Here is a 72,089-nt window from a genome sequence, read left to right as displayed (position 1 = left end):
GATTAGCTTTTGGCAAATACGCAAAAACAGCATCATAAATTGTCCTTGCATAGCTCCCACCAAAAGGGGCAGTATTTTCATTATTTGTAATTTAAATGCAGTTTTAATAGCCTCTTTTTAGATTGACTATATTTAAACCTGCCAAAAAGGTATTTCCTAAATACCTATATATGCATTGTAATTGTTCTTCTATTTTGGGGAGTATTAAGCTTGAATACTGCAATATACTAAACACACTTTAATATAATTTGGAGAGGAGGTGAGTGAAAAGAAAAAAAAGGTGCGAGTTTAGAGATATGCTAATGTCTTCTATATAAAGAGTGAAATGAAGATCTGAAAGGATGTGACACTAAAATTGCTCACTTCTCAGTCTTTGATGATATCCTGGAAAACTAGCAATGCGGAAAATACCTGGTTTCTTGTATAACTGATAACACGAATGTTCATGATACACAGATTGTTAAACAGCATTTCATGTTTGTCATATCCTTTGGGAAAAAATACTGTCTTTTTATTTTTTTCAGATACACAAAGTTGCAAGATCCAGTACACAAAATAGCTGGCCAAAATGATTTGCTGGCAAGCTTTTGGCTATCTGATTGTTTTGCATTATTCTATGAAAAACAGAAAAATAGAAAAGATCTGTTAGGTCATCCAGTTTACCCCTCTGGGTATGTCTACACTGCAGAGGTTTTTTTCAGAAAAAGGGCCATTTTTTCCGAAAAAAATGTCACTTATGTCCACACTGCAATAGTGTTCTTTTGAAAAAGAAATCGAAAGAACGGGAGGTTTTCTGACAGGAGCCGCAAAAGGTGGGCACCTTCCTGGTCAAGTGCGGAGATCATAGGCCTCATTGAGATTTGGGGGGAGGCCTCCAATGCTCACGATCTCCACACTAGGTGCAGGAATGCGGCCATCTACAGCCGCATGGCTGCCAGCCTGGCCACCAGAGGCCACATGCGTAGCCAAGAGCAGGTGTGGAGCAAGATCAAGGAGCTACGGCAGGCCTATTCCAGGGCCTCCCAACCAGGGGCTGACCCTGAGGCCTGCCCCTACTATGAGATCCTGGACCGCATCCTGGGGGGTCAGACGGTCTGTGTCCCCCTGGTCATCATTGACCCTGGGGCAGAGGGCCCTGCCCTTGATGCAGGGGAAGAGGAAGAGGAGGACGACAGCAGCCAGGAGCCTGCAGGGAGTCTGCCCTCTACCCAGGAACCCCGAACCGAACCAGAGAGCCCGTCAGCAACCTCATCTGAGGCTGGGGAGTCCTCCACATGTGAGTGACATCACGGCCCCCTTATGTGGGGCGGGGGCGAAGGGGGAGCCCAGGGACCTTACCCCGGGGAGAGAGACTGCACACTGCCCTCCCTCCAGACGCCCCCTCTACATAGAGGCAGGGCACATCTTTCCTCCCACCCCCCACCACACTGTAGGCAGAAAAGGGGTTGGGGTGCAGGCCTGGGCCAGCTCACACTCCCAGGGATAGCAGGACGTGATAGTGCAGACACCTGTCGTCCTTGCCTTGCAGAGGGGGGTTGGGTTTCACCCACTGTGTCCTCAAGGAGAACTGACCACTTCTTTTGTTTCACCACAGCAGCAGCACCTGCGAGTGCAGGACACACCACCCCGCCTGGACCCTCCAACCGAACCCGGGCCAGCAGGTGCACCCGCCACCTGGAGGACTTCCAGAGGCAGCAGCTGTGGTTGCAGGGATGGCAGGTCCACAGCCAGGAGCAGTGGGTGCAAGAGGACCTGCAGCTGTGGCGAGAGAGCTTGAGGGAGCTGCGGGAGCAGGGCCATGCCCTCCGCGAGCACCTGCAGGCCCTGGTGGACCGATTGCTGCTTCCTGCTGCTCCAGCCCCTGTGGCTGCCCTCCTCCCACCCCTGCTCCCCCTCCTGCTTCTTCCGCACCCCCCATCCCTCCTGCCCCACCCTCTACACCCACTCCCCCCCGACGCCCCCGCACCTGCAGTGCTGTGAGATGGGAGAGCCAGCAAGACCTCCAACCCTGAGCTTCCCCTCCCCCTTCCTCCCCTTGCCTCCCCCGTCCAGCTCCCTCCTCCCAGGTTTCCCCCCTCCCCTCTCCCACCCTCATTCTTACCCTCCTCCCACCCCAGTTATGTGAAATAAAGAAAGTTTTTTGTGGCAACACAGGTGTTTTCATTGTAGATCAGGACGAGGGTTAGGGAGGGGAAAGGGGAAGGAGGTGGGGGAGGAATGTAAGGCCCCAGGCCCCAGTGGGACACGCCAGGGGGTCTTCAGTCCTCGTCTGCCTGGAAGCTCTCCTGCAGGGCTTCTCGGATGTGGACAGCCCCCCGAAAGGTCTCCCAGCTGGCAGCCGTGTGGGGCTGTGCGTACTGGCCATCCAGGCAGTCAGCCTCTGCCATCCAGGCTGGCAGAAAAGCCTCCCGCTTCCTCTCGCACAAATTGTGGAGCACACAGCACGCTGCCACCATGTGCGGAATATTGTGCTGGGAGAGGTTGAGGCGGGTGAGGAGGCATCTAAACCGTGCTTTCAGTCGGCCGAAGGCCCCCTCAACCATGATGCAGGCCCTACTGAGCCTGGCATTGAAGGCCTGCCGGGAGAGGCTGAAGTGTCCCGTGTAGGGCTTCATGAACCAGGGCTGTAGGGGGTAGGTCACATCCCCCAGCAGGCACACTGGCATGTCCACGTCCCTGACCCTGATGTGGCGGTCGGGGAAGAAAGTCCCAGCATGCAACCTCTGGCACACGGAGGAGTTGCGGTGAACCCGCGCGTCGTGTGCCTTGCCAGACCAGCCCACATTGATGTCCGTGAACTGGCCCCAGTGCTCAGACACGGCCTACAGGATCATGGAGAAGTACCCTTGCAGTTAAGGTAGAGAGAGGCCTGGTGGTCCGGGGCACAGATGGGGATGTGCATCCCATCAATTGCCCCCCCACAGTTGGGGAAGCCCAGGGTGCCAAACCCCTGGGTGACCACGTCCAGGTAGGTGAGGCAGACGACTCTGTGGAGCAGCACCCTCTTGATAGCTTTGACCACCTGCAGAGAGACACACAAAACCGAGGGTCACTGGAGCGCCCGGGTGGCTAGGAGTGTTCTTTCCCCTCCACTGCCCCGCACCGCACTCCCAGGAGCAACCTCTGCTGCAATCCTGGCCACTGTGGGTGGTCTGTATCGTGGCTGGGACAGACCGACCTCTCCTGGGGAGGGCACTTAGACTACCTCCCCCCCATTTTCCCTGGGGCAGCCCACGTCCTTCTTGCAGCCCCCTGTCCTGGCCCAGTGGCCACCTGCATGAGCACTGCTCTGATGGTGAATCTCCTCATGTCGAACTGGTTCCGACGGATCGGTAGCTATCCGGCGTGGAGAGCTTCCAGAGGGCAATGGCCACCCGCTTGTGGAGGGGAATGGCGGGCCTCATGCGAGTGTCCCGTCGCTGCAGAGCAGGGGCGAGCCACGCGCAGAGCTCGAGAAAGGTGTCCTTCTTCATCCTGAAGTTCTGGGTCCACTGTTGGTCTCCCCAGCACTCCAGGATGATGTGGTCCCACCAGTCGCTGCTGGTGTCCAGATGTGGCGGGGCACTCTGGCGTCCGGACGCTGCTCCTCCAGGGCCCCCAGGAGTGGCAGGTGGAGGGCCAGGGGGCTGGCCTGCAGCAGAAGGAGCCAGGCAGCCTCCAGCAATTGCTTCCAGGCTTGCAGCAAGACGTTCAGCATGAGCACCAGATTGCCCAGGGGCAGCTCTGGCTCCACGGTGCTGAGTGCTGCGGTGTCCCAAATGAGAGTGACTGAATCAGGCGGAGAAGAAAACGCTTTGCTGTCCCTCTGGGTATGTCTACACTGCCACCCTAGTTCGAACAGGGTGGCTAATGTAGGCATTCGAAGTTGCAAATGAATCCCTGGATTTAAATATCCCGGGCTTCATTTGCATCTTGCCGGGCGCTACCATTTTTAAATCCCCGGTAGTGCGGACTCCATGCCCGCGGCTACACGCAGCACGGAGTAGGTAGTTCGAATTAGGCTCCCTAATTTGAACTAACGGTACACCTCATTCCACAAGGAGTAACGGTAGTTCGAATTAGAGAGCCTAATTCGAACTACCTACTCCATGCCGCATGTAGCCGCGGGCACGGAGTCCGCACTAACTGAGATTTAAAAATGGCGGCGCGCAGCAAGATGCAAATGAAGCCCAGGATATTTAAATCCAGGGATTCATTTGCAACTTCGAATGCCTACATTAGCCACCCTAGTTCGAACTAGGGTGGCAGTGTAGACATATCCTCAGCGAGGTAGGCAAGCAAGTGGGAAAGCTGAGAACTGGCTGTCCAGGGGCCTCAGATAGCCTCGGACAGCAGCCACACAAAGCAACTACTGACCTGATGTCCTGCTGGAATCAGTTTCAGCTGCCCTTAAATGTGATCCAGCATCCAATCAGTGTGGACGCGCTATTTCGAAATAGCAAAATGCTATTTCAAATTAGTTTTGGGGTCTAGATGTGTTATTTCGAATTAGCTTATTTTGAATTAACTAATTCAAAATAAGTTAATTCAAAATAGCGCCTTAGTGTAGACATATAAGAAAATATAAAGAATGCATCCATTCCAAATAACCAGAGGGCGAAGCTGAGCTTTTAAATACAAAATAAAAAATCTCTATGCTTTGTTAGATAAATTATTTTCATTTCATAGGGTTCATTTCATCCATAACAAATGCTCAGTTACTAAAATATGAAAGCTTTGAGTGCCTGGTCTTCAAATGGAAAAGGTCAGTTTCTATTTCCCTTGGTTGAAGCATGGCTTGAAGTCTGGGTGGTTTCTTTTTGTCTCCTAATATCCAAATAATAAAAATTAAGTTAGTTCAGAAAAGTAGTTTTTAACGGCTCCTCTGATATGGAAATATGAGGGTTTATTTATAATACAACTTTTGAGAGGAACTTTGTCCCTTTTAAATTTATTTCAAACTCTAGAAAAACTTCAAAACCAATTCAAGACTTTTTGCCTCCACTTGCCAGAAAGTTCAAGATACATTGTAAACCTTTATATAAAGTGCATGTATTTTGTAATGTGCAATTACAAATTTCAATTCCTTCTCTCTCCTTTTATTACTTTTACATGTCTTGTTTAATTTAGCAAATCAAAAATCCATTTATTTCTGATTTAACACAAATAAATTGTGGTTAACATTTGCTAATCATTAATGCTTTTGCAGTATGCAATCTTCTTTATTTCCTGTAGGGATGGGTATTTATAAACCATATTTACCCAGGTCCCTGTGTGATTGATTGTGTGTTATGTGCACATTTTGTGATACATCAAATGAACATAATCTATTGCTGTTCTTCAATAAGGAATGTTCTGTACATGTATTATTCCCAGGCAAAAACCTTATTAACCTGCAATCAGCATTGAAGAAATCCATCACTCACTTTGTGCCAAAAGAAAAAGAGAACAGTATAGTCTCATCAAACCCCATAAACACTCAAGTGACTGGAAAATTGTTAAGCTGCCACTTTGCAAAAACAAAAAAACAAAAAACAAAACCCACACAACTACACAGTTAAATTCACCTAAACAATCAACCTCTCATCTTTCCTGGCTTGTTCTTTTGGTACAAATTTTTGAAATTGGGTTATGTGTGGAGCAAGAGTTTTTCCTAACAGCCTTAAGAAGACACCACCCCATGACTTGGCAACTAATAGTATGGATAGATTGATGCTACAATTGCTCTCATTTTCTATTTCTTGTCTTTTTCCAGAAATCCATGACTGTAGGCTACAACAATCTTACATTTGGAGAAGCAACTGAATGGAAATCAGGGTATGTCTACACTACAACGTTAATTCGAACTAACTTAGTTCGAATTAGTTAATTCGGACTAAGCTAATTCGAACTAACGGATCCAGACTAAAAAACTAGTTCGAATTAGCATTTTGCTAATTCGAACTAGCATGTCCACATTAAGTGGACCCTGAACCGGGGTTAAGGATGGCCAGAAGCAGTGCCGGCAGGGCATCAGAGGAGGACTTAGAGCGTGGAGATGCTGTCTCAGGCTAGTCGAGGGCTGTGCTTAAAGGGTCCCGACCCCCACCCCAGACAGACAGTTCTCAGGGGTGCCCGGATTGCAAAGCAGTCCTGGCTTGGAGTGCCCGGACTACCCACACTGGGCACATCATACCACTCGGCCATCAGCCCGGCTGCACTTGCCGCAGGCTGCCATCTGGAGAGAGGGGCCAATTGGGGGGCTGCAGGAGAGCTTCCACCCCCAGAAGCCCGCAGAGCCAGCCCAGATCTCCTCATCGGGGCTCGTACCCCATTCCTCCCTCACCTCCTTCCACTTACCCTTCCCTAGCCCCCCTTCTTATTGATGTACAAAATAAAGGACAATTGTGTTCAAAAATGGAATCTGTCTTTATTGAACAAAACTGGGGGAGACTGGGAAAAGGAGGTGGGAGAGGGGAAGAGAGAGGGTGGGAGAGGGGAGGGCAACTAAAATGATCAGGGGTTGGAACAGGTCCCATCTGAAGAGAGGCTAAAGAGACTGGGACTTTTCAGCTTAGAAAAGAGGAGACGGAGGGGGGACAGGATAGAGGTCTCTAAAAGCATGAGTGGGGTGGAGACGGTGCATACAGAAAAGTTCTTCATTAGTTCCCATAAAGAAGGACTAGAGGACACCAAAGGAAAGGAATGGGTAGCAGGCTTCAAACTAGTAACAGAAAGTTGTTCTTCACAAAGCAAAGAGTCAACCTGTGGAACTCCTTGCTGCAGGAGGCTGTGAAGGCTAGAACTGGAACAGAGTTTAAAGGGAAGTGAGATCAAGTCATGGAGGTTGGGTCCATGGAGTGGTATTAGCCAGGGGGTAGGAGTGGTGTCCCTGCCCGAAGTTTGTGGAAGGCTGGAGTGGGATGGCACGAGACAAATGGCTTGGTCACTGTCTTCGGTCCATCCCCTCCAGGGTCCCTAGGGTTGGCCGCTGTTGGCAGACAGGCTACTGGGCTAGACGGACCTTTGGTCTGACCCAAGACGGCCATTGTAAGCTCAGGGCTCAGGGTCGGGGGTCTCAGTGGACCCCCTTGATTGTCTTGCACATCTGTTCCTGGGTGGCCAGGCTGGCAGCTCTCCTGCCCAAGCCGGCCACTTTCCTGTGCCTAGTGCGGAGATCATGGACGAGGTCCACGATGTCTGCACTAGCCCAGGTGGGTGCCTGCCTCTTGCGGTCCCTGGCAAGCTCCCGGGAGCTGCCAGCCTGGTCCCGGGAAGAGGGGGAGGGCTGGGGGGCATCGGGTGGGTGGCTCGATCTGTGCCAGGTGCAAGGTCTGCTGGTTGGGTGCTGGCAGGCTTGCACCTGGCACGGGCACCGTAGCCAGCCCGTGCCCCTTTAAGGGGTCCGGGGCCGGAAGGGGGGCAGACGAGTTTCCCTGGTGTTGGCCAGAGTGGCCACCAGGGAAACCTGGGGAGGGCTAGCCTCCCACTAGTTCGAATTAAGGGGCTACACACCCCTTAATTCGAACTAGCTAGTTCGAACTAGGCTTAATCCTCGTGGAATGAGGATTATCTAGTTCAAACTAAGCGCTCCGTTAGTTCGAATTAAATTCGAACTAACGGATCGCTAGTGTAGTGCCTATGAAAGTTAGTTCGAACTAACTTTGTAGTGTAGACATACCCTCATAGAGTATTTTTGTTTTATAATGGATTTCATACATGCACATTTCCAATGTTTCAGCATAACAAGTAACCTTTGCACTTCCCACAGAGTACAATAACTTCCTGATCATGGCCTAGTAGGTTTTGACTGCAGTATATCTAATATTAGTTACATAGCTGGCAGTGTGTGGAATTTCTGTTAAAAGATTGCCATCAGTATACGGTTTCTCCAAACAGGAATTATACAGGACCTATGCGCTGTATCTCTCTATATATTTTAGAGCTATCTGACTGTGAGTCTGTCTGTTTGCCTGTCTGCAAGTCCAGTTGTTCAAAAACTCCTCCTAAATGGTAACAGCTAGGACCATCAGATTTGATATGCACCTTCCTCTTATCCTCACTTAAAGCAAGGCCAGGGTTTGAGTGTGACAGGAAAATAGGAAATGCCTGGAATTTGATTGTTTTCCATAATATGGATAGGAAGAGGCTTGTTGAAGGGGTGTGATACTGCACAGTCACTACTAGTGGCAGTAGCACCAGGAAGGGAGTGGCCAGCTGGGGACAGGACTTACCATCTTGCTGGCCACTGGCCACCAGCCTAGGTAGGTCCCTGTCCCAAACCCTTCCCCTGTCCCTCACCCTCAGTGCTGTATGGGGGTGGGAGAAGCCCCACTAGCCCCACTGCCATAGCTGCCTCTAGAGCACCACTGGGGCTGGGCAGCGCAGTCCCATCTCCCCTCTCAGAGCCCACAGGTTCCCCCCAACACTGCTGGTCACGCCGACAGGCCTGCATGACCCCCATTCCCTCTTCCCCAGACTGGCCTGCGTGGTCCCCTTCTCCCCCTGGGGCCAGACCTGGATACTTCTAGTATAATTAGAAGTCTGGAATCTGCTGACCCAATATATATTGTTGAAAGTAAGGTATTCTAGTCTTTGTGGTCACAGTGTGTATTGATCCTGTGGGGTCATATATTGTTTCTAGGATGTCATGCACCCAAATTTTCTATCTTAATGCTCATGGCTTTTCTTATCATCCCCCAAAGTATCACAGAATCATAGAAATGTAGGAAATGAAGGAACCTTCATAGGTCATCTTGTCCAATTCCCTGCACTGAGGCAGGACCAAGCGCTATCTAAACCAGCGGTTCTCAAACTTTTTGGGCTCCGGAGCCCTTTACATGCGTAAAATTTTATGAGGAACCCCAATGGTCCACTGATTGTATGTGTTGTATTTATGCAGAGCCCCAGTGATTGTATGTGTTGTACCTATCGATATTTCCAGTTTGTCAACCTCGTGGAGCCCCTGGAGATGTCTCAGGACTCTGTGGAGCACAGTTTGAGAAACACTGATCTAGACCATTCCCGGCAGGAGTTTGGATAACATGTTCTTAAAAACCTTCACTGGGGGAAATTCCACAGCCTCCCTAAATAATTTGTCCAAGCTAAAACTCTCTTACTACAATTTAAGTCTGTTTCTGCTTGTACTATCCACAGCTTATGAGAACAATTTGTTACCTTTTATGTACTCAAAGACTGGCCCATCTGCCCCCACCCCCAATCTTCTCTTCTGCTGACTAAACAAAACTATTTTTTTAATCTTTCCTAACAGGTCATATTTCCTAGACCTTTAATTTTTGTCTCCTCTGGTCTTTCTCCAAACTGTCCATCTCTTTCCAAAAGATAGTGCCCAGCACTCTGGCTAATACATCCCAGAATGGTGTTTGCTCCTTTTGCAACAATATTCCATTGTTCACTCATATTTAGTTTGTGAAGTGCTATAACCCCCACGTCCTTTTCCGCTGTAATGCTCCCAAGGCACTCATTTCTCATTTTGCTTTTGTGCAATTAATTATTTCTTCCTAAGTATAGTACTTAACATTTATCCTTATTGAATTTCATTGTATTTATTTTTGACCATTTATCCATTTTACCAAGAGCAGTTTGAATTCTAATCCTATCCTCAAAAGAGCTTGCAACCCCTTCCAGCTTGGCATCATTGACAAACTTTTTAAGTGTACCCTCTATGCCATTATCTAATGCATTGATGGAGATATTGAATAGAACCAGACCCATGACAGATCCCTGCAGCACCCCACTCAATATGCCCCTCAAGCTGAACTGTAAGCAACTAAAAACCACTCTCTGCATGCAGTTTTCCAACCTTTTGTGCACCCGCTTCGTAGTAATTTAGTCTAGGCTGTATTTAACTAGTTTGCTTATGAGAAGGGCATGTGAGACAGTGGGAGTAACTAATGTTGCACTTCCTATCAGTATCTGTCCCAAGCTGGGGAAGCTAACAGTCCAACCTGCAGACCAAAATCGGTGATGAATCTTGGTCATGTGCCACTGAATCAAAAGTCTTAGTGAAGTTGAGATACATCACATCTACTGCTTCCCCCGATCTAAAAAGATTGTTGCCAAGTCAAAGAAGGATGTTAGATTGGTTTCACATGATTTGTTCTTGGCAAATCTATTTTCACTGTTATTATCATCTTACCTTCTAAGTGCTTGCAAATTGATTGTTTGATTATTTGCTCTATTATCTTCCTGGATACCAGTTATGCTGACTGGTCTATAATCCTTACTGGATTATCCTTACTACCCATTTTAGAGACAGACGCTATATTTGCCATTTTCCAGTATTTTGGAATTTCTTCCACTCTCCACAAGTTCTCAAAGGCACCTGCTAATCATTCAGAGATCTTTTTAGCCACTTCCTTATGTATTCCAGTATGTATTTCATTAGGTCCTGACAATTTGAAGGTACCTCACTTATCTAAGTAATTTTTAGCTTGTTTTCTCCTATTTCATCCACGGTTCCTACCATATTTACACTGTGGTGCACAATGTTAGTTGTCCAATTACTGCTAAGCTTTCTGGTGAAAATTGAAATAAAAAATAAATTCAACACTGTGACCATTACTGGTTTTCTGTTATTGTTATTGTCTTTCCATCTTCATTCGGTAATGAGCATACCCTGTCTTTGGTCATCTTCCTGCTTCTAATACATTTGTAAACTGTTTTCTTGTTACCTTTTATATCCCTAGCTAGTTTAATTTCATTTTGTGGCTTGGCCTTTCTAATTTTGTCCTTACATGCGTGTGTGGGATTATATAGATATAGATATAGATATAGATATAGATATAGATATAGATATAGATATAGATATAGATATATCTCTCTCTATATATATATATATATACTTAGTCATTTGACCTAGTTTCTACTTTTTGTATGACTCCTTTTTTGAGTTTCAGATAATTGAAGATTCCTGGTAAAGCCAATGTGCTTTCTTATTATACTTTCTATCTTTCCTATGTATTGGGATAGTTTACTCTTGTGCCCCTAATAATCTTTCTTTAAAAATTGCTGACTCTCCTGAACTCTTTTTCCTTAGACTTGCTTTCCATGGGATACATCCTCTGAGTTTGCTAAACTCTGTCTCCTTGAAGTCTATTGTATTTGTTCTGCTGCTGTCTCGCCCACCATTCCTTAGAATCATAAGCCCGATCTTTTAATGATCATTTTCATGAAAACTGCTTCCAGTTTCCAATTCTCAACCAGCACCTCCATGTTTGCCAGACTCAAATCTGGAGCAGCCACTCCCCCACTGTTTTCTCCACCTTCTGTAATAAATTATCTCCGATGCATTCCAAGGACTCGTCGAATAATCTGTGACCTGCTGTATACAGAAATCTGAGTAGTAGAATTCCCCCATCAGCACCAACTCCAGTGCTTTGTAGGATTTAAAAACAGTTCCAGTCATCTCACCAAGTCCCAAAGGATGTTTTTCACCCTCTACCAATAGTACTAAACATTTCACAGAAAGCGCACAGGTTATGTCTACAACGCAGATAAAAACCTGCAGCTGGCCTGGGCCAGCCAACTCAGACTGGTGGGACTCGGGCTGTGAGACTGTTTCATTGTTGTGTAGACTTCTAGGATCAAGGCAGGAATCCTGGCTCTAGGATCCAGAGGGTTTTGTGGGTCCCAAGCTTGAGCTCCAGCCTGAGCCTGGAAGGCTACACGGCAATGAAACATCCCCTAGCCTGGGTCCCATGAACCCAACTAGGCTGGTATGGGGGAGTTGGGTGTTTTTCTTTGTCATGTAGACATGCCCACAGAGGAAAGTAATCCTTGGGAGGATTACAGTCTAAAGGGCAGATTGTGACAGGCCTTTGGGTAGCTGTGAAGGAAAGCAGCAAAGACTCTTCCTCTTCCCCATTATGTAGTGCAGCCCCTGTAAAGGAAGAGTCACAATGAAAGTTTGGGGAGTGCCTAGGGCACATGCCATTCCACAGGCTACAGGACTGTGGTCTGCCCTAGCTTGACACAGGCCCTGGGGAGCAGTGCCATTGTCATGAAGGGAGCAAGTGGCATCATCCCCAAGAATTATGCAAACTGGGCAGTTCCTGATGTGTGCCATGGAACGTGGGAAGAGCTTGTGTCCCAGGCTTGATCTCTCCCCTCATCTCAATGCAACTTTGTGATATGCCCTTCAAAGAACAGTCCCATAAGTGTATGATCTAGCCCAGGGATGGGCAATAACTTTTGATGGGGGAGGCGACTCCAAGAATTTGGAAAGTGGTCAAGAGCTGCACTCTTCCATGATATTAATGAAGGAGGTGAAGGCTCTGGGATGGAGATTGGGTGCAGAAGGGAGCTCAGAGCAAGGGGGATTAGGGTGCAGGGGTGGGGTGGGATCTGGGAGGGAGTATGAGTGCTGGAAAGGATTCTGACCTTGATGCATGGAGCAGCATGTAGGAGGGGGGCAAGGTCTGGGAGGGGATTGTGACCTGGGTTAAAGGTGTAGGAGGGGGTCAGAAACTTGGGAAGAGAAAGGGGATGGGGTACCAGGTGTAGGCACTGGCCTGGAGGCTCTTACCTTAGGCAGCTCCTGGCCAGCAGCCAAGTGGGCCATGATCTGCACACCACTTAAATGTTTTGTTAGTCTATAAAGTTCTACCAGACCATTTGTTGTTTTTTAGGTTTATCCTGTACAGACTAACTCGGCTACCCTCTGAAGCCACTTAAAGCAGTCAGCTGCAGGGGCCACTTGCTCTCTGTGTTTTATTCCTGGAGGGGGGGACGTGATCTGTATGCTGCCTGCACCACAAACTGGCCAATGGGAGTTGCAAGATTGTGCTGGGTGGGAAAGCACACAAAGCCCCTCTTAGGGTGTGTGGCATGCAATGAACACATGGCCCCCACAGCCAGCCACTTGGAGCATCAGGCAGAGGTAGGGCAAGTAGGGAGTCTGCCCAAGAGTCCCACTGGGACATGGGCCGGTGTTGGGCTGGATCTGGAGGTTTGCTGGGCCAGATCCAGCCAGTGGGCCGTATTTTGCCCACCTGTGCTCCAAAAGTGCCATTTTGGGCACGTACAGGGACAGCAGCCATGTGCTCCGGGACGCGACTAGCTTTTCATCCCATTCCCCAGGCGCTAAGAGAGTGAGGCTTGCCTTCTGTGCATGCCTCTCACACCTGGCTGGTGAGCTCCTTTTACCAGCCAAGTGTGAGAGGAATGCTCAGAATGCAAGTACTTTCCCCTCATTCCCTTAGCTTCTGGGGAATGGGATGAAAAGCTAGTCGTGTCTCGGAGCGCATGGCTGCTGCCCCTCCATGTGCCCAAAATGGCGCCCTTGCTTTGCCCTAAATGAGGGAGATAACAGACAAGCCCTGAGGACACAGCATCCAGCAGGAGGTTTGAAGGGCTGACGAAGGATGCAAGTTACAGAAATATGACTTGGTTACTCCAGCCACATTTACGCTTGCCTACAGGGCTTGGCTTTTTTTTCTCAGTGTAAAATGAAATGTTAGCCAGCTGGTGTGCGGTGACAGCTGCTTATCATGCTTTTCATAATCATCTCATTGTTACTTTGAGCTTCCCTCCCCCCATCTTTTTATTAAATGCACTGGTTGCCTCTCATTTCAGACTATAAACCCTTCAGACCGGGGTCCATTTTTTTTTACAAATATATTCATAATAGAGCCAAGACCTTCAGGTACTCCTTCAGTATAAGTAAAACATAATAATAAAACTAATATTTTTGCAAACAATTCTGCAAGAGCTTGGGGGATTTATTTGAATGAAACAAGGGTGGACACTTGATGGATAGCTTTTGCAAGATCATTGAAGCATAATGGGCATGAGAGAGAATTGTAGGAGTGAGGGTACATCTACACAGCAGGGCAAAAGTCGAATTAAGCTGCATAATTTGAGCTATGTCAATTGCTCAAGTCAGAAGAGCTTAACCCAGCTTTTGGGTCTGTCTACACAACAGGAAGTCAAAGGAAGAACACTCTTCCTCTGACTTCCCTTACTCCTTGTGAAATGAGGGTTATAGGAGTCAGAGTAGGAAGTCCTCCAGCTCACCATTATTTCGACATGGATTGCAGTGTAGGCACACTCTTTGTTATTGCTGAAATAATGCTGCTGTTCAGACGTATTCTAAGAGATGGAAGAGGGATCAAGGCTAACATGATTGGTGGACATATTCTATTATATCCCCGTGAATGGGTATACCATTTTACTACCTCTTATTGCAAGATTCACATGAAAAGGGAAATGTGGTAGTCAAAAAATCTTTATGATGTTTTTGCATGTATTATTTTGTGTTAAGTGCCCATATATTCAAAATAGGGTTTTGGATCATTTACAAGCCTCAGATTTGGAGACTTTCATCTGCTTCAGCCTATACTGTGCCAACTCAATGGGAAAATTGTTTGAAGATGGAGCTGATAGGGAGAAGAATCTTATTTTAAAATGTCACATAGAAAAATAATGCTTCCTTGCCTCCAGTCTGAGCCAGGTTTTCCAGAGTTTACTGCCCACAATAATACAGGAGAGGTGTATTTTTCTGAAAACATCTTTGCAAAAGGCACTGACTCTTCTACCTATTTGTGTGGCACAACTCAGATTACTGCAGCTTATTTTGCCACAACCACTATAGGTGGAGTTTCCTATTTAATCCTAAATCTCATGGTGTCTCTACATTGCAGGTAAAATGAACGGATCAGAAAGTGAATACCATAGACAAATATTGGAGATGAATATAGAAGGTCTTTTTTTTTTTGTACTAGAATGGATGTACTAATTTTTAACTCAAAGCTTTTATTTTCCAGTTACTTTTACCTTCAAAAAAATGTGTATTAAAAGAACGTGCGCTTAATGAATTTGGCCTTGACTATGATTCCTCACAATGCAAGAGACTTACCGAAAAGAAACCACAATAGCAGTAAATAACAATAGGCTTTGTGCTTCTGTAGCACTTTTTACCCACAGACCTCAAAGTACATTATAAACATAAATTCATCTATCTTTGTAACGCTTTTGTGAAGGAGAGAAGGATTATCCACATTTTATAGATGAGGCAACTAAGATACACAGAGCTTATACAAGAGATAAGGATTTATTCTATATTTTAACCCTAGTCCTATGCTTTTGCTGTATGGCCATACATTTCCACAAGGACCCAGTTCTGTCATATATTACACTTTACAGAAAGGATATGATCTTACATGAGAGAGAGAGAGAGAGAGAGAGAGAGAGAGAAGCATGGCACGATTATTTGCAGGGCCTAGTTCAAATGGGGTGCTGTGGCCCAGGCCTGCAGTGGCTGTACACTGAGTCTAGGACTCCAGCTCTGCCCACACTGGGCTGCAGCAGCTTCTCCCCTAGCAGCGTGAAGAGCTCCTGGGCCACCTGCAGCAGCTTCCTCTTTTTCTCCTGTGGGCTATGGGTCCGCCAGACATGTGCAACTTACAGGTTCAGGATGAACCTCAGGTAAGAAACACGGCCCGGGCAGGCAGGGCCAAAAATAAATCACGGGGCCATGTGCAAGGAAACCAGCTGTACACATCTCACACAGCCCTGAGAGAGAGAGAGAATCAATAGTCAGACTCTTTCCAGTTGTGATTTTCTACCTTTATATGGAACTTATGGATGTGACTCAGTTTGCCCATTCCAATATCATAACTGTTTCCACAGTAATAAATATTTCAAAAGGGGGCGAGGATGCAGAGGTTCACCAAGGACAAAACTCAAACCTGATGGGGTATTCTCTTGCACTTGTTGCTAGAGCAATACTCCTGCTAAGCTCATTGCCCTTTTGTTGAATTCAGTGACTCACCTGAACCAGGAAAGCAGGCTAGGCTTAAATGCATAAAGAAAATACAATAATGTGGGCCTCTACCAAGTGTTAATTTTGTCACTTGCTTGGGAAGACCTGTCTCATTCATATGTGTCTCCACCACTTGTGACTGGAAAAGTCACCCCAAATGTGTAACAACAGAAGTTTGGTTCTACCCCACATCCCTTATGTAGTCTTTCATTTTATCCATCTGTTGCCATGTACAGGTAAATTAGCTGAGACTGGGTCATGAAATATTGTAATACCATGAAAAACCCTAATGATCAATCCTTTTGGATGCTAACAATGAATGACCATCTTACAATGTCCTGAGACAGGCTCTTACAAAACAGAGCTGTCTAATAAAGCATAATTCTGATGCTGCACACATATGGGGCTTTTCTGCAGCTTTTTAGTCTTTACAGCTACACTGTGGATAACAAGAATTGTGGATGGAAACTGCAGCAAAAACTGAAGTAAATAAAAGTTTTTGCCTCCTTACTTTGTGTAATGCTCATTGCACAGATTCCAGCTGCAAAAAGTTTAGCAAAAATGGCTTTTAAAAGTGACTGAGGGAGAGAAACAGTAAAAACTGAGGCAAATTTAAACCAACATTACATTTGTTCAAAATGGCTTCCGCTGACATTGCTGAAATTGCTAATGAGAAAGGTTTCATGATCCTATAAGCTGGAGCCAAGACATAGGAGGAGAAGGTACTTCACCGTGCAGCAGAATTAGGGGAAAGAACATTTTAAAGTGTTTACTAAAACATTTTGGCCCATCTTCATACATAATGTAACTCCATCCATTGACTTTTAACATAACAGCTAAATCTAAATATTGTGATATAGGCAACATGAGATTACAATATTTGTTTTCATGTCTACTGCAACTTTGATTTCTAAAAACTCTCCTTGTCTGCAGGTGCAATTTATATGACATTTTTTCTTCATTGTTTTTAGCCTCTTTTAGAGAGAAGCCGTAAGAGCATTGTTCTCTCCCATGGAGACTTTAATGTTGTTGTTTCCCATGCTTCTTTCTTAATGTAAAATAGCATCTATTTTCTAATACGTGTTTTGCAATGTTCCTGACATCATAAAGTGAATTAATTGAACAAACAGAGCAACTTAACAAAACTTTTCACAATGGAATCTCTATATATGATTGCGACATCGCATGCCAAAACAGTCATTGTGATCTTATTACAGAAACCCATTCCCTGCTTAGTGTCTGTCATTCTCCCATTACAATAAGTCTGATGTTAGCTCCCAGTCCTGTCATCTGGCCTGCTTGGACAGACTCCAATGCCTGAGCAAAACCCCACTGAATGGAGCTCTGCAAAGGTAGAAGGCTTTGGGTTCCCATGGATCCAATTTCAGGACTGGAGCCTTAAATTGTAAGATCCTTGTGACAGGACCCAGATTTTTAGCATACTTTTGCAAAGCACCAAGCATGCTCTCTGCTGCTAAATGAATTTTCAAGCTTGCAGGTGAAATAATAAATACCCAATCAAAGGAAGTGACTTCATAACTAAAGCATTTTATTAAATTAAAATTTACCTGCAATTTTAAAGGGAGCTGCCATTCACATAAAAGCTAGTGGAACTGTAATTAATTAAATAATGGGGTTGGGAGTGTGGAAGAGGTGATAAGACAGAAATGGCTATGTATGTCTGAAAGCATTAGTCTGCTTTGAGCATATAAATGATTGTAATAAAGGCAGATATGGTAGAGAAACACCAGCAGAAGTAAGACAAATACCTCACCTGGGAAGTTTTAGGGCCAGATTGTGGTCCAGTCTACATTGCCACAAGGGAATAAAGGTGGCAGCAGGTGCTCCTCACTCCTTTGTGCCAGTGCACACCATGCAGGAGAAGGCAGGCTCTGCAAAGCCACTACATCCCCCAGCTCTGCTACCCTTCTGGTGGGAAGGGGAGGAGGGAAGTGGGGCTGGGCAGAGCCTTGATGCCATCCACCCAATGCATACAGCGGTCTAGCTATGCCAGTGCCCTGGAAAAGGCACTTTGCAGTGTCACAGTTTACTCCCTCCCTAGAGCAGCAGGGAAACTGGGAAGCAGATTGTCACATTGTTAAGGCGTGACAGTTTCCCTCCCAGGCTGCTCCAGGGACAGCGCCACAAAACACCACTCTTCACTCTGGGCAATACTTGTTTTTAAATTTCATAATAATCATTGTTCTTCTTTACTATTAATATTAGACAGTTAGTCCCCAGAGGCCACAGTCACACCACATTGTGCTAGGTGCTGCACAAACACATATGAAGGGAAGGTCCTTCTCTAAACAGCGACATTAGGAGGTGTGAGCTGAGACTTATTCAAACCCAAAATGTTTTCTTTGGTTGGCACAGCATATGTATGCAGCAGAGACAGATACATATTGTTCCTAATTAAAATTTGAGATGGACGGTTGGTTTTGTGCATAATAGGGACAAGGAACAGGTGAACAAAAACCAAGAGAGAAAATAAATATATATAAATATAAATATAATAAATAATATATCTGTATATTTCTATAACAAAGTGCAATCTACTTTAGGGCTGCCTTAGTTGTGTACTCCCCATACCAATGAATGAGCTATATGTGTGTTTCACTGAAGTCTGAAATACAAATGTATGCCTATCTATAGCAAATGAAACATTCACAGCACCCACAGATATTTGAAGACATCTTTGACTTTGATGGTTCTGTACACTAAGCATGGTTTACAGAGTCAGAAAAAAGCTTTGTCATCCTGTTTCCCATACCTTTCCTTCACTACACAGTTGTTTTTGTTTATTTATTTATTTCTGGAACGCCATTCTTTTATACTTTGCTGTGCATATTTATGATGAAAAGATCATCTACATCCTCATTACTGTTCTGGTGTTCAATTAGGAAAAACGTGTTAACAAAGGAAGATGCTTTTCACTCAGCTCATAATGTTCCCTGCTGCTCAGCTAGAACTGTAAAGAGTGTGGTTTAATGAAAAAAGGTGAGAAGGTGAAAAAAACTAATGAGGGTGTTCCTCTGAATTGAGAGATCACTTAGGAGCTGCAGTGATTTCCTTTGTGTTAGGAACATGTAAAAATAAGGTTCAAAAGCGGCATCTCCAAGGTCAAACAGGCCCCTCCTCTATAATAAAGCACCATTCACTCTCCCCTATGGTAACTAGCATTTCCCACCTGGAGCAGCTTTTCCGGGGCTTTCATTTTCTGATGGAGTGAAATCTCGTTTGCCTTAACCAATCTTCGGCTCCAGAGGAGTATGCAAAAATGGTGCGTAAAGCACTCTAAATTGCCTTCTTCACTAATGGAGCAGCTTGTGAACGCATAGCTAGAACTGAAGTAGTCTGCTCAAAGATTCAAACTCTGCAGAATGAACTACTCCAAATTGGTGAGCTTTAGCTCATGAGACTACTGTCCTTAGATTTGTGATGAAGAATAAGTCACTATCAAGCCACATTCAGCAAGCAGACAATGCAAAAAGGTTCAAAGCCCAGAACCAGTTAGAGTTGCTGGAAACAGAAGTTAATGCTCAGAATGGGATCACTGTGTCACTGTTTCATACTGAACATAGTATTTTTTCTCCTAGGTTGGAGCTGAGGCTTGAACATCAGAGAAAGAATCAGAAAGGAAGAGGGAGGAGAGTAAAGACTGAGCTACACAAGAACATGTCTAAGAGGTCTTCCCTACGCTTCAGCAAGCCTATGACAGAGAAAGACTTCAGGTAAACTAAGCCTAGTCCCAGAACCTTGGCAAGCTCTTTGTTTTAAAAGTGGGGCTCCCCATCCAAATTACTCACTGCTTTATCAGCTGCAGCCTTTGGTGGGAGATAGGCAAAAGGAAGATAACAAGGCACAATATCATCTTCCTCAGAGCAAAAGAAAAAACCTTATTAGCACCCTGCAGTTCCACCCATAACAGAATAGTCAAAACATATAAAATATCAATAATTCAGAAGATTAATCTCAAATATATTCTATCTGTATGATTATTAACACTCCAGTTGGGAATACATTGAGGTTTTTCTTAAAAGAATATTCTGTGGTAACTATGCTCTATGGCTCTCTCATCTTCTTAATTTCCCAGAAACCATAATCTAAATTGCCTAGAACAGTGGCTAAATTTGTTTATCATCACTCAACTCCAATCTTTTAGGACAAAGCAGGAAGAAACTGGAGAGAATGACATTTGGGGAACTGGATAGCTTCAGGGGTTATTTAATGATGGGATAGAGGCTTTAATGCTGGCATCAGTGGTTTTAATTTGGTTCAGGTCAGTAGATACAGAAAGTCATTAACATATGATAGCTGTTTGTTCTCCTATGTGAAATGAGTTGGCGGTCTCAGTCTTGCCTTAGCAAACATATATTCACATTATAAAAATCACCAGCATAATTAGCATCCGTATTGGCCATCTGAGTTGAGAGACCAAGAATGGACGAGCTATGCAGACTGAATTGCCATCTCCCCCACAGATCAGGACTGAACATATTGATGGGTTAGGATGATGTGGGGGAGCTTTCAATGTCAGTGCCCATGCCAGTACCAATTATATAGCTAGTAACAGCCAGTTGTCACAGCTGTCAATTCTGCATCGTTCACAACTGTTAAGTTAATGTAGTGTTTAAAGGCAAAGAGAAAACAGCATTACTCATGCAATTTAAAGATCCCTTATTTACCAGTTTTTGTGGCCACTATAACATTTTACCATAAGTATTTCAAAAACATTTGGATAAATGTGCAGATAGCTAATTAGAGGCGATTCTGGATAACTAATTCATATGCAGGTATTATGTCTTCAGGAGTTTTTATTCAGTTGATGACAGCAAAGCTACTTCTGGACAATAACAGTTTTGATTGGGTTTTTATTGTTGTTATATTTTGGTGCCTAGAGGCCCTATGCAAGACTAGTCCCTCATGCTTTGTGCTATACACACTATTAATAAAAGATAGTTCCCATGATGAGAACCTTACATTCTGAAAGGTTCAATCTTACAATCTAAGTAGGCAACACAAATGAAGAGTGACAGACAGGAAGCATTATTATCCTTTCTTTACTGATGGGGAACCAAGGAACAGATTGGTTAATGACCTGAGGGTATGTCTACACAGCAGTGTTATTTCGGAATAATGGATTCTTTTTTGAGACTACTGAGTCACCTAAACTAATTCTTGTATTTTTATTAACTAAGGGATCTAGAGTACTAGGTAGATTCATCTAATCATTCTTAATAGGTAAATAAACCACTTGACCATTGGGATACCAAAAGTCATAAAGAAATCTATGGAATTTAGTTTTCAACTGGAGCCACAAATACCATCTTTTAGTGGAAAAATGGTGACTGGGAGAGAAACTATTGGTGGAGCTTTGTGATATAGAAAGAATTTAGTCTCAACTAGTTTGTTGCCACCAGAGGTAAAAAGTGCTGTGCAGGGTGCTCATTTTCATGATTCAAGAAGAAATGTATAAAATTCCAGCTGAAGACCCACTATTAGAATTGGGAGCAGGGGTGCAAGAGAGACTTACTCCCCAGGAGTGCAACATAAGCATCTGGAGGGACAAACTAATTGCTACTCCCTTCCATGTCTGTGTGTACACTAGCCTTTTTTCTCTAAAATATCCCACCATTGTTGTTGGTCTTAACATCAATGGTGGCAGTGAGGAAAGGGCTACTTAAGACGAGGCTGTATTTATGACCATTTTAAGCACTTTAACACCTAACTTCACTCAGAGAAGGTCTACACTATGGATTCTCAAATTGGGACCTACACGTAGTCTACTGGAAACAGATGTCCTGGGTCATGACCACCCTGCCCTTGCCATGTTACTAACAAGAAAAGGATCTGTGTGAAGAAACTCACTCAGATCCCAACAGATATAATCTTCCTTTCCAAGTGCAAATAGATGAACATACCTAAGCGACTGCGGGTGAAAACTCCACTGCAATCTACGTTCCAACAAGAAGAGGGTTAGTAACCCTGGGAAGGAATGATGGAAGGTCCCAGCATGGAACAAGTTGATAATCACTATTTCATGCTAAGGATCTGAATAGTTAACCATTTAACTGGTTAATCAATAAGCATCACCCTCATCAGGTGATGCTTACCGTTTATGGTTAGCCAGTGGGCTAAAGCAGTCCTCCTGCCCATTTTGGGCCTGGCTAGGTGGGAGCAGCTCCCCGCCCACAGTGGGGGGGGAGGGAGACAACTGAGGGCCACTCCAACCCAGCCAAGATAAAGCAGCCCCCTTGCCTGCCCCCATTTAATTTGTTAATTTGTTAAACTTAATGTTTAACTGATTAACTGATTAACCAGGATTTTACATCCCTAGTTCGTGCAACATGGCACTTACCATTAACTACCAATATTTCCTCTTCTATAGCATTGTTGCCATTGTTACCATTAATTAACTAAGCTGGTGGTAGCCACATTGAGAGATTTTAAGAAAATAATTCTTAAATGGCCAGTGAGAGCGTATTTCTAAATTGAAACATTTCCTTCTGGTAGCAGAATTTAGAAGTGACAGAAAGAATTACCCTGCAGTTAGAATAAGTCCCAGTTCAGGTTGAGGACCTTTAAATGTGAACATGAAAAAGGAATAAGCAGTTGAAATAATACATGCCCTCAAACTCTCTCGGTGGGATGATTCTTGTGTATTGACATCCATTGGATGTGATTTACCTTAGGAAATCAGATGTGTCCCTTGATGCTTTTGGAAGGTAAGTATAACCCAACCAGTTTAAATTAAAACCCTAATCCACAAACTTCTCTTTGAAAAGGAATCCAATACAAATGTTAAATTCTCTTAGAAAAACAAGTTAGTACTTTTTGAAATGTAAAGCCATAGGGAAACCTGCTCTCTTTTATTGTCATGTTAAACAAGGTTCCTTTTAACAAACCAGCATGTTAGAATAAGCAAATAAATTGTCTTTCCTCATAAATGCTTGTTGGGAACAAATGAGTTAGCTCTCTCTCCTCCTTTTTCTTCTAAGAGGAATGATGCTATCTTTAAAATACTATGCCTCTTTCTTGTGAATTTAATTATTAGTTATTATCAAGAAATAGATGCAGTAAGTCATGGTTCAACAGACTTTGCATGGGATCCAGGAAATCTTGAATTCTGTTCTAGTTCTGAACTTCTGGTTCCTCCACTGGCCTGTTCTGGGCAGACCCACATTTTAAGAAGTGACTAATGATTTGGAAGCCAGCAGAGTATCCATCCAGAGACACTGCTAAAGAGAACTGGTTTTCAGAAGGCAGATGCTCAGCACTTTCTGAAAATCAGACCTCTTTGAAGTGTCACAAGTTTAGCAGACAAAAACTTATATTTCCCTAAATCTCTAATCACTTTTTATGTTTCATGTATTATCCTCTCTGCCTCTGTTTCTGTCTGTGAAACAGAGAACAATACCTTCTTCACATGAATGTTCTTTGGCTTGACCAGTTGATTTTTAAGGTACTATGTGAATTATATTATTTTTGTGGGGACAACCACATCTTTCTAATACTATAAAGATAGTGGGGTAGGGGATAGATACTGAAAAACAAATCTGAGTTGTAGTTGAAATATACTCCAAATTTCCAAGCTTGCCTCCTGTCTTGGCTGACATTTCAGTCCTCGAGAGATCAAGGGATTTCCCTTAATTGGAACTGACATTATTATTTTTACTATAATTTATTAGCTATTGAATGGCACCATTGTGCTGGTTGCTGTGCAGAGATGTAATCCCTGACCTACAGATATGATCTTGATCAGAGATGATGGGGGAAAGAGTTATCACATGTAACAGGCTAGAGTTTGGGAGCCTAAATACTTTACAGTGACAAATGCCTTCCCAAAGGACAGGGAGAGATTTCAGTTGCGACGGGCAGAAAGGTTTGTGGCCGTCGTTGTTAAAGAAGTGCAACCCAAGAGACACAGTTTTTAAAAAATCATTCCGCTCTGGCTCCTCAGCCTCGTGCGCTTTAAGCCAGAATCCTGATAAATGGAAAGCCCAATCAAAGGTTGAGCGGTGCATATGGGAAGCAAGAAGAGGGCTGCTGTTATTGTAGCCGACTAATTAGCATGTCCCCTAAATTTCCCCCCGCTGGCACGCCAGCCTGGGCGCGGCGGGATGCTTCCTCGGTGGGTCTAGCCGGCAGCGCGGAGCGGGAGGCGGAGGAGGGATGGCTGGGTGACCTGGCTTTGCCCGACGCATCCAGACCCTAGCGAGAACGGCTCGGGCTGGTGAGCATGTGCGCGTGCCGACTGCCCCGGGTGCCGGACAGTGCCCAGGGCAGGAGCAACGTTGCAGGGCGGCACTTCTCCCTTCCTCGGTGGGGAAGGCGGGATCTGCTGCTCCCTGGGGTTTGGGAAAAGGCGTAAACCCCCCACCCCCACCCCGCGGCCGGCAGTGAGTCCGACCGACCCTTTCTGTCCCTCCCCAGCTGCTGTCCCTCCGCGGAAAACAGCCAGGCAAGAGAGACAACAGCACGACGACGATGGTGATGATAATTAATAATTCAAAGCCCTTAACGGGGCGAAGGGGGAAGGCTGTGAGCAAAGGCTACGCGGGGGGAAGGGGCGAGGTAGCTAGGTTGCTGGAAAGGAGCAGAAGGCAGGGAGTGGGTCTTGCTCAGGACACGGTCCCTTCAAGAGAGGCGAAGTAGGGACAAGGTTGTCCTTGGAAACGGGGATCTTAATCACCTCCCCCCGTCTAACGCTTTCCTACCCAGAGCAGCCCAACTTCCCCCCTTCCCCGCCCAGCAGCTCAGCGCGGAAAGCAGCCCCGCCTACACCCTTCTCCCTCCAGTGCCCCGATGCACAGAAGAGCCCCCCATTCCCAGCACCCCAATGCACAGAACTGCCATCCATCTCTAGCATCCCAATGCACAGAGCAGCCTCCATTCCTCCTTGTCCCCAGCACCCCAATGCACAGAGCAGCCCCCCCATCCCCAGCACCCCAATGCACAGAACAGCTCCCCCCCATCCCCAGCACCCCAGTGCACAGAACAGCTCCCCCCATCCCCAGCACCGCAATGCACAGAGCAGCCTCCATTCCTCCTTCTCCCCAGCACCCCAATGCACAGAGCAGCCCCCCATCCCCAGCACCGCAATGCACAGAGCAGCCCCCAGCACCCTAAGGCACAAAACAGACCCCATCTCCAGCATCCCAATGCACAGAACAGCCCCCGTTCCCCCTGCTCCCCAATGCACAGAGCAGCCCTCCAGCACCCAAAACAGAGCAGCTCCGAGCCCCCTAATTTACAGAGCAGCCCTCAGCTCCTCAAGGCATAGAACAGGTTCCCATCCCCAGCACCCAATGCATAGAGCAGCCCCCTTCCCTCAGCCTCGCGCCCCCCAGCGCGCCCAAGCATCCCTCCCTCCCCAGCCGTGTGAATGAAGTTTGCTGCTGCGCTTTGCCCCCTTCCCCGCTAGTTACTGTTGCCGTGTCTCTGCCGCTGCCAGGGCCAGGACAAAGGCACATTAACACGTGATGGGGACGGAGCTTCATAAATGGGACCCGCGAGAAAGAGGGGGGTGCGAGGAGCCGGGCTGGGAGGAGAGGCGCGGACACACACACTCAGCCGGGGCCGGGCACGCAACAGCAGCCGCAGCCGCAGCCGAGGGTGGTGTGGGGGCGACTTCCTCCCTGCCAGGGCCAGGAGCAGCACATGGAGAGCAGCGCCCGGCGCGCTGCCTGAGAGAGGGGGACCTTCCCCCTCCCGCCTGCCGTCCTCCCCCAGCTCCCAGCGCCGCCTCTCGCCTCTCCCCGGCGCCCCTGGCCCGGACGGGGCGGGGCGGGGCGGCCCGCGTGCTCCCTGCTGGCGGCCGGGCGAGCGGGCGGGGAGCTGTAGTAAGCGTGGGAGCGCCACTCAGTCCCGCGGAGCAGCCGCCGCGCCACTCGCAAGAGCCACGAGGCCGGCGAGAAGGAGCCGCGCGCGCAGCCGGAGCCGAGCCGGGGCCATGTGAAGGGTAAGGAAGGGGGCTCCGCGCGGGACTGGCCGTTCCCTCCCGGGGGGTGTCTAGGAGGCAGCCCTGGACGCGCCTCTCACTGGGGGTGAGACGCCGGCTACTGCACTGGTGTCAGTGCGAGATCAACTTTGCTGTGCTGGTCAAGGCTCTGGGTTCCTCCAGTGTCTCTGCTCAGCTCCTCTAGTGTTTTAGGGCTTGAATAGAAATAGCTTGGTGTGTGTGTGTGTGTGTGTGTGTGCACAGCTATCACAAATAACATACTGACTCGCTGTGTGTGTGTGTGTATCACAAATAGCGTATCTGTTAGAAATAGCTTATTGACCCCCCTATATATGTGTGTGCTGTCACCATAGGTAGCTGATCCACTGCATGTGTGTGCCCCCTACTAATACACTTACTGAGTAAGACACGTATTCATTTATATAATAGTAATACTACACTATGGATTATTTGTTAAACACATTCTTGGTGCTGTATAGAACAGAGCGGAAGATGCAGTCCGTGTCCCGAGGAACTTACAGTCATATTACAAAGGGACACACAAATACTCACATGCCTTGTGGATTTTTTTTTCTCCTTGCCAAAGGTAAAGGCACACATTAGAACCCTCTTAAACCAATACATGTTAAAACCAATCAACTTTCTTTGCTGTAGCTTGTAAATTATAGTCGTAATATCCCTTAATAACAAAACAAATTATGTGCCTTAAATAAAACAGGACTATTCAAATTCAGGAAACTGTCCCAAATATTTTGCCATTTCATAATTAAATAATTATTGGAGGGACAGATCTTAATTTTTGGCTGTATTTTCATTAATCTGATGTTTAAATGGCAACACTGTTGAGTCTGTTTTTTCAGTACATATGTAATGCTTGTTTTATTGAGCATACATACATTAATAGCATGTACATAAAATGAGTATGTTACTGAAAGCGACATGCTTATTAAAAGGCTATCAAACATCTTTTGGCTATTATATTTTCTTTACATATGATATGTATATTAATTATGGTCTTTTGTCTGTCTTGAATGATGTTAAGTAATTTCCCCATGGCTGGCTGGCTTTATTTTTTTGATCTTCACACTATCTCAGCAATCTAACCTGAAATTTGTAAGGACTGATTTTATAGAACAACATTTACTGGATTGGAAAATTTTGCCTCGGTTTCATTACTTCCCCCTAATAGATGTATACTGAATAGAAAAGACAAATCTAGTTTCTGACAAGGGGAGCCCTGTAGGTGCTAAAAAGACTTGTGGTTTTATCGTTAATATACATCTATTCTCAAGCTTTCAGACAAATCAGCCTACTAGATCAAGTCCTGTGGGAACCTAACATTTAGGATTTATTATCTAACCCTAACCACTGATAATTTACACTGGATAACAGTCTTATTGATTTTTTCCCCCCCTAAACTTCTTCCCCCTCCAGGAAAGGTGGCCCTCTGCTATTGAGATTTTAACTGAAATAAAAGTTGACTTGTAATTGCATATGCAAAAATGTTCACCAAAGATGTCGTTGAACCTTGAGTATTGACTATCATTTGGAATATCCAGTATTGCTGGTTTCTTCATCTAATAACTGAAAAAAAATCTGTCTGGTGTTTTTAAACTTCCTGCATGTGTCATTATAAACTTTCAGATTTACAATTACAAGTAGTCAACTCAGTTTGTTGTAAATGGACATTTTTTTTGTTTCAAGGATATCAGCTAATCTACATTGAGGACACCCCTGGTTAAGGTATGTATTAAGTCTTTGATATGAGGAAAAGGCTTCACTATGATACTTTGGTTTAAGATGAGTAAAATGGTGTTAGAAAATTAAATCTATAGCTTTTCCAATTTTCCTAAAATTACAATGAGCGTTATTTCCTGTATGAAAGGAGATTACATGAACATGCTTTGATCATATGTTGTATATTTCAGAAGAGTTACGGAAATGTATGACAGTGAACTAGAGCTGAAATTTTCTTCTGTTTAGCTATATTTATGCTTTCAAAAATAATTATTATTTAATTTTTTTAAGTCTTAAATGTTGGGTGGTGAATTTTTATTCTTTTTATTTGTATCCCTTGTTTTCATTGTTGTTGTTCACCATTTCCTAAAGGAACATGTTATTCTCTGTGTAGCAGTAATACTAATATTCCCATCTAGCAAATTTAGGTGCAGGACCAGAGTGTTACTTTTGTATTTAATAATGTTAGAGTACTCAAATGGTTAAAATGATAACAATTAGTTGAGAGTAGTTAATTATTCTTTGCAGATTACACTTAATAACTGCTTGCCATAGGTTTGCCTGTTTTTTCTCAAGAAAGAAAAAGGCTCACTGATTGTAGTGGAGGTATTTATTAAGCAGAAAGAGTTTATTAAATTAACTGTGAACAAAGTATGAGCACCTTTAAATAGCTTTAAAAGATGAATGTTTAATGTTTTATTTGCTTCAGTCTGAAATTAGTTTTGTAGACACCACCAAATACAGGTACATAATTGCTTTATTATATATTAGTCTTTGGAATAAAAGGCAGAACAATTTGTATAAAAACATTTTAAAATGGAATTGATAAAAGCAATAAACATATTACTGGGGTTTGTAGCAGGAATTTCTTGCCTGGGGGGAGTGTGGAAGTTGGCTAGGTAAATAAAATAATTATTTTCTATGCATTTATCTCATCAACTAACCAGTAACAATATATAAAAAAATGAAATGAAAAATGCTTTATATCATGCTATGGAACCAGGATTTTATTAGTAAGAGAGTAAGCTGGTTGAAGCCTTTGATCTTAGCCGTTGTTCTTTAGTTAATTATGTTGGCTCAATTGCATAAAGGACACCATTAAGAGCTTTCATGCTTTACCAAAAGGATGACATGTCTCAACCAATGTAAGTCTGTCTTTCTGTTTCAGAGTTCACAATTTTCTAATTTGGCTATTGACATTTTAAGGATGTAATAATTTTGTGGTTTTTTTTAAATACTTTCCTACCTTTATTCTTTTGACTGTAATGCAACCTTGATTGAAAAACAGTTGTAAGCTGTAATAGAACTAAAAATTTCAGTGCTGAAAGCTTTATATTTTAGAGATTGAGTACTCCCTTGCTTTCTCCTTTTATTGCAGAGCTTTGTGAAAACATTCAAAAGCAAGTGGAAAACCAGACTAATCTATATATTCACTTAATACCATCTGAGAATTTTACAAATTTCTTTTCATTCCTGACTCTACAGGTCTTTTCATCTACTCGCTGCTCCTCATTTAACTAATTTCTCATAGAAAAAGTTAGGTTTAGTTCTCTATATTCAGAAAGATATTAATGCATTTTTTAAAATACAAACTGTTTGACCTTTCTCTGGCAATTCTGTCAGGATTCTGTGTATCTGCAGAATTCATTTTTGTCCAAAGTGATTTCTTTTCATTTCTTTGTGAATTATTTTATTGACTTTATCTGATTCACCTCATGAAACAGTACATATCTATAGAGATGTTTTGCTGCAGTTCCCCAAATAGTTCAGACTATATGAAATAATGAACATCATACAAAATCATTTATCAACTATCTAAGTGAAAACTTGGATATTTTCCTTTGTCAGAGATTTTGTAGTTTGCTCATTTAAAATGTGTACTTGCAAGTGACCCTAAAACCAGTATCTGGCCAAGTTCAAAGCAGCTGTGCAGATGGACACAGAAGACAGAAGGCTGAGTGAAATAGACCCTTTAGTCATAACAAGGCTGCTCTTGTTTTCCTGTCGATAGTAGAAATTCATGCCAGGCCCCTGTACTCAAAAACAATCTTGCAAATGTGCCAGAATAGGCAGTAGTGGCATTCTGTTATTAATATAAAGTTAAAATGTGTTAGGATTAAGTAGGATTGAACCCTCTATCTTGTCAATATTGTTCTCTACTTCTGCTCCATTCCTAGACTGGCACTATCCCGATGTAAAGGGTGCACATAGAATTATTATTCCTGCGTTAAGGACTTCCACCCAGAAACTGTCTTATTGGAAGTGTGTGGAGTTGTAACTGATGACTGGGGCCAGGTTATGATTACTTTTAAATCAATCTCTTGTTGAAAAAACTTCTGAAGTTGGCTTTGTTGCATGTAAAAATAGTTTGATTAGCAACATAAGGTTGGACAAAATTGTATCATGTTTATATATTCTGCAAGGGCTTTATGAATATCCAGCTATTGGGCCCAATGCTTCTCCCATTGTAGACTTTTCTGTGACAAATTAGTCAAATTCATATTGCAAATAAAAACTATTTTACTATTGAATTACTACTCCATTTACCCCATTTATCTTCAGCTAGTTACCTTCAGTTCGTTATTTAGGTTTATGTTGAGCTGTTAACATAACCAGACATACAGATTTTTGTCCTAATTGTGCAGATCAGGGCTACATTTTATTGGACTTTGCTTGATCCAGAGTAAGCCTTATCTCTGGCAATGGTGTATTTATTCTTTCTGAGAAAATCATGTTTACCCACTTAAAAATGATGAGCAAAAGCAGTTGATTAGGGAATACTACGAATTCTATTTCAGATACAGCTGGTGTAATTTTCACACCTGTATTTTAGGAAATCCTTTCAAAAATTTTTGTTTGTTTGTTTTTGTGTTTTCTTTCTCATTGTGAATATTTGAATGTGCCTACTATAGTCAGGAATCTTTATTTTTAGCCAGCTTTCTCTCTAACAGTGCAGACTACATCTGTGCTTGGAAAAAATATGTAAAATGGGTTTGGAGTTTTAAAATAAATACATTGACAGGATCTAATTTAATACACTGACTTTAGATTTTTTTTTTGCCTTTCCCCCCCCCCCAAAAGCTGCATAGGAGATGTGATAAAACGTTGTACAATGGATATATCACATGTAGTATCTCTTCCATATATTATACATATAATTGCTATTATTTAACTAGTCTGCTAATACTTGGCACCAGGAACTTAATTTTATTCTTTTAAACATTTATTTCTGCAAATGAAGTATTATAATGGTTGGATGTACTGCATTTTGTTGGTTTGATATAACGGATAACAGAATCTACTATAATTCTTCTCTCGTGTGTTAAAAGAAGCATCTGCATATTTCATAGACATGCACCATTGCCAGGCAATCTGGTGTAGTGGTTTAATATTCTGGCAATTAATTTCATAAGTTATTTCTATATATAAGGGCAGTATATCAGAATATTATAATTTGAATGCAACTATGAAGAGTTATCTGAGATTATTTAAATTTTATAAAAATCAATAGAGCTCTAAAGGCCAAAGAATGCTTTTTATTTTTTAACTGGAGTACATCCTACTAAAAGTTCTAGTGTGAAACATCAAATTAGCTAAAAACCTTTCTGTAGAAAATTACGAACATTTCACTAACAATAATTTCCAAGAGAAATGGACTCCTGAGAGCTAAAGTAGAAGACCATGGCATGGTGTGTACCCTTTTGACCCTCTTCGCACTGATCTGTTATCACTGGCAAACTCCCTTTCCTTTCCATATTTTATTATATCCCCTGCACCAATCATCATTCTGTAGTTACATTTGAGGCCTTTCTTCTTCTTCTCTGCCTCAGCTATGTACCCAGCACTTCAATTTTCTCAAACACTTTGATTTCACTAGAGTCTTCAGCCTGAATTGCTCACCAGGTCCATTTTTGCTGATCCTCCCCAACCCCAGTGCCTTGTGTCAGTACTTGCAATCCTGTCCTGTTCATTGCCTTAAGCAACTTGGCACCATTCATTTCTCCCTGCGCTGTTTGAATACAGATCAGAAATGGATCTTCAAATGCAGAAGCCAGTGCCTTAAACAATGTTGTGTGGCCTGGCTTCATATTCACTGTAAAATCTGGAAATCCTATCATACCCTTCAGCTTATAGTCACTGTGTCACTAAGAGTAATGTATACTCTCTTACAGTTCAAAAGGCACTGGTAGTCTTCTCATGCTTCCATGCCATTGTTTTTCTTATTTACCTACCCAGCTTTTCCCTGGCCAAATACAAAGACTATTTTCCTTCTTGAAATTTAAGGACCAGAATTTCTGCTACTATCCCCTCCATCCTGCTCCTCTCTACTAATACTTTCTCCTCCTCTCCTCCCCTTTTCTGTTTCTTTCTCACTTAGTGAAAATATGTTAGGAAACCACCTGTTCTCTTGCCCCCTCCTCATTGCCCAGTCACACATGTCCGTCTCCTACAGTTGTTCCTACACAACCACCACTGTCAATATTTATTCTCCATTTGGCACTTTACTTAAAATCTGCTGCTGTCCACTTCAGTATTAATTATTTATTTACTTGCACATAGATATTTCCAGACAGAAAAAAGAGAGGCACAGGCTCTGCCCCAGTTTCTTAAAATCTCTCTAAGAGCTTTATTTCTTCCTGCCGTTCTGTCACAGAGCACTAGATCTGTAAGGGACCTTGAGAGGTCATCGAGCCCAGTCCCCTGCCCTCATGGCAGGACCCAGAACCATCTAGACCATCCCATATAGATGTCTATCTAACCTGCTCTTAAATATCTCCAGAGATGGAGATTCTACAACCTCCCTAGTCAATTTATTCCAGTGTTTAACCAATGTCTCTAATCTTCACTTTCTCAGCAAAGTACAGTAAGTTTGCCCCCTCCCTCAATCCTTTATACCACAGCAATATTCATGACCTTTTTATTGTGATTTTTGCTATTACATGGAAACAGCCCTCTTCTGAGTAGTGAACTGTTCCTTTCTGTTAATTAAGGTTTTTCCTTTCTGATGTTTTTTCCTTAGTTTCACACTGTGGACCGTTTCATCCTTCCCTGGATTCCCTCCAATATAATCCAATAGTCTTTTCCCTCTTAATGGTTCTGCTCCTTTGAATCAACTTGGTCCCTTCCTCTGCCCACTTGTTTTCTGTGCTGTCCCACATAATTCAGTGCTCATCCTTAAGCACTTTTCTGCCCCAGGCTATGTCTAGACTACACTAATCTAGCGGAAAAATTGCGGAGAGCAATTTGTGTACCTTTTTCTGATAGTTTTTTCAGAAGAGGCTTTTCCGAAATTTGGCCCATCTACACTGGACCAAATTTTGGAAAAGCCTCCTCTTTCAGAAGAGTCTTTTTTCCTCGGGGAAGGAGGAAGACAAGGCTTCTGAAAGAGCACGTCTGCTTTCCTGCAAAATAAAGCAGAAGAGCAGATGTGTTCCCTAGATGTGACAGAGTTTTTCTGGGATACCTCTGGTATCCTGGAAAACCCCTGTAGTGTAGACATAGCCTCAGAGGGGTAGCCCCTTTGTACATCTTATCACAAACTGGTGCTTTTACATTGAATGACACTCAACTGTACATAGCAGCTGCATGTTTCAGAATTATAACAGGCTGAAAAATATTTTTCCTGTATATTTTTTTTTTCATTTTTATTGCTGAAATTTCGATTTTTCTGAATGTTTTTGACCACACAAGATTGTCAAAAAACAGCAACCTTCTAAGAGAATGTTTATCAAAACTTCAAACATTAAAAAAATGTTAACCAGCTCTCTTCAAAGCCTTCAGTGAATTTTCTTTCTACTTTCTTTGCATTTAGTAGGCAAAGGGAGCTTTTGACAACTTAGCTTTATTTAACTAAATATCTTAAAGACAGAAGTGCTTCTTTGGAAAAGGGGAACATTTCTAAATATAACTCCATATATTTATATGTATTATATATGTATTATAACTCCATCAGACATATATTGGGGAACTAACACAGCAGGGCACAGATTATCCAATAAGTTCTTGCACTGCATAGGAGACCATTTTTTGTTCCAGAAGGTTGAACAAAGATACTAGGGGGGAAGCTATTCTAGATTTGATTTTACAAATAGGGAGGAACTGGTTGACAATTTGAAAGTAGAGGCAGTTTGGGTGAAAGTGATCCCAAAATCATAGAAATCATGATTCTAAGGAAAGGTAGAAAGGAGAACAGCAAAATAGAGACAATGGATTTCAGGAAGACAGATTTTAGTAAACTCAGAGCTGGTAGGTAAGGTCCCATAGGAAGCAAGACTAAGAAGAAAAACAACTGAAGAGAGTTGACAGTTTTTCAAAGGGACATTACTAAGGGTCCAAAAGCAAACTATTCTGCTGCGTAGGAAAGATAGAAAGTATGGCAAGAGACCAGCTTGGCTTAACCAGGAGATCTTACATAAAAATAAAAAATGAGTCATATAAAAAGTGGAAACTAGGTCAAATTACAAAAGAGTAATATGAGCAAACAATGCAAGTGTGCAGGGGCAAGATTAGAAAAGTGAAGACACAGAATGAGCTCAATCTAGCTAGAGAGAAAAGGGGTAACAAGAAGGCATGGAAAGACAAGAAGACATAGTGGAAATGGGGTAGGTTTAGAAGTTAAAATAAAAGAGAACAAGTTAAAAATCACTTAGAAAAATTAGATGTCTTCAAGTCACCAGGGCCTCCTAGAATACTTAGGGACCTGACAGAAAAGGTATCTGAGCCTTTAGCTATCATCTTTGAAAATCATGGAAGTCAGGAGAGATTCCAGAAGACTGGAAAAGGGCAAATATAGTGCCCATCCAAAGAAAGAGAAACAAGAACAATCCAGGAAATGACAGACCAGTCAGTTTAACTTCTGTGCCAGGGAAGATAATGGAGCAAGTAATTAAGGAATTCATCTGCAAACACCTGGAAGACAATAAGGTGCTAGATAACAGCCAGCATGTATTTATAAAGAACAAATCATGTCAGACCAATCTGATAGCTTTTTTTGAAGGGAAACAAGTCTTGTGGATAAAGGAAAACAAGACTTGTGGATGTGGTATACCTAGATTTTAGTAAAGCGTTTCATATGGTCTTGCATGACCTTCTTATGAATATACAGGGGAAATACAACCTAGAGGAGGTACTGTAAGATGGGTGCGTAACTGGCTGGATAACCATTCACAGAGAATAGTTATTAATGGTTCACATACATGCTGGAAGGGCATAACAAGTGGAGTTCCGCAGGTGTCTGTTTTGGGACCAGTTCTGTTCAATATCTTCATCAATGATTTCGATATTGGCAATGAGAGTATGCTTATTGAGTATGCAGATGCAACCAAGTTGGGAGGTATTGCAAGTGCTTTAGAGGATAGGGTCATAATTCAAAATGATCTGGACAAACTAGCGAAATGGTCTGATGTAAATAGGATGAAGTTCCATAAGGACAAATGCAAAGTGCTCCACTTAGGAAGGAACAATCCATTTCACACATACAGAATGGGAAATGATTGTCTAGGAAGGAGTGCTGCTGAAATGGATCTAGGAGTCATAGTGGACCACAAGCTAAATATGAGTCAGAAGTGTGACACTGTTGCAAAAAAAGCAAACATGATTTTAGGATGCATTAACAGGAGTGTTGTGAGCAAGACACTAGAAGTCATTCTTCTGCTCTACTTCGCGCTGATTAGGCCTCAGTTGAAGTATTATGTCCAGTTCTGAGTACCACATTTCAAGAAAGATGAGGAGAAATTGGAGAAGATCCAGAGAAGAGCAACAAGAATGTTTAAAGGTCTAGAGAGCATGACCTATGAAGGAAGACTGAAAGAATTGGGCTTGTTTATTTTAGAAAAGAGAAGACTGGGAGGGGACATATAGCAGCGTTCAAGAATCTAAAAGGGTGTTACAAGGAGCAGGGTGAAAAATTGTTCTTCTTGGCCTCAGAAGATAGAACAAGAAGCAATGGGCTTAAACTGCAGCAAGGGAGGTTTAGCTTGGACATTAGGAAAAACTTCCTATCTGTCAGAGTAGTTGAACACTGGAATAAATTGCCTAGAAAGGTTGTGCAATCTCCATCACTGGAGATATTTAAGAGCAGGTTGGATAATCGTCTATCAGAGATGATTTTAGAAGGTGCTTGGTCCTGCCATGAGGGCAGGGGACTGGACTTGATGACCTCTCGAGGTCACTTCCAGTTCTAGTGTTCTATGATTCTATCTTCCCTCTGGACCAAGATTTTCCACTTGCCTCCACTGTCTGCAACCTTGACATCATTCTTGTTTCTTAACTCCTCTTCTTTTCCCACATCTCCTATATCTGTAAATCTGCTTGTCATCTCCTCTGCAATATTTCTTATGCATGGTACGTCTCAACTTCCCCTCTGCTGAAATACGTAATCAAAATGTCTAGCATGCTATTAGCACCATATAGCTAAAACATAGAAATATTCCCATAGGTCAGGGCTGGAAAACTCCCTGGTTTGGGGCTGCTCAGATCCCCAGAGTACCAGACCAGGGAGGTCCAACCTGGACCAGCTGAAAGCCTCTGAATGAAAATAAAAGGAGAAAAAGCAGGGACAACATCATGGTGGAAGTCTACTATGGACCACCAAATCAGAAGAAGGTGATGGATGAGGCATTTTTGGAAGAAACACCAGAAATATCTAGAATACAAGACCTGATAGTAATTGGGGGGTAGTAACTCACCAGACATCTGAAGTAATACAGCAAAACACAAAATGTCCATTACATTCTTGGAACATACTGGGGACAGCTTCTTGTTTCAGAAGACAGTGGAAGGAATCAGCGTGTCAGCCATTTTAGACTTCACTTGAATTTGACTAAGAGGGAGGAATTGGTTGTAAATGTAAAGGTAGAAGGCTATTATGAAGATTTCATGATTCTGTGTCAATAAAGGAGTGAAAGCAGCAGATTAAGGACAATACACTTTAAAAGAGCAGACCTTAACAAACTCAGAGAACTGGTAGGTAATATTTAATGAAAAAAAAAATCTAAGGGAAAAAGTTCAGAAAGGTTATCTGTTTCTCAAAAAGACAGCATTAAAGGCACAACTATCCTGATGAAAAGGAAAGATAGAAAAAATAGAAACAAAATGATAAAAACAGACCACTATGGTTCCATCAGGAACATTTTAATTATTTTAAAATCACAAAGGAATCCTATGAAAAGTGGCAACATGGAGAAATGCCTAAGAATGAGTACAAAAGAATAGCTCAAGCATATAAGAACAAAATCAGTAAGGATAAGGCACAAAACTAATTACCTAGCAAGAGACACAAAGCAATAAGAAATTCTGTACATACATTAGGAGCAAAAGATATACACTGGAGTTTTTAATGGAAAAGGAACAATAATAATGGATTACATCAAGAATGCTGAGGTATATAATGATATTTTACATTAGTCTTCTTCCCAAAGTTAATTATGACCAGATACTTAAAACAATATTAACAAGAGGGAAGGAACACATGCCAGAATAGGGAACGAACAGGTTTAAAGAATGAAGTTAGGTGTCTTCAAGTCAGTGGGTCCTGATGAAATTGACCTATAGGGTACTTAAGGAACTAGCCTAAGCAGTCTTGAAACTTCCAGGAGGAGTAACAGCTAATTTGAGTTAGGGGTTTACTTCGAACTCCTGTTTCGCGGGGAAGTTATTCTGGGCTAGTCAGTTTCCAAAATCACAACTGCCCAGAAACATGCCAATGAAGCACGTGATATTTAAATCCCATGCTTCATTTGCAATTTCGGTCACCATCATTAGCCTCCCTAGTTCAAACTAGAGGGCTAGTGTAGACGAACCCTTACTGATTATCTTCAAGAGCTCCTAGAGGACAAATGAGATTCCTGGTGACTGGAGAAAAGCAAACATAGTGCTTGACTTTAAAAGAGGAACAAAAAAGGGCCTGGGGATTTATAGACCAGTCAGCCTAACTTCAATACCTGGAAAGATATTGGAATAAATTATCCAAAAAAGTTAGTTTGTAAGCATCTCAAGAATAATGGGATTTTAAGTAACTGACAACAAGGATCTGCAAAAACAAATCATGCCAACCAACCTAGTTTTCCTTTTTTTACAGATTACCTGGCCTAGTAGATGGCTGGGGAAAGCGGTAGATGATATATCTTTCTTTTAATAAGGCTTTTGACACAGTCCGAAATTACATTCTCAATAGCAAACTTGGGAAATGTGGTCTAGTTTAAATTACTGTAAGGTATGTGCAGAACTGATTGAAAAGCTGCACTCAAGAAGTAGTTATCAATGGTTCAGTGTCAAACTGCAATGTTGAGTGCCACAGGAGTCTCTCCTGAATCTGGTACCATTCAATATTTTCATTTAATGACTTGGATAATGGAGTAGATGGTATACTTGTGCAATTTATGATGACACCAAGATGAAAGGGGTTGCAATCTCTGTGAAAGACAAGATTCAAGTTCAAAATGACCTTGATATATATGAGAACTTATCTGAAATTAACAAGATAAAATTTAGTAAAGATAAGTGCAAAGTACTACCCTTAGGAATGAAAAATCAAATGCACAAATACTAAATGGAAAATAACTGATAGGCATTAGTACTGATTAAAAAGGGGATCTGGAGATTATAGAGGATCACAAATTTTAATATGTGATGTAGTCCTGAACAAGATTAATATCATGTTACAGTGTATGAACAGAGTATTGTATGTAAGACACAAAAGGTAATTAATTGTCCATTTCTGCTCAGCATTGGTAAGACTTCTTTTGTAGCACTGTGCCCATTTCTGAGCACTCTTTACAAAAGATGTGGACAAATTGGGGAAAATCTAAAGGAGAGCAATGAAAATGGCAAAGGTTTAGAAAGCTTGATCTATGGGAAAGTTTAAAAAACGAACCATGTTTCATCTTGAGAAAATATGGCTGAGAGGACACGATAACAAGTATTCAAATATATTAAGGGCTATTATAAAGTCGGGATGTAATAGTGTAACTGTTTAAACAGTTACACACCAGTAACCATAACTGTTACACACCAGTTTGTGGTCCTGCTCCCAGGGAGGCCGCCCCACACTGCTAGCTCTGCATCATAACCTACAGAGCAAAGTGGCATCCATCTCCTTGGGAGCAGGACCGGGAGCCGGAAGCAAAGCCAGGAGGCAGCAGCGCGGGGTGGCAACTGGCTCCCGAGGAGCCAAGCAGAAGGCGGGAGTTGGTGCATGGCAGGAGCCATCTTAAAAGCTGGCTCATGGCAAGCAGGCTGTCACCCCGTGTTGCAGGCTCTGCAGTATAAAGTTTATACAGTTTGGATAACCATTCCCAGAAAGTAATCATCAGTGGTTCAAAATCATGTTAGGAGGGCATAACTAGTGAGGTTCTGCAGAGATCAGTTCTGGGTCTGGTTCTGTTCAATGACCTTTATCAACAGTTTAGATAATGGCACAGAGAGTCTACTTACAAAGTTTGCAGATAGTATCAAGCTGAGAGGGGTTGCAAGTGCTTTGGAGGACAGGATTATAATTTTAAATGACCTGGACAAACTGGAGAAATGGTATGAGGTAAATAAGAATAAGGACAAATGCAAAGGACTCCATTTAGGAAGGAACAATCAGTTGCATACATACAAAATGGGAAACAACTATCTAGAAAGTGATTTGGGGTTATAGTAGACCACAAGCAAAATATGAGCCAAGAGTGAAACAGTGTTTCAAAAAAAGAAAACATCATTCATGGATGTGTTAACAGGAGTGCTAAAAGCAAGACGCAAGAAGTCGTTCTGCTCTTCTCTGCGCTGAATAATGAGTTCTGTATGAATACAAAATTTGTATCCATATCTGCATTTGTATGCACAAAAATGGTCCACAGATATCCATATTGTTATGCACAGATGCGTATATTAAAAAAATATCTGAAAATTTGCAGGGCTCTAGATACAAAATTTGTATACACATCTGCATTCATAGCCACAAAAATGAGCTGCGGATATCTGAATCCACATCCACGGATGTGGATACCCGTGGATGTAAAGTGGATATGTATGGATTTGCAGGACTCTGCTGATTAGGCCTCAAACAGAGTATTGCATGTCCAGTTCTTGGTGCTGCTTTTCAAGAAAGATGTGAACAAATTAGAAAAAGTCCAGAGAAGAGCAATAAAATTGATAGGAGATGTAGAAAACATGACCCATAAGGGAAGATTGAAAGAACTGAGGTTGTTTACTCTAGAAAAGAGAAGACTGAGAGGGGACATAGCAAATATCAGGTACCTAAAAGGTTGTTACAAAGAGGAGGGATTACTGTTTCTATTGTTTCGCACTAACTCTACAGATATGCTTGGCTTCAGAGTGACAATCCTAGACTTTTATTATATAAAGGAAGCCTTGAAAGGTGGTTGATTTATGCACGTGGCCAATCTCTGTAACCATACCTTCCCATTACTGTTTCCTTCAGTCTTTTTCACCTGTTCTTTCAGCTTGTCTGTGATGCCAACATGTTGTATCTTCTCTTAATTTAGATTTTAAACTCTTTGGGGGCAGGAAGTGTATAGCACCTGGAAAAATGAGACCATGATCCTGGTGTGGCCCCTAACCATTACAATTGTAAAGCAAATATTAATCACTTATCACTGGCTTCTGACCAGTTTATACCCAACATAAAACTTAGTTCAGTGACCTCTATAAGATGGTCTGTTTCAGTGAGTGCCGACTGGAGAGCTGACTCCTGCTTATGTAAGGCCTGATTTTTGACACACAATAGCTAGAAAACTATGATCTTCACTCTAAAGTCCGCACACCAGCAAAATTTCCACTGAAATCAATGTGGGTACATCTACACTTGTCCCCTAGTTTGAACTAGGGAGGAAAATGAAGGAGACTGAAGTTGCTAATGAAGTGTGGGATTTAAATATGACTCTTGGCCGGTTGCCATTTTTGGAAATTGACTAGCCCGATATAACTTGCCGAGTGTAGACGCGATAGTCCAATTTAAATCCCTTCCCTCAGGAGTACCAGTTAATTTGAGGGAAGGGATTTAAATCGGACTACCGCGTCTACACGCGACAAGTTAAATCGGGCTAGTCAATTTCCAAAAATGGCAACCGGCCAAGAGTCATATTTAAATCCACACTTCGTTAGCAACTTCGGTCACCTTCATTTTCCTCCCTAGTTCAAACTAGGGGTCAAGTGTAGAGGTACCCTGAGAGATTTCCTGAATAGGTAGGGTTTGTATACTTAAAATGTTTAAATCCTAAAAAGTTAAATAGTATTCAAGATATAAAAACATTTTTACATTCTTTTCCGACAAGCTTTTTGCATTGTTTCAGTGAGACTCGGGCTCACTTCTTGCATTTTGTGTTTTCTTTTTCAAGGCACAGAAGCCTAGTTCTGTTCTAGGCAGCTGTATTGTTTACTACCATTTATACTAATTATTAACAAACTAAATTTTAATTGTTTAAGCCAATTCTAATTCATTTAGGCCACCATTTACTATAGTAGAGTTTACTTCGCTAAAATTTTTTGATTAACCATTCATGATAGTCTCTCTCTCTAATTTTTTTTTCCTGATGAACAACAGAATGACATCATCACATCAGTGTCAGCAGATGGGGGGAAAGGGGGAAGATAGGTGAAAGTGAAAGAAATTCCCCCAGTGATGGTGTGATGCCAGGAGAGGAAGCAGCAGTGGGGTGGGCCCCTGGCTTAGTTCAGAATAGTCTGTTTCAGTGAGTGCTGACTGGAATGTGCAGTGCCCTGCTGCTGGGGGGACCACAGGAGCTCAGAGTACTGCAGAGAGGAGGGGAAAGCCTGCCTGGCCACAGCCTGTGCTGTCAGTGGGCGCAGCATGGAAAAGCCCTGGGCACAGGGCAGCAGCCTCACCACAAAGGGCTCTTTGTGTGATACCTGCCCCTCGGAGGTGAAGCTGAAGTGGAGGGATCCCCACGAGCAGCATGGTCCTCAGTGGCAGAACGCAGTGAGCCCCCCGCTCGCCCTGCTGGCAGTGTCCTTGCTCCTGCCCCTCCACCCAGACTCCTCTCTCACCAGCTCCAGCTCACCCCTGCCCCCACAGCAGGGAATCTGCACTGGCGCTCCAGCCTCATCCTCCCCACCCCCTACAAGATAGAAGCTCCAGTGCTAGCTTTCTGCAAGGGAGGGAGAGAAAGTCCTGAGGCTCCTCGCATGCTGCCTCTTCCCTTTCTCCTCCCCTGGCTGGGGGAACAGCAGCACAGGGACATGCTTCAAGGAGGCTTTTCCTGCTGTTCGGCCGGGCGGTGAGTGTGGGGGTTGAGGGTTCTGGATCTTGGCTTGGGTAGGGGCAAGGCTGGAATGCAAACCCTGGGCTCCCAGCACAGCCCCAGCCCACTCACTCACTGCCCTACTGAGACGTCACACTCCCCAGACCCTTCACTCATACCACCCCCAAGCCGCGACCTCACCATCCCCCTCACAAACACCCTCCACCAAGACACCGCACTCCCAGCCCACTCCTGCACCCTCTCCCCTGGCCAGACACCTACTTCCTGCCTGCTCCTGTCCCCTCCTCGTTCACCAGACACCCTGCATCCAGTCTGCTCCTGCACCTTCCCCTCAGCCAGATACCTACTTCCACAGAGAGGGGTATTAGCGAGCATAGTGAGCAGGGAGTGCAGCAATCTAGTAAATTATTAGTATTATCAGAACATAAGAATGGCCATACTGGGTCAGACCAAAGGACCATCTAGCCCAGTATCCTGTCTGCCAACAGTGACCAATGCCAGGTGTCCCCAGAGGGAATGATCAGAACAGGTAATCATCAAGTGATCCCACCTTTTTCGCCCATTCCCAGCTTCTGACAAACAGAGGTGAGGGATACCATTCCTACCCATCCTGGCTAATAGCCATTAATGGACCTATCCTCCATGAATTTATCTAGCTCTTTTTTGAGCGCTATTAAAGTCCTGGCCTTCATAACATCTTCTGGCAAGGAGTTCCACAGGTTGACTGTGTGTTGCCTAAAGAAAAACTTCCTTTTGTTTGTTTTAAGTCTGCTATCTATTACCTATTCTTGTTCTTACTATTAATTCTACTGGAGTAGGGTCCAGGGAACCCGTGAAGGTTGCAGTTCCATTCTGCTCGGTATTGTATAAACAACCTAAGATGATAAACAACATATAAGGCGCTAAGAGAGGATTAAAAACCAAATATATGATTTTATATATACATTTCAATGCATTTAAAAAAAAATACATTTTAACTATATAAACTACCCTCTGACAATTCTTAATTAGTTGTAAATCTCATAGAAGAACTGTTTAAAATGGAAATCCAACTATTTTGCAAAATGGAAATTAGTGAATCATGATTATAATTTGTATTCTTTTAGTATTGTTTCTTTTCTCTTATTGTTCTCAACTAGGGATGCGAATGTGCATCCTAGTACACGGTTGACCTACTTGGTTACACACACACACACACACATGCGCGTGCGCGCGCGCCATTGCCTCTGTATCAGAGGCAGTGGCAGGGAAGACAGGTGAGCCACTGTGAATGGTTGGCTCCCCACGCATACTGGCTTCTACAGAATCACCTGCTCTCCCAGCTCCTCTCCCTTCCCCCACCCTGCTGCCTCTCGTAAAAGCTAGCTCTCCATGAGCATCAACTCCCGTCTTCCTTCCCTCCTCAGCATGTAAATATGTAACTGCTAAAAAAAATTCAGAGGTTACACATTTACACAAATAACTGCATTTTAACATCACTCTTTTAAACATATCTGTAATTTTCAGTATCACCATTACATTACTTTTTTGGAAGAATTTTACTATTTATTTTATAAAAATTGCTCTAGCAATCATTTTGCTTTGAAGGAAAAAATCAGCTTTTTTAGATAATGGCAATAATTTTAATAACCTTCCTATTCACAAAATAATAGAGAATTGTTATTCATGTTATTGTAGTACAGGTTGAACATCTCTAGTCCAGCTCCCTTGGGACCTGACCAGTGCTTAACCAGAGAATTTGCCAAGTCAAGTGACATCAATATTGTCCATCTCCAACACTTCCACTACTTCTGGGGCTCTTAGAAGACATGTAGCGGTAAATTAGAGCTATATAACAGCACAGAACACTGAGAGCCAGAACTGGTGCCTCTAAACAAACTTTATGGAACCTTGGGACTCTTGGTTACAGCCATGATAAGTAGCCATCTGGCTAATTCAAATCATGTTGGACCATGGATGTTGCCAGACCAGAGAGTGCTGGACCAGAGAGGTTCAACCTGAATTCTTGTTCCCTGAGTAAATGAGCTTTGTAGAATTGATCCTTCTGCAATCCAACCATGAATTTACACAACCTTTCCATGGTCACTACTGCATACAGCTTCTGGATTCTAATGCCATCTGCGTAATCCTTAAATGGCCTTACATAACTGCACAGTGGGTGCCCTTCAGCTTTAATTAATTCATCTGTTTAATGGTTCAGTCCTATAAAGTGCCTAATGCCTACAACTTTCAGTGGAAGATGTGGGTGGCCAGCACCACACAGGATGAAGACCTAATAATTCAAACTGAAAAGAGAATTGATAAACCAAAATCAACCCAAGTAATGTCTTAGGGTATGTCTATACTACAGAGTTAGTTCGAACTAACGGACGTTAGTTCGAAATAACTTTGATAGGCGCTACACTAGCGCTCCACTAGTTCGAACTTAATTCGAACTAACGAAGCGCTTAGTTCGAACTAGGTAATCCTCATTCCACGAGGATTAAGCCTAGTTCGAATTTACTAGTTCGAATTAAGGGCTGTGTAGACCCTTAATTCGAACTAGTGGGAGGCTAGCCCTCCCCAGGTTTCCCTGGTGGCCACTCTGGCCAACACCAGGGAAACTCTATGCCCCCCTCCCAGCCCCGGACCCCTTAAAGGGGCACGGGCTGGCTACGGTGCCCGTGCCAGGTGCAAGCCTGCCAGCACCCAGCCAGCAGACCCTGCACCTGGCACGGATCGAACCACCCACCCGTGCCCCCCAGTCCTCCCCCTCTTCCCGGGACCAGGCTGGCGGCTCCCGGGAGCTTGCCTGGGACCGCAAGAGGCAGGCACCCGCCTGGGCTAGTGCGGACATCGTGGACCTCGTCCACGATCTCCGCACTAGGCACAGGAAAGTGGCCGGCTTGGGCAGGAGAGCTGCCAGCCTGGCCACCCAGGAACAGGTGTGCATGAAAATCAAGGGGGTCCACTAAGACCCCCGACCCTGAGCCCTGAGCTTACAATGGCTGTCCTGGGTCAGACCAAAGGTCCATCTAGCCCAGTAGCCTGTCTGCCGACAGCGGCCAACCCTAGGGAACCTGGAGGGGATGGACCGAAGACAGTGACCAAGCCATTTGTCTCGTGCCATCCCTCTCCAGCCTTCCACAAACCTTGGGCAGGGACACCACTCCTACCCCCTGGCTAATACCACTCCATGGACCCAACCTCCATGACTTGATCTCACGTCCCTTTAAACTCTGTTCTAGTTCTAGCCTTCACAGCCTCCTGCAGCAAGGAGTTCCACAGGTTGACTCTTTGCTTTGTGAAGCAGAACTTTCTGTTACTAATTTGAAGCCTGCTACCCATTCCTTTCCTTTGGTGTCCTCTAGTCCTTCTTTATGGGAACTAATGAAGAACTTTTCTGTATGCACCCTCTCCACCCAACTCCTGCTTTTAGAGACCTCTATCCTGTCCCCCCTCCGTCTCCTCTTTTCTAAGCTGAGAAGTCCCAGTCTCTTTAGCCTCTCTTCATAGGGGACCTGTTCCCAACCCCTGATCATTGTAGTTGCCCTCCCCTCTCCCAGCCTCTCTCTTCCCCTCTCCCACCTCCTTTTCCCAGTCTCCCCCAGTTTTGTTCAATAAAGACAGATTCCATTTTTGAACACAATTGTCCTTTATTTTGTACATCAAGAAAAGGGGCTAGGGAAGGGTAAGTGGAAGGAGGTGAGGGAGGAATGGGGTACGAGCCCCCGATGGGGAGGACTGGGCTGGCTCTGCGGGCTTCTGGGGGTGGAAGCTCTCCTGCAGCCCCCCAATTGCCCTCTCTCCCCAGATGGCAGCCTGCGGCAAGTGTAGCCGGGCTGATGGCCGAGTGGTGTGATGTGCCCAGTGTGGGCACTCCGGGCACTCCAAGGCACTGGTTTTCAAGCGGGGCACCCCTGAGAACTGTCTGTCCGGGGTGGGGGTCGGGTCCCTTTAAGCGCAGCCCTCGGCTAGCCTGAGGCAGCAGCTCCACACTCTAAATCCTAATCTGATGCCCTGCCGGCACTGCTTCCGGCCATCCTTAAGCCCTGTTCAGGGTCCACTTAATGTGGACATGCTAGTTCGAATTAGCAAAACGCTAATTCAAACTAGTTTTTAGTTCTAGACGCGTTAGTTCGAATTAGCTTAGTTCGAATTAACTAATTCGAACTAAGTTAGTTTGAACTAGCGCTGTAGTGTAGACATACCCATAGAGACAAAAGATGGTTATGTGTCTATAAAAGCTACTCTAGCTAATGGATGACACTTTGTACAGTTTCTGTAGTAGTGGGAATCAAAGGACCACAGGCTCATGGAAATCTACTTATAAGGAATCATAGAATACCAGAACTGCAAGTGACCCTGAGAGGTCAAGTCCAGTCCCCTGCATTCATGGCAGGACCAACTACCATCTAGATCATCCCTGATAAATGTCTATCTGACCTGCTTTTAAATATCTCCAGTGATGGAGATTCCACAACCTTCCTAGGCAATTTATTCTGGTGCTTAACCACCCTGACAGTTAGGAAGTTTTTCCTAATGTCCAACCTAAACCTGCCTTGTTACATCTCCTATCATCAAATGTTAAGGGGAATAATGTTTCTTCTTCCTCCTTGTAACAACCTTTTAGATACTTGAAAACTGTTAAAGTATTCTCTTTTCCAGACTAAACAAACCCAGTTCTTTTAGTCTTCCCTCATAGGTCATGGTTTCTAGCACTTTAATCATTTTTGTTGCTCTTCTCTGGACCTTCTCCACATAGTTCGTGAAATACAGTGCCCAGAAATGTACACAATACTCTAGCTGAGGTGTAATCGGTGCAGAGAAGAGTGGAAGAATTACTTGTCATGCCTTGCTCACAACACTTCTGTTAATGTATCCCGGAATGTGTGTGTGTGGTTTTTTTTGGGGGTTTTTTTTGGCAGCAGTTTCACACTATTGACTCATAGTTAGCTTGTGGTCCACTCTGACCCCTAGATCCCTTTCTGCAGTTCTCCTTTCTAGATAGTCACTTCCCATTTTTTGTGTTTGAAATGGATTGTTCTCCCTAAGTGAACTACTTTGCATTTGTCCTTACTGAACTTCATCTTACTTACCTCAAACTATTTTTCCAGTTTGTCCAGATTATTTTGAATTATAACCCTATTCTCCAAAGTACTTGCAAACTCCTACCAGGTTGGTATCATCTGCAAACTTTGTAACCATACTCTCTATGCCATTATCTAAATCATTGATGAAGATACTGAACAGAACCAGTCCCAAAATGAATCCCCGAGGAATCCCACTTGTTATGCTCTTTCATCAATGTGAACCATTGATAATTACTTTCTGAGAATGGTTGTCCTGCTAGTTTTGCACCCACCTGATAGTTGCTTCATCTAAGTTGTATTTCCCTAGTTTACTGATAAGATCATGTGAAACTGTATCAAATGCTTTACTAAGGTCTAGGTATACCATGTCTGCCACTTCCCCCTTATCCATAGGGCTTTTTATCCTATCAAAGAAAGCTCTCCAGTTGGTTTGACACTTGTTCATGACAAATCCATGCTGACTGTTACTTATCCCTTATTATCTTTCAGATGTTTTCAGATGTAGTCCTTAATTATTTGCTCCATTATCTTTTCTGATGCAGAAGTGAAGCTGACTGGTCTGTAGTTTCCTGGGCTGTCCTTATTTCCCTTTTTATAGATGAGCACTATATTTGCCCTTTTCCAGTTTTCTGGAATTGCTCCCGTCTTCCGTGACTTTTCAGAAATGATAGTGGCTCAGTTACCTCCTTGATCAGTTCCTTGAATATTCTAGGATGCATTTCATCAGGCCCTGGTGTCTTGAGAACATCTAACTTTTCTAAGAAATTTTTAACTGTTCTTTTCCTGTTTTAACTTCTGAACCTACCTCCTTTTCTCCAGCATTCACTATTGGTGGTAATTGGATGCCTACAGTCTTCTTGGTAAAAACTGAAATAAAGAAATTGTCAAGCACTTCTGCCATTTCCACATTTTCTGTTACTGTTTTTCCCTCTTCACTGAGCAATGGGCCTACTCTGTCCTTGGTCTTCCTCTTGTTTCTAATATATTTGTAGAATGTTTTCTTGTTACACTTTATATCTCTAGCTAGGCTGAGCTAGAAGAAGTAATATGGACAACAGCAATATGCGTTTGTGAAGTTGGTTTATTTTGGCGGCAAGGAGTTTCAGGGAAACGGGAAGATTTTTGACCTTGTGCATTAGCTGGAGATTTTAATCTATTGTTTCACTTTAGTCTGTAATTAGAATCCACTGTTTATTGTGAACTATTTCATGTAGTAATGTAATTGTGTACAGAAACTTTGAAAGTTGGCACTAGCAGTGTCTTAAATTCACCTTTTAATAATTTTTCTCCAATATTTTAAAGCCATTTTTAAAAGCAAGCCTAGCGAGGTCATTTCAGGTGCCAGACTAAAAGCTTTGGAGACTAAAGTCCTATAGCCTCAGAACACGTGCAGACAGCACAGGCAATAGTACTGCCCAGTCCCAGGTTGCTGCGTTCATATCTCCACACTATTCTGGAGGGACGTCTCCTGGAATGAAAAACTTTGGGCACTGTTGAGCCTGCCAAGAAGGGAAGAAGTGTGCTAATAAATTTCATGATGTGGATTCTTGTCCATATGGAAATGGCAGTGAACCCCACCATATATTTCTGTTATCAGATGGTAATGATTTTTGGTCACTATTCATCTGGGTTGGATTTAAACCAGTTGCTCAACAGAGGCTGGCTGCGTAGTTCAATTCCAGTCCCCTAAGAGATCCAGCTGCCATTGGTACTGCCACACATCACCAGTTTCTCTGTTTGTACAGTAATAGTGCTGAACTGTTTCTAGATGGAACATTTGAGAGCTGACATCTCACAATGCAAGCTTGTGCATCTTACCAAGCAAGCAAGGCCATGAATGAAGGCCTGCCTTTGTGAAAGATAGCACCAGATTCTCAAATGATACCAATCAATGGAGCTCCTTTGACATTAGGGGCACATCTAGACTACATTCCTCTCCCAAAATAGGAATGTAAATTAAGCAAATCAAAAGTCCAAATGAAGCACGGATTTAAATATCCCATGCTTCATTTGCATATTCATGTCCGAGCGCTTTTTCGAAAATGAAAGCGCAGTCTAGACACGGTTCTTTCAGGGAAAAAAACCCTCTTTTTTGAAAGAGCCCATCCTCATTTTTTCAGACTGCACTTTCACTTTCGAAAACCCCTTTTTCCAAAAAGTGCTCGGACACAAATATGCAAATGAAGCACAGGATATTTAAATCCGTGCTTCATTTGCACTTTCAATTTGCCTAATTTACATTCCTTTTTTGAAAGAGGAATGTAGTCTAGGTATAGCCTCAAAGAGCTATGCTGGTTTCTGCCAGCTGAGGACCTGGCCCACGGTCATCTGATAATTCTGCATCCATAAGCTCTGACTTCTGTTTTCACTAGCTGGAAGTGAGAAAGTTTCCTAATTGGTCAAATATATATCCATGCTATAGTTTATACATAGACCACATATTACCTATATTAAAACAAGCTAAACCCCAATAAAATACAACTCAGTGTCACTTGAGTGACTTGTTTCACTGCAACTTTAATAAAAATCAACTGCTACTTTAATAGGTACATCCACAAATACTGCCAGAGATTTCCAGTTATGATATTCCCAGCAGCAAACAAAATTAATGTCAGCTCTATCCCCAAAAGCCTAAACTATATTACTAATGAATTCTGAAGAACTCTCAAAGAAAACTGTGCAAAGACAGTAAGGTGGAAATCACTGTGATAATCTAAGCATAGAAATACAGAAAAAAATTATCAACATGCCAAGTAGGATTTGCCTCTCATGATCCCATTAAACATCTTGTTAGCATAGTGTGTGCACAGATTGAGGTATTGTTACATACTTCTACTAAAGACTCACATCAGTACACACAAATTCATGTTTTTCAGTTGTATTTTAAACAAAGGTTTAAATCCTGAACCAGGATTTTTACTTTATTATGAGAAAATACATACTTAATATGACTCTAACATAAACTCCTTTCTGGTAATTTGTCTTTCTAGTAGACATACTCAGTTGCATAACAATTTGCAGTCTTGATTCAAATACAATATTTGGCTTTAATGATTAAAACAGTTATCTTTCCTATTGCAGAAGTAAGTGCTAAGAATATTGAATTATTATAATCATTTTGAATATTTAAATATTATCATCATCTTAATATGTGTATAGAATTCATTGATTTTTTTTTTGTAGTTTGTAATGAAGAAGGTGATGTTTTCACCTACTGTTTATAATCTGTTTCTATATTGCTGTACTCTGTTAGAAAGTTGTCCAGTTCACCCCAGAGTTGGTTACAAGACAGCAAAATCGTTGTTATAATATAAAGAACTGTAAAATCCACTATAAATATTTAGCATCTTCTGGATGAAAAGTGCATTAAATGTAAGATTATTATAATTCATTTTCAATATGTCCTGCAGGAAAGTTTTCTTCCATCACCATTCAGACCATCAGAATTAAATTACCTAATCCATTTTAAGACTCTATTTTATAATGAAGATTTTGTTGCTTTGCCCAGTTATGAACCCTGTACAAAATGACAAAAGTCATACAGCTATTCTGTTACATATTAGAATCTTTGTTTATTACATATACTTTTTCATCATTTTTACAACATTGCTGTTGCAGTGTTCTCTTGAGAAGTAGTTTTATATCCTACCTTTAATGCTAGCTCTTTGAGCTTTATCCAAAACCAGTGAAGTCAGTGGGAAAGCCTCTGATTGATATCAATAGATTTTTGGACAAGAGCCTCCTTAGTGCTAAGATACCGAAGCATAAGTGCAGTATAAATATCTACCTAGATAGAAGATCTCTGCTTTTTTTTCTGGAAATACCAATGATAGCCTCCATTTTTAAATGTTTATGTTTTCACAAGAGAGGAAACCAACGCTTTTTAATATACTGCAATATTGAGCAGATGTGTTTTCTTATAAATGTGGAATTCTCTTCTTTACTGCCAAGGTTGAGGCAGTCAAGTTCTCTGGATTTTACCAGGTAATTCCTTGTGTGTGCACTAATGTTTCTGGCCAGATATACCAACTGATCAGGTGAAGTCAGTACATGGTTGTAGGCAATACCAGTAATTTACTGATGATGCCATCCATTTCTCTGCAATTTAACTTACCATTTGAAGACACATAAACCAATAACATTTAATTTTCTAGCACTTACAGTTGCTGATATAACCTTCTGAATGTCTGATTAAGGCTTAATATAAACAGAAACAATGGGTCTGCTTCTCACTTGCACTATTAGGGTACGTCTAGACTACAGGGTTTTGTCGACAGAAGTTTTGTCGACAGATACTGTCGACAAAACTTCTGTCGACATAGAGCGTCTAGACACATTCAGTTCTGTCGACAAAGCAAGCTGCTTTGTCGACAAAACCCTGTAGTCTAGACGCAACCCTACAGGCAATAACACCTTCTGTTGACAGAATTCTGTCAACAGAAGGTGTTATGCTTCGTAAAATGAGGTTTACCAGCATCGACAAAATTGCTGAGTTCTGTCGACAGAACTCAGCGGTAGTGTAGACGCTGGTATAGTTTTGTTGACAAAAGTCCACTTTTGTCGACAAAACTCAGTAGTCTAGACACACCCTTACAGAGGTAGGCAATAATTTTTAATAGGAGGCCACTCCATAAATGGTCAAGAACTGCACTTGTATGGTGGGGGCACGGGATCTGGGATGGTGAGTGGGGTGCAGAAGGGAGCTTGGGGTAGAGGACTGGGGAACAGGAGGGGATGCGGGGGTCTGAGAGGGCATTTGGGTGAAGTGGGGAGTTGTGACCTGAGACAGGGGATTGGGGTCCAGGGTCCAAGAGGGGGTAGGAATGTGGGAGAGGATTCCAGCCTGGAGGTGTGCAAGGGGGTGTAGAGTCTGGGAGGCAGCTGTGACCTGAAAGAGGTGGGAAGAGGTGTTGTAGAGGGTTTGGGTGGTAACCTGGGGTAGGTAGTTGTGGGGGGGAGGGCGAAAAGGAGGTGAGGTGCCAGAGGCAGGCTGTGGCTGGGAGACGCTTACCTAGGTTGCTCCCAACCAGCTGCTCTGCAGGTACCTGAGAGAGGCTCCATGCCTGTCTGCTGGACCAGCTGCTCCACATGGCTCTGCTCCAGAACTAGGAGGGAGGGAAAGAGATTTCGCTCTGCCCCTGCTGCCAGCAAAATTTCTCATTTCCTATTGGCTGGAGACTGGCCAGTGAGAGCTGACGGATTTTGCTGGTGATGGGGACAGCACGAGAATTCTCCCCAGCTTGCACAGCAATTAGCCGCCTGCTGTTTAAAACAGTGTGAGTTGCTCGGTACTAAGAGTGTCAGTGAGGTGGCCAGTGGGCTGGATCCAGCAGCTTGTTGGTTCAGATCTGCCCAACTAGCCACCTCTTGCCCACATTTGCACTGTTGCCTCTTTACACCACTCTGGCAGGCAATATAAAGGTGCATTAAAGTGGATATGTAAGGCTGTTTTATACTGCCAGGGTGATGTAAAGAGGCCTTACTGCAAATGAGTATCATGCCTGGTTGGTTTATTGCAGAAATGAGCTACCCTTATTTATCTCTGAGATGTTAACTCTGAAGTTTATTGATCTAAATTAAACTGTGAAACAATTTATTTCACTGCTGTTTATTTTATCAGAAGCATTCTGGGATTGTGGGCTCCGCTTGAGTAAAATGCCACCTTTTTTCCCTTTGTATTCTGCCATACCAGTTTCCTTAGTGCAGTTAGCAGAAGTAATTAGCAGAATAATGAAGCTCACTAGCCTCCAAATACATATAGTATGTCTCTAAATAAAAGGATGTACTAATTAATTTTCAATAATTATTACGTATATCCAGTTCCCTGCTATTAGGCCTTCAAGATATGGCTCAGATTACTGCAATATAGAGCTGTGCGCCTGCTAGGAATATGGGCAAGTGGAACAGTGAAATTGACATTGCTCTTCAGGCTCTGTCCATAGGCTCCTTGAGTGATTTGGCCTCACAGTTAGATTCTCAACACCCTCACCACATTTCAAAATAAAAACCATGACTGTTCACTTTAAAGCAATCTCTGCAATGGCAATTGTTTCTAGATGGAAAAAAGTTCAGACCATGTTGTTTCCCACGGGTCTTTGAAACCAGACAATTCTAGAGGTAATGCCCCTTTGGCGGAGCTATTCAGAAAATGTTGATGAAAAAGGAAAACAATAATCTACGGAATATCTTTCCCCACTTGTCAACTTTTTCTTTCTTGAGTGTAGCCATTTAGTGTATTTCAGATGTTTTGCTTCTAAATAATTGATCAACTCTTCTGACTATAGCAGGTGACAAGGAAACACGAAATGTAATTTGACGTGACTGAGCTAAGTTGTTTGTAAACTTTGTCTCCCCATTTATCTAAATTATTTGATCTTTTTCCCCCCTTCCCAGGATTTCCTCATATGTATTTTTCCCAAGTCTCTTTGAGCTCTACATAATACAAGACTGGGGTTATGAAGTCGATCCTAGATGGCCTCGCAGACACAACTTTCCGAACAATTACAACAGATCTTCTTTACATGGGTTCCAACGATATCCAGTACGAAGATATTAAAGGTGACATGGCCTCCAAACTAGGATACTACCCACAGAAATTCCCATTATCTTCCTTCAGGGGTGATCCTTTTCAAGAAAAAATGACTGCAGGAGATGATCCCCTGTTAAGTATAATTCCATCGGATCAGATCAATATTACAGAATTTTACAACAAGTCCCTATCCACTTTCAAGGATAATGAGGAGAATATACAATGTGGGGAGAACTTCATGGATATGGAGTGCTTTATGATTCTAAACCCCACCCAGCAGCTGGCTATTGCAGTGCTATCCCTTACCCTGGGCACCTTCACCGTCCTGGAGAACCTTCTAGTGCTGTGTGTTATCCTGCACTCTCGAAGCCTCCGGTGCAGGCCCTCCTACCATTTCATTGGCAGCTTGGCAGTGGCTGACCTCCTGGGCAGTGTAATCTTTGTCTACAGTTTTGTTGATTTCCATGTTTTCCATCGGAAAGACAGTCCTAACGTATTTTTGTTCAAGTTGGGTGGAGTTACAGCCTCTTTCACTGCCTCAGTAGGCAGCCTTTTCCTTACGGCAATAGACAGGTACATATCTATACACAGGCCACTCTCTTACAAAAGGATTGTTACCCGACCAAAGGCTGTTGTAGCATTCTGCGTGATGTGGACCATAGCTATCGTAATAGCTGTTCTTCCTCTGCTCGGCTGGAACTGCAAAAAGCTCAATTCTGTTTGTTCAGACATCTTCCCTCTCATTGATGAGACTTATCTAATGTTCTGGATTGGGGTCACCACTGTACTTTTGCTGTTTATTGTATATGCCTATATGTACATATTGTGGAAGGCTCATAGTCATGCTGTTAGAATGATTCAGCGTGGCACTCAAAAAAGCATAATAATTCATACCACAGAGGAAGGTAAAGTACATATTACTAGACCTGATCAAACTCGTATGGACATCAGATTAGCCAAAACCTTGGTCCTTATTCTGGTGGTTTTAATCATATGCTGGGGCCCTCTACTTGCGATTATGGTATATGATGTCTTTGGGAAAATGAACAAACTCATCAAGACTGTCTTTGCGTTCTGTAGCATGCTCTGTTTAATGAATTCAACAGTGAATCCCATCATCTATGCTCTACGAAGCAAGGACTTGAGACATGCTTTCCGGAGCATGTTTCCAACCTGCGAAGGGACTACGCAGCCTCTTGATAACAGTATGGAGTCCGACTGCCAGCACAAACATGTTAATAATGCAGGTAATGTTCACAGGGCAGCTGAAAGCTGTATTAAGAGCACAGTTAAGATCGCCAAAGTGACCATGTCTGTTTCCACAGACACAACTGCAGAGGCATTGTAAATCTCAGACCTCTCAACATTGTGAGAATAGAAGATAGTTTAAACAAATAAAAATACATGACTTAAAGCTTTTGTTCCCTCACCTGTAACATTTTTAAGTTTGTCATAACAAGTTGTACAGTGATTGTGTTAAGAATTGTTACCATCAGCCAGTCCTCCAAGTTTTGCAATTAGGGATTCAGACTACATTGAAAAAGAAAAGATTTCAATTAAGAAAAGTGCTCCTTGAATAATAAAATATGAAACTCTGTCAGAATGTATAGAAAAGGCGAAACTAGCAACAATTCCTTAATAAGTTACTGGGAATAGAGTGGAGGGAAATCTGAAAACTGATGAAAACGAAACATCCTAAAGCCATGTCATTAAATAATAATAAAAAAGCCTTGTACTAATAATGTTCATTCCATTGCGAAATGTATTAAATGTCTAGGAGTCATAGAACTTTTATTTTTTTTCCAAAAAGCGGCAGTACTGAATTTTTGAGGTTCTGTAAAATGTGTTGTCCTGTGAAATGTATACTGTTTTATTACTTGTTATTGATATTTGTCTAAGTGATAATGTAGACTTATGTGGAAATAATGTGAAATATGTGTTTTGTAAATCCCATTGAAAACATCTTCTGTAATTGAAGAATTCCTATGAGCTATTTTAGAAATTTTACACATTTAGTGGGCTTCTGTGGATTTAGAGGAAAGGCACTGTATTTCTTCAACTAATTATTTTACATTGAAATCCCCATTAATTTTAACTTTCACATGAGTACAAGAATAACAGCAACAAGGGAATATAGACTAGCACTGCACAGAAAGGAGTGCACTGGTTCAGACTTAAATACCACTGCGTTTATACATAAGGACATTTATTGTCTTATGGACTATGCCTTTCTAGTGGGCATTATGTAAATATGAACACTAAAAAGAACAGGTACTGGATACTGGCTTCTTTAATTGGTAACTGCTAGCACTGGACCTCTGAAGAAAGCATGTTTCAAATTCAGTGTATAATGTTATTTATCACTGTGCAGTTGATATATACTTGAACTGTGCTGCATTTGTATATCCAAGGATAAAACAGATTTAAAACCTGAGATGCCAAACTCCAGTCTTCACTAAATAAGGAACAAGTGTTATCAAAATTAGATATTTTTTGTTTGAACGTGTATATAAATAAGTGTGTGTGTGTGTGTGTGTGTGTGTGTGTGTGTGTGTGTGTGTGTGTGTGTGGACGTAGACTATGTAAATGTGAGTCACAGTAGTATTACTAAGATAGGAAACTGTGACCAAATGTAAACTATTTCTTGTTGCACTCTTTGCACATGAATTCTGTTCCTAAAATTGAGTTCTTCCAGCTGATCAGTGATGAACATACTTATTGTAAGATTCGGAACTTACTCGTAGATGCACACTGAGAAATGTATCCATGTGCTAGAGAAAATAACCTTTTATTTGAGAACAAGGCAAAAAATAATCAGGAGGAAAAATAGGAGGCAAAATATGCCCTGAACAAAAATAAGCAACAGAAAATCAGTCTTTACATTGTTAAAAAATTGAGAACGTTGGAGAGAAGACTTTTTATTTTTCCCCACAAAGTCCTTAAGTATTAAATTTAATGGCTTGAAATGAGGCGTGTCTCACACTATAAAAACAGAGTATAGATTAGGGATGTAAAATTCTAATTAATCTATTAACCGGTTAAACTTGTGGTGTCTAACCAGTTCTGAAATGAACTAGCCACACTCAATCAGCCAACTAGCCACATTGTGTAAGCCAACTAGCCACACTCTACCTGCCAAATAGGCACATGTGGCTAGTGCCTAGCGTATTGGATACCACGGGGTTAAATGTTAGGGTTATTAAAGTGGGATCCAAGCTGGGAACCGCTCCAGCCTGTCTGGAGCAGTCCCTAGCCCATGGGACTCCTGTCCCCATCCTGGGGCTGGGGCTGCCACCAGCTGCTGGGTTCCAGCCCCCACTGGAGCATCTCACTGCACTGGGCCTGGGCTGGGCTCCCTGCAGAGAGAGGTTGCTCTGGTGTCCGGAGCAGCTCCTGCCTACATTGTGCCTAGGCCCACTGAGGACAGAGGCTTCTTTGGATGAGAGCAGCCTCTGTCTGTGATGGGGCCCCTGTGGGGCTGGAGAAGCCCCCTACCCGCAGCAGATGGGGAGCAGCTCCAGCCCCCACCCATTATCAGTTAACTGAACCTGGTAAGCATTACCTGTTTAGGGTGATGCTTACTAGTTAACTGCTTAATCTTTCATATTGCTAGTACTGATAATAATAGAAACCTGAAACCATCATAATTAAGGCAAAGTTTAGAGTCAAAGGTGCAATTCCATTTTAGAGAAATTTTTAAAAAATCTTGGGTTTTTAGTAAAGAATGTAATTAAATAGCCTTCCTGACATGGATAGTCTCTAAAGCTCATTCTGAATAAGAACTATTGAGCCTTATTCTTCACTGCCTGATACATTCAGTCATATTTTGTCCCCTGCTCTGACTGCTTTTATGCTAAAGACGCTACAGAGCCAAGCTAGCCAATTAGCTACCCAAAGATTCCCTGCAAGACAGGAATCCCTCAGTGGCATAGGACTTGTGTAGCCCACTATATACCTCTCCGTTATGCTTTATGAAGAGTGCTAAGGGGGAAGGAAGTACGGTTGGATCGCTGATGATCCATGGCTGACAAAATGGCCTCCTGGGTGCTGTGGTAGCTGCTTACAAGTCAGAGCAGCCAGGAGCCCCAAATGGCAGCCAGCTCCAGGACTGAGGGAGTGAAAGAGTGTCATATACCCATCTTTGCTCCCAACCCAATCGAGGCTACAGTGCTGAGCAGAACTTGACTGGAGAGGAGGCTCTAACTCCATGTTTAGTCATTTACATCTGTGGTATTTGAGTCCAAATCAGAGCAGTTGCATTTTGCTTCTACTGTGCACTGGTGTAAATGACTCCACAAGATACAAAACAGTGAAGGTTCAGGCTTGTTTCTTAAAGACTGGTAATAGCATGGAGCTTTGTAGGATACCAGTCCTGCGAGGTGCTGAGTAATTCCTGACAGATACTGAATTCCTGCTACTCATGGTTACTTGGGTGGGAGTGCAGGGTGCTTGGTACCCTACAAGGAGATGCACTGTATCTTGAAAGAGTAGGCCCATGCATTGGATGAATAAGGATGAGGTTTGTGAGAGTATTGCTCTACTGCTGGTGAAATCTAATACAGGCAGTCCCCGGCTTACGTACAAGATAGGGACTGTAGGTTTGTTCTTAAGTTGAATCTGTATGTAAGTCCGAACTGGCATCCAGATTCAGCCGCTGCTGAAACTGATCAGTTTCAACAGTGGCTGAATCTGGACACCAGTTCCGACTTACATACAGATTCAACTTAAGAACCCCAGGCGTCCCAAGTCAGCTGCTGCTGAAACTGATCAGCAGCTGATTCCAGGAAGCCCGGGGCAGAGCAACTCTGCCTCGGGCTTCCTGTAGTCAGCTGCTGGTCAGTTTCAGCAGCGGCTGACTTGGGGATGCCTGGGGCAGAGCAGCTCGGGTGCTGCTGGGTTGGTCCAGTAGCGCGGCCGCTCTTTGGCGCTACTGGAACAACCCAGCAGCACCCCAGCTGCTCTGCCCCAGGCGTCCTGATTCAGCCGCTGCTGAAACTGATCAGCAGCAGCTAAATCAGGACTCCTGGGGCAGAGCAGCTGGGGTGCTGCCGGGTTGGTCCAGTAGCGTCAAGGAGCAGTGCTGCGGGACCAACCGGCAGCACCTCACCTGCTCTACCACAGGCCCCGGGCTTTGCTCCACGTCTCCCTGGTCTGCTGGGGGGGGGAGCACTAGCTGCGTCCCCCCCAGCAGACCAGGGAGACGCTGAGCAAAGCCGCGGAGGACCCGGGGCCGGACCCGCGGTGCTTCCAGCTGATCTGGAAGCGCCGCGGGTCCGGCCCCCGGGTCCTCCGCCTCTTTGCTCCCCGTCTCCCTGGTCTGCTGGCTCCCCCAGCAGACCAGGGAGACGGGGAGCAGCTTTTCTCACCCCGGAGGAGGCGGGCGGCGGGACCAGGCGTCCCGCCGCTCCAGTCCTCCGGGGCGAGAAAATCCCCGTTCGTAACTGCGGATCCGACATAGGTCGGATCCGCGTAAGTTGGAGACTGCCTGTAGTGAAAGATTTCTTTCCTTTCCAAGTATAAAACTGTTTTTCATGCAGCAATCGGGGAGGAAAGGACACAGTGTCCAATTAAAAGGTATTTCAAGAGCCATTTTTTGAAACTGTCTTCTTGTGAATTCAATGCAAATTTTATAGATTGTTGTTGTAGATTCGAGTTCTAAATTTTATGTGATAAATCATGGGACTATGGGGCTGTCTTGGCACTAAACTTTGGTGCTTATTGATATAAGAAATAGCATCCTGTGAAATATTCATATATCAAGATCTTCATTTACATATGAGTTTTTAAAAAGGTCTGTGGATTATATTTCATCTTAACATCATTTCTCGACTGTGATAGGGACAAAAGTTCCTACAAAATGTAAATTAAATATGATTATTGTTTAATTAGAAAATCAGTTCCTGTTCCTAGATTAGCTGTTTTTAAACTTCCTCTCAAGATAATCCTGTTTTGCAGTTGCCCACCTTTCTTTGGTGATGGTACAACTAACCTACGTAGCATTCCACAACCACCCACACTCTCATGAAATGAATAACTCTGTAGTTACGGTTCTGTGTATTTATCAACGTTAAGTGTTGTATATCTATAAAAGAGACCATCTCTATCATGTGCAAAGTTAGATTTTCAACTATCTAATTGTATATTTGTATAATATTGTATCTCCTCAATGCTGTGCAATCACTGTCAAAGTTTTTTTGCACTGGCCTTCTGATGATGAAAATGTTAAGATGCCTATTGTAAGATAATTAGAACATTTTACCTGCTGTTATTGGGCTGAATGTATGTAAATAAGTAACAATAAAAAAGACATCTGTACAAGCAGTGGCCTAAAAAGTCTGTAATTTTAGGATAGGACAATTACTGAAGTTGCCATGACATCTGAAAAGTTACCGTTGAATAAACTGTTTACAGGGCCTCTTGGAATGCAATGTCATAGAGAAAGGAAAGTCTTTCTTTGTGACAATATGACGTAGAGAAATTCAATTATCAGAGCTTTTATTTCCAATGTTTCAAAGTGGAGAACATAACTCTTTATTGTCTGTAAATCTAACATTATTACTTCCTCTTAGAAGAATATTGTATTGTTAGATGTTTGTTTGAGCTAGTAACATCCTTGCAACTGCTGCAATATCTTTCTGTTAGCAACCTGTATGATACTTTGTACACAAGTACTGGTAAGATTGTCATTAACAGTAGCTTTGATCATTTAACTACCTATAGCAGAATAGTATTTCTGTAATATTTCCAATGTATTACTACCATGCCATATTTTATTTCTATAATGTAATTAAACTGTTATTTATTCAAAGAGAAAGTACTCTGTTATGTTTGTTTTTTCAAAAGTAAGAATTACTGTGTGCCACTTCATCCCACAATCTGGAGCTGCAGATTTTATTTGAGGTATTTTTCCTTGTTAAACATGGATTATACATAAGTGTTCAAGCTTTCTGTGTCTTCACTGTATTGTGTTTCCTTGAGGATCAAGAGCCAATTTTTTACCTTCCCCTAATTGCAAAAACAAAACTAAGGAACTGAAAAAGCCTTTTGAATATTGACAATCTCAAAGTGGAGTTTTTCTGGAAAGTTTAAGGGGAATCAGACAAAGTATTTCCAAAATATATTGAAAATTTAAGGAGATTATTAGGCAAGAAGATTTGTTAAAATGAGATTAAAGATAAAAAACAACTTCTAATAGCAACACGCAAACTAAACAATCTCCTTTGAAATTTCACCAGCATTATCTTATGCTTTAGGCTAACTTTTACTGAAATTGTGCTGCAAATCAGAGAAAGTTTTTTGGAGATATTAGTATTCACATGTTTCTCATGTATTTTCTAATGAATTTTCCTGTTTTCTTTTGAATGTAACTTCAACTTAAAATTTCCAGCTTACTAATATTTGTTCTTTTCAGAAAATAATTTTATTTTAAGGATTTTTCTCCCCTAAGTAGTTAACTGCTACACAAACTCCAGCACAAGGAAGTTTTGAAATACTATTATTAGTTTTAGTTTTTTGCCTCTGTCAGAAGCACAGTCATATTAAGAAAAAATAGTTCCATTCAAGGAAGATAAATAAAAGGTCAAAAGAGGGAATAAAAAATGTCTCCTTTGCCAAATGCATATAAAAATAAACAAACCCTGAATTAGTTACTTGTAAGTATAAAAATAATAAGATCACTGAGTTAAACATGATGGCTATGTCTACATTGGCATGATCTTGCACAAATACTCTTTAATGCAATAGTTCTTGCGTTAAAGTATTTGCACAAGAGAGCGTCTACACTGGCATGTGCCTTTGCACAAGAGATGTGCTTTTGTGCAAGAGCATCTGTGCCAGTGTAGACGCTCTCTTGCGCAAGAAAGCTCCAATGGCCATTTTAACCATCGGGCTTTCTTGCGCAAGAAATTCATGTTGCCTGTCTACTAAACTGGCCTCGTGCGCAAGAACAGTTGCACAAGAGGGCTTCTTCCTGAGCGGGAGCATCATAGTTCTTGTATTAGATTTCACACATTAGAATGTCAGTGTTCTTGCTTAAGAACTCCCCGCCAGTGTAGACAGGCACCATGTTTTTGTGCAAAAGCGGCCGCTTTGGTGCAAGATCGTGCCAATGTAGACACAGCCGATGAGTTTGGCCACTGTGAACTAGTACAAAGTGCTTCTAGAGAAGCAAAGTCTAATAAAAGGAGGGAGTGTAATGAGTCACGGTTGTGGCAACCTATTTGCTGCTTGAGGCTCACAGAAGCCAGGGCAACCCAAAAAGTGGCTAGTGCACTTCAGGGAAGAAGTATGGACAGGGTGTTTAGACGATCTACTGAGAAAATACATCCTGAAGCAGACACTATTAGTGAGGCTTTTTTATGATGCTCCTAGCGAAAACTGAAACTCCTGACAGCACCTGGTGAGAGGGGAATTCCTCTTAAGAGACGAGAAATATTGCTGGCTGGCACAAGAGAAAATAAATTTGTGTTTCTCTGCACCATGCAGGATGAGCTAACCCACTGGGACTATTTAAGAGTTAGCAAGTTAGGAAATATGTAGAAATATTCTCAGTGGAATTTAAGTAAAATTGGAACCTTATAACAGCAACAAGGAGAACTTGAAAGCCATTTCATTGGTTTATACTAGATTTATTCACAGATGTTTTCCACTTTTTCAGTTGAATAACCAAGGTTCCAATGGGACTCAAGTATCTAAGGCCTCGTCTACACTATGGAGAAGATCAGCGCTGCCGCAGTCAATCTTTGGGGTTCGATTTAGCAGGTTTAGTGAAGACCTGCTAATTTGAACTGAGGGTGCACCCGTCAGCACTGGTAGTCCTGCTCAAGAGGACTAAGGGAATTCAATGGGAGTGTATGCTCCCATCAATCTCTTGCAGTGTGGACTGTGCCAAAACATGATTTAAGATGCTTCAACTTTAGCTATGTAATTTAATGTAGCTGGAATTGCATATCTTAAGTCGACTTTCTCCTGTAGCGTAGACCAGGTCTAAAAATGAAGACGTGTCGCCACAGTGAAATGAAACTTGACAAATTTGACATGAAGCCATTAATAGTACTTGATACTAAGCACTTTTGTTAAGGGGGTCAGTAAGATTATCCTGGTTTTACATATGGGGAAACAAAGCACAAAGCATTCAAGTAACTTGTCTAAAATCATCCAGCAAAACAACAGCAGAGCCAGAAAAGAACCCTGGACTCCTGATCCAGTGCCTTCCATTGGCGGGAGAGGGGGATCAGTCAAATTGAGAATGTTCCTGGGAGCAGCTGATGTAGTATTTCACCAAATACATGGATTCCACAATGACAAACCAACCTCAATTTATGCTTATACCCTTTCCATTACTGGGTAAAACAAATAATGTTTTGTTCAATTCAAGGTCTTGCTTAGCTAATCTAATCTCTGTTTTTATAAAGCACCAAAGGCCTGATCCAAAGAATGCCATTAACTTCAGTTGGTTTAGGATCAAGTCTCTGTAGGCACTGGTAGTGCCGCTTACATCCCAAGGTAGTTGAGCAGCTTTCTTGTACCATCTTTAATCTTCCAAGGTTACTAAAGTCTTTATATCAAGGTCTCTCTTGGTTTGAGCAGGGGACAAGGACTTCCTTTTTTGTTGCTTTGACAAACTATTTACATTTTAGAAAATACTAGCTCATTAATCATTGAGAAATAATTGACAAAAGGAAAGCAAAAAATAAGTTCAAAATGTACTCTGAGTATCTTAGGCAAACACTGTCACTATCAAAAGAGTGACAATAGGAAAACATTCACATTCACATTTTGTTAGCATGTCATTTTATGTTTCAGTGGTAAATAGTCATATTGACACAAATCAACAACATTTCCTCTTGAAACTACTGCATAACCAAATTGTATGTCTACTTTTAACAAAACAAGAGGAAATAATGAGAAATACTCAAGCAATTATCTTTCCAAACTATTCTTATTCAGGAAATATGCAGTCAGATATACTATCATCATTTTTGACATTCAAGTGAACAGCAGAGCCATCATTATTCCTGTTCTTCTGATGTTCTTTTTAAAAAGTCACGGTATCATCACCCTCAGAATAATACATATTTTTCATCTCCAATGCTAGCACAGAATTTGACCAGATTAAGTACTGAAGTTTTGATTCCCAGCAAAAGACCAATAAACACAGAAACAATATTTCCAGCATAATTAAGACTTGACTCAGTTAAAAAATATGGATGTTTCCTCTTCATATTTTAGAATACTTTTCCACTTCCATATTGGCAGCATATCTCAGTCTATTTTGGAAATGGACAAAAAGGGTCTAGTTAAAATGGCAGAGCTAGATACAGCAATAGGTGGTTATTCTTTAATGTGATTCTATCTGCTTTAATCTGGAAAAAAATCATTATCTATTATTGTGATGCTTCACTTGGGACCCCCAGAACTGTGAGCCACTGTGTTACCCCGCTCAGCAAGTAACTGAGCTAAGCTCTGTGTCAGCTCCCTGAAGAAGACCGGCAAACTCAACAGTACTGTGCCAGTCCAAATCTTGCCTTCCAGGCAGCAACCCATGAACCCCAGTTCTTGAGTTCTCAGACACAAATCTCTGCAGTATTCGATCACTGTCACAGAATGTATGACTTCTGCTGCCTCTAAAGTGGTGGTATGTCTTGCTCGCTAGTTTAATCTGTAACGCCGAGATGCTTTTGTCATAAAAACATGTTTATTAACAAAGAACAGAGATTTAAGTGATAATAGGTAAGAATGGAAGAGACAGATAGAGCTGACTAAAACAAAACATGGCTGTGACGGATTTGGTCCAGGTGCGAGCTCTCACTCCCCGCCGTAGGGGTGAGGCCCAGCAAGCCCACCATCTTAAAGACCCAGGGCACGGCGGCTATACGGGCATGAGCTCCCAACTCCCCCCTTCCCGGGTTGAGCAGGGCCCAGCGAGCCCTCCAGCCGAGGTGCCCTGTGGCCCTTTGCCCCCTCCCTGGGGTCTGTCTCCCGTAATCACACCCCATTGGGGTGTCTGGCCCCTCAAGGTTCTTAAGTTTGCTATGAGGTCGCTATGCAAGATAATGGGGTGGGAGTTAGGGAGACCAGGGCCCACCCTCTCCACCGGGTCCCAGCCTGGGGCCCTACAGGGTTCGGGTATCACCCTTACCCAGCTGACGGGGTCCCACCCTGTAACACATCAGCCCACAGGTGCCGAAAGTGCTCTGCCCCAGGCTACTTCCTAGCCTCCCCTAGTTGGAGGGCCTCCCATCCCGAAACTCGGGGTCCTACTGTGATGCCGGGGCTCCTGGACTACTCTCCGCAGTTCTCCGGGGTCCAGTGGTCCTGCCTCCAGCACGGGGGATGGGGAGAGGAACTGCTTCCCCACGGTCTTTTCCTGCCTTCTGCTCTGCCGGCGTCTTTTGAAGTCCCCGCCAGCCATTCCGCCCCCCTCTGCCCTCCCCCGGCATCCCGACGTCCGGAGTGTCGGCTCTCAGGGGGCAGGGTTACCGGCTGGCGTGCTGTGGGGGATGGGCACTAGCCTGCCCCTTGCTGCCGGCCGGCACTAACTCCTAGCATCAATTCGCCCCGCTCAGAGCGGAAAGCAGCAGGGCCGGTGTCCCAGCCACGCGTCGGCAGAGTCGTGCCTCCTTGGCCGCCCGCCAGGGTGGGGGGGCTGACGTCCCGCCGATTTTAGTGTGGGCCACGGCTGGCCCGTCACAATGTCCTAGCAACTGAAATGTAACTTCAGCAAGTTACTATCTTTGTCAAAGCAGCTTTTTCACCTATAATCAGTTTCCAGCTACTGCTTCCACCCAGATCAAGAGGATCCACTTTTTATGAATTCAAAGAGTGCTACACCTCTTCCTCCCCTAGCTGATGTTTGACTAAAATGTCTCTGCCTCCTGTATATTACCCCAAAGTTAATTGTCCTTACTTCAGGAGCCAGGAAAGGGTGTGTGTGTGTATGCGCGCATGCACGTACGCGCCAAACACATTCTAAGAATACATTTCCACCACACATTTATAACTCTTTGTACACTGCCCATGCATACATTTTGCAATGATTTTTAGGATGAATGGGTTACCAGTTTGCATATGACACTTCAGCATAGCATGTTGGGATCATGAGTGTGTCAGGCCTGATGTGATTTGGGGGTATAGGGGTTCCCTGCCGGTTGCCATTGAGGGGACTCAAAGGGCCACAAATATTAATTTTGAACATTCAGTTATCAGAAAAATCTAATACCAGGTCTTCAGCTAATTCTAACATGGTCACACACTTTTGCATTATGTTCCAATAGCTCATCTTTACTATATACAGAAGCGTTCTCTTTAATGCTAAAGCCATGCAGGGGTGAGATACTGTCCTCACTGAAGTCATTTATAATTTTGCCACTAACTTCAGTAATACCAAAATTTCAGCCAAGATTGTCAAATTATTATGCTGTTTGAAGTATGGCAATGGTGTGCTCTGATAGATTAGTACTTTCATTAGCAGATTTTAAAAATACAATACAAACTATTTTTTTAATTAAAATAAAATCTATTTTCAGGAATAACGACATTGCTCAAGAGGCATTTTCTTGTGCAAGAAGGGGCAGTGTAGACAGCTCCTTCTAGCGCAAGAACATCTGCAAAAATGGCAGTTCATTAGGTATGCAAATGAGGCTCAGTGATATGCCACGCTTAGCCTCATTTGCATACTTCTGACCCAAGAAACCGTGAGTGTAGACATAGCCATGAAGTTCTGCTAGATCTGACTCTTCTCTGCTCACTAAAACATATAGGATAAGCTGTCATGTAAAAGAAGCAAGCCATCACCTGTAAAGAGGTTCTCCAATTGGTTAGGGAAAAGTGAATGGCTCACACTAAGCCTCTGTTCAAGAGGAGATTCCCCAATCAGCGAATATTTTTGACCCAACCCAGAGAGAGAGAAAAAAAAGGTTGTCAATAACAGATATTGCCCCACATCCTTAGCTGGTGTAAATCAGCACATCTCCACTGAACTCAACAGCGCTATGACAATTTACACATGCTGAGCCTCTGGCCCATTGCTAGAGTCAAAAAAAAAAAAAAAAGATTGCTTTTCACTTTCATGCCATGGACCAATTCCAAATTAATAAGCAAGGGCTTAAAATAATAATGTTATCTAAACCACACAGCAGAATAGGATTAGTATGTATCAATTCAGTCTCATCAAACATATAAAGAGAAGGACATATTGACCACATTAACTCATGTACCATGTTATAGGTAGTCAAATCAGGAAATGCCAGTCCATCCTCTGTGTGATCTTTTTTATGTTCAGTTTAGCCCACTTTGTTTTTAGGCTTTCTACTGAGTGAATAGTAGCAAAAGTCTCAGCCTCGTGCCGTCTTTAATATACATCAGTCTGGTCAAAGGGATTATTTTACATAAAAAAGCATATAAATAACAATAGAAAATAAATGGCCAATCTCCAACAACCTCACAATGTTCTCCAATTAGTGGGGTTAACATAGATCTTTATGGAAGCACTAAACACTGAGGAGGAGGAGGATAAAATAAATCTCTAGTAGATACAATCTTGTTCCCTCTTTGCACTGCAGGAAAGTACAAGAAGCAGATAGTAGAAATACTGAAAGGCTTACGTAAACACTGTCATTAATACTGAACTCTGAAAAGAACAAATTAATATAGTATCAAAGGACAGAACCTTGGAATAAGATATAAAATGTAATAGATTGTTTCTGTATAATACTGTTTTGGTATCAATACTAGAGCCCAGTGTAATTCCAGAAAGGCCCCAGTGTTCTCTTAGTATATTAGCTAAGAATAGCAATTTTTAAAAAGCAAAGAAAATGGAGCCTTTGAACATCCCTGACATGTCTTGTTTTCTGTCTCACAGACTGAGGATTAGGGTGTATAATAACAGAGGAACACAGCATTATACAGCAAATACTTCTCCCAAACCAAACGTTCTCCAAGAATAAAACTGACAATCTGAACCTATAAAATGCCTCATCAGCAGCCCAGGAAACAATGCAGCCATTGCCTCTAGAGACCGTAGCACATAAGCTAATATGCAGTAATTGTCGCATTATACACATAACACCTACCTGTTACAAATCCAGTCTGATCAGACAAAAATTAATAACAGAGGCATTTTCTCTAAATGTGAGGTTTAAAGCTGTAACTAGAATTTCAACATGTAGTTAGAAGAGTTAACACAGTCAGCCTCTGAGAATTACAATGATCTGCCTCCTCCTCCTTTCATATTCATTTTGCATTATTATAGTGCTTACAAAATATGCTAACAGAACTCAACCAAGGGAATGGGAAAGGAGTCTGGGAAAGAGGAAAACTGTTGGGTTTTTTCAAAGAAAGGTTATTGTTATGGTGTCCCATGGAGACCTCATTGAAGAGCATGGTCTGATTGTGCTAGACCCCATACAACCACAGATGAAGAAATGCAAGTGAAGTGATTGGGCCAACTTTAAACAATAGGTCAGTAACAGAGGTGGAAAAAACGAACCTACATCTCCTGATTTGCATTCCAATTAGACCATGCTGTCTCTCAGCTAAGCCTAGCCAGAAATAGCCTAGACATAGGCTGGATTGTATCAGCCTTCACTGCCAATTTTTGGGACAGGTAGGCTGGGACATCTTGCCTGTGGGAGGAGTACCGCTGCAGGAAGAAGACATCTAGTTAGACAATCCACCTCTCTAAGACTATGTCTACACTAGGGCTATGTCTCGTTTATTCGGCATAGTCAAAGAAGTGGGGCTTTAAATAATCCCCACTTCATTAAAATAAACAAAGGCTTCCTTTGTTGACCGTGCCGCGTCTAGACTGCTGCACTGTGCCGGATCAGCTGATCGTCGGTACAGTGCAGCGGCCATGTTTATATTTAATGAAGCGGGGATTATTTAAATCCCCACTTCTTTGACTATGCTGAATAAACTAATTTACATGGCTCCATCGACGGAACCATGTAGTCTAGACACACCCTAGGCAACTATTTTGAAATAACTAAATTCATAATAATACCTCCCAAAATAACAAAATCAAACTAGCATGTCCCCACTTTGGGAGCGCCTCGAAATTAGTCTGAGGCAAGCACCATTATTGTGGATGCACTACCTCAACTTAGAGCCTCAGGAAGCACTGGAGAGTAATTACTTAGAATTACTCTGGCGGAGGGGTGGGGGAGTTATTTCAAAATAGCAGCAGTGGAGCAGCCACACTAACACTATCTCTAAATAAGTGTCACTCCCCAAGAAAAGCAGGCATACAGCTTTCTAAATAAGCGGCCTGTTAGTTTGAACTAATGGGCTTAGTAGTGTGGACGCTCTGCTTATAAATTCAACCTAAAGGGTATTATTTCGAAATAACTCCTTAGTCTAGACCAGGGGTAAGTAGTGAGCAGTCGGAGGCTGACTGGCCAGAAGACAAAATCCCTATCCTAGTGAGGGAGAAATGGAGCGTGAAAAAGACAGAAGTCTGGGGTGAAAGAGATGGGAGCTGAATGATGAAAGGGAAAGAGATGAGCGAGCATCAGTTAGTTGACTCTGGGCTTGGAAGACACATTCAAGAGATGAAGGATTCTTCTGTGGTTAGCGCACTAGACAGGATGAAGCATGGTCTGACCCAGTGAGGTAGCACTTGCATTCTGTAGTGAAAGGGAATAGAGACACTCTTTAGGGTGCATCTACACTGCACGCTTATTTCAAAATAAGCTATTCCAGAGTAGTTATTCCGAAATAGCTTATTTCAAAATAGCACATCCACACTGCAGGGAAGCCTGAAAATTAGTCCGAGGCAGGATTCCCTAATGTAAATGTGTTATCTCAATTTAGAGCCCCAGGAGGTACTGGAGAGAAATAACTTAGAATGGCCCTGGTAAGGGACTATTTTGAAATAGCAGCAATGGAGCATCTACACACGCCTTAGTTTGAAATAGCTATTTTGGAACAGGCATTATTCCACTTAGAATGAGGTTTACAGATTTTGGAATAAGCCGTCCATTATTTCAAAATTATTTCAAAATAACAGAATGGCTGTGTAGATGCTTGCATTGTTATTTCGAAATAACGCGAGTTACCTTGAAATAACTGTGCAGTGTAGATGCACCCTTAGATGGCAGTCCACAAAATACAGCATGCTAGGTGGTCTAAACAAGCCAATGGCACATGCTGAAGCGAGGGTGGGTTGTTAAGACCAGTCCCTTTCACAGAGATAAGTGCCAAAGTCTGGCTTGCAGTGAGGTACTTGTTGCTGCTGGTGATCCACAAATCGAATTAGGCACTTCAGCTGCTGCTTGTGGGAATGATTAAGATGTCCACCTTGTGTCACCCAAAACAGCCAGAGGAGGAGGTGGTGCTGCTACTGACACCCACCTTATCACTTTTGGCACTGGGAGGTGGGAAACTCAGCTTCATTTCCCCCCTGCCCTCACCAGAAGATGAGGAATGGATTTGAAAAAGGAACCCACAACTGTTAGGAGAGTGCTCCAACCCCAGAGCTATGGCACAGTCTGTCGTTGGCTTTCCCTGTTGAATCTCTTCCATTGCGGATAAATAATGAGAGTACTTGGAGTAGGGGGACTAGACCTGGAGGGTCTCCCAAGCAATGGGCTACAGAATCAGTCTCTCTCTCTGGCCCATTGACTATTCAAATATTTATCCATGGTACCACAGTCATGTTGGAGAGAGGCAGAGTGGAGCAAATGGACCAAATCTGACTGAGTGGTCTTGCACCCTGGTGCCATTCAGATTTGACACCCATCATTGACACTATGGGGAGCAACTTGAGTAGATCCAGAATGTACCATTGCCAGTGCAGTCACCAGCATGCCAGGCCTGAGGTGACCTGGGCCCAGATGTAGGAGCAGGGTTGGGTGTCTGGGACACCACTACCACTGGCAGCTATGCCTCTAGCTCAGGGAGAAGCAGGACTGAGAGCAGAGCCCTGGCCACTTGCAGGGCAAAGCCCATATTCCCTGTGTGGAAGGCAGCAATCCCACAGGCTGGAAACCTGTGGCCTCCCTCCCCAAGGAGGGGCAGTGACCGTACAGGCTTGGGACCTTTCTGTCTAATTTAAGTAAGGTGGGGAGCACCCAATTTTCATTGTTCATGCCCCCTCCCAATTCTTTAATCCGGCACTGACACAAATCACAAAACTATTTTTTGAGACTTCATTGCTAGGCATGCGTGTGTGTGACTTTCTGTTATGATTGTTTATAAGTGTAACCCAGAAAGAGGGGGGGAATACTTTCCATCACTGTTGAGTTTAGTATAGGCACCTAGTGAGTCAGAAGGCTACGTCCAAGCCTTCTTAGGCCCTGAACTCTAGAGTTTAGGTTCCTAAATTGCTTCATGAATTACACGGTAAATCCTTTGGTGCTCTATCCTTCACAGTGCTGGATCATGACTTGAACTGAGGGTCTTGGCATGACTCAGCCTGCCAGTTCTTAAAATTCTGCTACCATTTCTTTTCCCTATGAACCAGAGTAGCAGTGCCTCCTTATTTATTCCATGCATGATAAAGCCTTTGATTATAATAAGAAAGGGCAGAATCAGCTTTCACATTCAGTGCAGACTCATATGTTGTTCTCACTAATTCCCAATCTGCCCTATCATGCTGATTACAAGAGGTTTTTACGTGGTTGCTTGTGATAGCTAAACTTAAGACTCTAAACCAGCTGGCTGCTGCTTAAAATTTGAGCCTTCCTGCTGACTATGAAACTATAAGATCAAGTCACTGGAAATACCTTTGGTCTGGCGAGACTTTAGGAAGAAGTGAAGCTGGGCTTTCCCAGTGGCTTTGTTGAAATGAGTGCTGCAGTAGGTCAGTCAGTGCAATCACGTTCTGTGTTCAGCACTAGAACTGAAGTAGGCTGATGGTCTCCCTCAACAGAAACAATCACAAACTGCACTTCATCTCTGGCATTCTTCTGGCTTTGCCGATTAGAAATCTCTATTGGCCATGTCAGTTCCACCCATTTCTAGCTTCAAAAGACCACAGCAGATTCCTGTTGCATGTAGGGCACCATGGTCAAACTGTAGCCTTGAAAGCACTCTTGGTACCAAAAGCTGTTCATGCTTCTTATCTTCTCCAATCTCATTAAAATCCTCATGTACAATAACATGAGACTGGGAGACATGAGCAATCTTGAAAACTCTGGCTTTAAAATTAATATTTGGAGGCACATGGAGCACAAATAGTTAAAAAAGAAGACACGTTTCTTCCATCTTCCTTAGTTACCAGACTTGATAAATAAATCTGACAGGGAAGCTCTCGTGAATTAGAACAACTCTACCACGTTTACAAGCAGACTCGTGAGCTAACTCAGCCCACCCAGTCACATTTTAATTGCATCAATGACAAACGCGTTTCCTGCATAGATTTCACTTGGACTGGAATCCTATTTAAGTACCTTCTTTTCCTCTGAAGGGAAAAATAACAACAAGTGACAAATGTTGAGCCATATTCTTGGCGTGTATCAGCAGAATTTTAGAGCACATCTGGGGGTGTGTTTGAGGAGTAGGCTGGCTTTCCTGGAGATGCTTTTGTGAAGTAATCTCTGGTCAGTGGTTCCTTCCTGTAGCTACAATTCTGAAATATCAGTGCAGATGCAACCCATATATCCTTAAGATAGGGATTTATTTAAAATTCCTCCCCTTCTGATAGCAATGATGAGGAAACCCAGATGAACAGTATTTGTGGTAAGGGCCTATTCCACAGCCCCTTAAAGTCAATAGGACTCTTTGTCATTAACTTAAGTTACTGTAAACTATGCCAAACCAGCTTCCAGTAGCAGGAGACACCACTGGCTCATGTGTGTCTCTCTGACATTTTCTGTGA

At 42.9% G+C, this 72,089-nt stretch overlaps 1 protein-coding gene across 3 annotated transcripts; it reads left to right on the top strand.

Annotated features, from left to right (window-relative positions):
• Positions 1-25,268: 25,268 nt before the first annotated feature.
• Positions 25,269-57,920, top strand: CNR1 (cannabinoid receptor 1). 3 transcript variants are annotated; one of them, XM_075923865.1, is made up of 3 exons: positions 25,269-25,706; positions 27,411-27,449; positions 53,134-57,920. In XM_075923865.1, the coding sequence occupies exon 3, from the start codon at positions 53,196-53,198 to the stop codon at positions 54,615-54,617; it is 1,422 nt and encodes a 473-aa protein (XP_075779980.1). In that variant the 5' UTR covers positions 25,269-25,706; positions 27,411-27,449; positions 53,134-53,195; the 3' UTR covers positions 54,618-57,920. The 3 variants fall into 3 exon arrangements, with proteins under 3 accessions (XP_075779980.1, XP_075779981.1, XP_006133370.1); XM_006133308.4 differs by lacking the exon at positions 25,269-25,706 and adding an exon at positions 25,739-26,292; XM_075923866.1 differs by lacking the exon at positions 27,411-27,449.
• The last annotated feature ends 14,169 nt before the right edge of the window (positions 57,921-72,089 follow it).

The sequence above is a fragment of the Pelodiscus sinensis genome, chromosome 3 (genome assembly GCF_049634645.1).
Source record: "Pelodiscus sinensis isolate JC-2024 chromosome 3, ASM4963464v1, whole genome shotgun sequence".
NCBI lineage: Eukaryota > Metazoa > Chordata > Testudines > Trionychidae > Pelodiscus > Pelodiscus sinensis.
The sequence above is the reverse complement of the archived record's forward strand: the minus strand, read 5'-3'. Positions and strand labels throughout refer to the sequence as shown.

Coding starts and splice junctions, on each gene's coding strand:
- CNR1 (XM_075923866.1), top strand. CDS start 53,196: ATGAAGTCGATCCTAGATGGCCTCGCAGACACAACTTTCCGAACAATT.